At 43.1% G+C, this 72089-nt stretch overlaps 3 protein-coding genes across 3 annotated transcripts; all 3 read left to right on the top strand.

The window, feature by feature from the left end:
- Positions 1–29428: 29428 nt before the first annotated feature.
- kcnk13b (potassium channel, subfamily K, member 13b) lies at positions 29429–37095 on the top strand. The gene is made up of 3 exons (XM_070849747.1): positions 29429–29765; positions 33283–34070; positions 36940–37095. Exons 1-3 carry the CDS (start codon positions 29429–29431, stop codon positions 37093–37095), a joined length of 1281 nt encoding a protein of 426 aa, XP_070705848.1.
- A 4477-nt stretch (positions 37096–41572) lies between these two features.
- Positions 41573–49515, top strand: psmc1b (proteasome 26S subunit, ATPase 1b). Its single transcript, XM_070849222.1, has 10 exons — positions 41573–41621; positions 42014–42110; positions 42512–42636; positions 44014–44199; positions 44377–44505; positions 44770–44866; positions 46344–46533; positions 47150–47301; positions 47825–47979; positions 49202–49515. The coding sequence occupies exons 3-10, from the start codon at positions 42577–42579 to the stop codon at positions 49334–49336; spliced, it is 1104 nt and encodes a 367-aa protein (XP_070705323.1). The 5' UTR covers positions 41573–41621; positions 42014–42110; positions 42512–42576; the 3' UTR covers positions 49337–49515.
- Positions 49516–53840: 4325 nt separating this feature from the next.
- calm1b (calmodulin 1b) lies at positions 53841–65942 on the top strand. Its single transcript, XM_070848918.1, has 6 exons — positions 53841–53953; positions 58791–58821; positions 59629–59772; positions 63497–63603; positions 63942–64077; positions 64862–65942. Exons 1-6 carry the CDS (start codon positions 53951–53953, stop codon positions 64888–64890), a joined length of 450 nt encoding a protein of 149 aa, XP_070705019.1. The 5' UTR covers positions 53841–53950; the 3' UTR covers positions 64891–65942.
- Positions 65943–72089: the final 6147 nt, after the last annotated feature.

Genomic DNA, 72089 nt, shown 5'->3' with positions numbered 1-72089 from the left:
CCTGAACACACACACACACACACACACAGACCTCTGAGCCACAGATGGTAGAGTGAAGGGGTTAGGGCTTCCTGAGGTCTGTGCCTGAGTATCCTGTGGGCAACATCTCTAGAGCCAAGTTTCATCTTCCTCCTCCTCCTCCTCCTCTTCACCTCCTCCTCCAGTTCTCCTTCCCTCCTGACATGACACTCATTCATCACCTGCAGGCAGGGATTCTGCTTTACAGCCATTATGATGCAGGTGGTGCATCACTCTAACCTTGGCCGAAGGTCCAGCTCCTTCAGTGGTGCTTTGTCCTCTTTGAAGCTCTGATGTGGCAGTGGGCCCACATTTTTCACCTGTTTTTACCCTTTATTTAGGTGTGGAGGGAGAAACGTTTAAAGGACAAACGTTTGCGGTTTTGGCCGCGATCTCTATCGGTTGTAATACCTTTGAGCTCACTAAGGTAACCTCATAAAACTGAGACGAGATGTGTGACAGGGCAAGAAACATGAGCAATCAAACTCAGACAAGTTGAAAACAAGCCAACAGTTTACTGCACAGGCATATTTGGCACAGGCCCAGAGGCCCAAGGGGTCAGGTGGCCCCAAACCAGAGCGTCTGTTTAACATGACTGTTATTTGCATGTCTTGTAGGAGAGTCAAAGGGCTCATTCAAAAGTAGGGATCACTTTTCTTTTCTCCTGTTTTCAATATGAGTCCGTTAATAGTCAGTATCTGCTCTTATTTGGGCTAAAATAAGCGCACATCTGTTATTACTGAATTATACAATTACATATTATACAATTATACAAATACAATTACTGAAGCAATTTAAATGTGTTTTACAGCAGAATAGCTCTGCTTTAGGAAACTCATTTCAATGAGGGGACAGTACAACCATTTCAATTATGGGCTATAAAGCCGTTACGTGAATCCGCACAGATTCAGTTCTGACACTCAGAGTTCACCAAAATGAAATCCAGGTGGTAGCCCCCTGGCTTTGACCAATCAAAACAAAGGAGGAGAGCATTCTGGGTGAAAGAAGAGCGATGAAGGAAGTGATAATACATCCATGCTGATAACGCTGCTGTCTGAATATGGCCCTACGGCGCTAGATAGTTATAAACAGCTAGCTTAATCTATCTTGCACGGCTATTAGTATGAAAATTGTGTGGTTGGCACGATGTGATGTTACACACTCCTGTACAGCAGGTGTCAGTATACATCAGAGAGGAAGAGGGTTTTTACCTGTGATGTACTCGCAGGCTCGGACTGTAGCTGCAGCTGCTTCTAAAAATGCTCTTATTTTGGAGGGAACGCTCTCTCAGGTAGGTGGTGTTCAGGGTGGGAGTCGCTCCAAAGTGTGAAAAGGCCCTCAGACACGACACGTCTTTCCCTATAAGAAGAGGGGTCTTTTACATTTCTGTGCCCAGGAGCCTATTGATGACCACTTTATCTGAAGGTAAAGCCTAATTGGGGACACACAAAATATTAGTTATGATCCGTCATTGCACAGCAAAACTGTGACAGCAAAACTTCAGAGAGTTCAACAAAGTCACAGTGGTTTACTACGCTGTTACAGTTTAAATCATCTTCAATCTCTTCAACCTTCAATCTCTCTTAAAAAAGATAACTTAAATTGCAGGTTTGTCAAAGTTCCAACCAAAAAGAAACCATCCCTTTCCCCTCATGTATATTTTCTTCTTCACTACATAAAGGGTTCGCTGCTTACTGCATTAACACTGACACTGTGCAGAGTCGTCCATTATAGATGTGAGTCCCAGGATACTGGACTGGACAAGGTACACGTACTGCTGAAGCACAGCAGCTTCAAACACGACCTACTGTAAAGCTGAGAAGTAAATTTAAAGCTGACACTAGTTCAACACTGCAGGTACGTGCTTGTAGTCATTTTGAGTGCATCTGTCCTTTGCATACATTAGATTGGATGAAACTTTCATGAGCTGTTGGGGCAATTGAGTTGTTGCAGCTGCGATGAACTGGATATACTGTTTAAAAATAGAACCAATCCAGATTAATGAAAATACTATATGAAAGAACTGCTTCAAAAAAAATATGGAGGATGACGCTAAAATATGAAAGGAGGCTGCATCTTTTTCTCCCCGGAGACTCTCATTATGCTGACTGTAAACACATTCATAGCTCGGCAGATGCACAAACATATAGAATCACATTTAACACACATACATGAATACAACTATGATTGGACAGGACGACAGAACACATGTTGTCTTGCAGAATTCACCTCCATACCCCCCTCTCACCCACACACACACACACACACACACACACACACACACACACCCTCCTCCCCATAATCCCACCTCCCCTGAGTCTCTCCAAACAGGTGACATCCTGTGCTGTATCTGGTTTGAAATAATCTCATACAACAGATGGGTCCTTTTCCCCGAGCCTGCCAGCCAGCCCCACACTGCACCGCGGGCACTTGTGGCAGCGAAAATATGAATGCTACCCACGCCAAGAGAGTGGTCCAATTCTCCTTGCAGTGCCCACCAATGGCGCCGCCACCGTACACGCTGCGGTTTCAGTCCGGATGTACTAGTGGGCGTTTGTTTCCCTTCATGCGCTCTCCTGGGCTGAGGTGTCACTGCATGTGTGTGTTTTTTAAACATGGACTGGTCAGTGAAGCTCACAGGAGCTGAAGGTAGGACGTGTGAGGCTGCAGCGACAGGTAGGCACACATGTGATGGGCAGGAGAACAAGAGACGGGGAAGGCAGGCCGGCAGTAATGTGTGAAAGCAGGTAGGCTATGTGTCTTGAGTGCTGCTTAATTCTTCTGTCCCCTTGGGTTTGCCCAATCAGCTAAGCCCCAATCTGCCTTCGCTAACACCATAAGGAAGAAGATAATAAGGAAACTGAGAGACATTCAGAGAGAAATAGATGCATCAAAGAGGGATTTGGATGTCCACTTGCTCGACAGATGAGAAGATTGTTACCACTCTCATACCTTTCTGCTACGTATGAAGCTTGATCCACCACACAGTTGGCTTAGTTTAGCATGAGGACTGGAAAAAAGGGGAAAATGGCAAGCTCGGCTCTTTCCAGAGGATGAAATAATCTGCATGCAGTACCAACAACTCTATTGCTCTATAGTTAGTTTATCCATACAAAACTCTCTATGAGAGTTTGAGTCGATTTTCACATCTAAGATATCAAATAATATTTCTACAAATAATATCTATTTGTTTATACATCTTTTTGCTCATTTTATATAATATAAAGACAACTTGACTTTAGCTGCAGCTGCATTATGTCATATTGATAACCAAGTGTGTGACCTGATGGATACTGCATAGGGATAAATTCCAGTTTGAAAGGCCACTTTACAACTACTATACCTCCATTCAGGTGATGATGTGTGAGCTTGCATGGGAGTGTGTGTGTGTGTGTGTGTGTGTGTGTGTGTTTGTGTGCGCTGGCCAAAAAAGCTCACTGCATCCTAAATTAATCACGCCACTTTAACATCTATGTGTTCTCTGCTGAGCCAGCTCTAAAGTTGGAGTGTGAGAGAGAGAGAGAGAGAGAAAGAATGCAAAGCAGCTTCCCAAACTCTTAGCATCACAAGGGAAACTCAGCACAGTTAACAAAACACTCCTCCTTGTCCTCCTCTTCTTTTATATCCTGCTATATTCTCCTTTGAGCCAACCGCCTCTTCTCTCCACTGGTCTCACCTCCTCATCTCACCAACTTTTATATTTCTCCATCAATCCTCTGTCCTCCTCCTCGTACCCCACCTCTGTTACCTCATTAATATCACCTCAAATCCTCCCTCCTTCCCAATATTTCCCATCCTTCATCTCCTCCCCCCATCCTCCCCTCGCCTTCATCCGCATCCTCCCCCCTTGTCCTCCCCCCTCCGTGCCCTCTGAGCACTGTTCTGTTACAGCTCAGCTGGTGATGGCGTGCCAGGAGACTGCTCCTTTTGTGCCCTGCTGAAACGGACTCATTGCCTGTGAGTGTGTGTGAATGAAAGGGGGGGGTGGGGAAGGGGTCAGAAAGATTGACATGGGCATCCATCAACGGCGAGCGAGCGGCGTGCCTATCGCTGTCACAGAGATTTCAGTCGAGCTTGTCCGCATCAATTATCTGTGGTAGATAACTGGGACATAACTCTACACACACACACACACACACACCTACTATCCCCCTTCCCACGCCAAATACCACCTACTGCAGCTTCTCTAAAATTTTATTGATGCCAGCCCCCCCTCTCACCAACACACACACACACACACTTACACAAGCTCAACAACCTCAAACTCATCTCTTTCAGCAGCAGCCATAATAAAGACACAAAAGAGGGCTGCGTGTTTTGAAGCCCAGTAGAGCATGACACCGAAGAGAAGAAGTAGCCTTGTTAAAAGCTCGAGCAACTCTGTCTTCTTCTGTGTCTCTTGCTAATGGATGGGTAAATTTAGAAATACAGTCAAAAGAGAGGAGAGGAGAAAGGAGGAAAATGTTTCACCCTGAGGAATCTTCTTCTTTTTGGGTTGAGGATTGTAAAGAGCTTTCCTTAATACGCTGCAAAGGAGTTTAAAAAGAACAACCTGCTCAAAGTGTCTTAATCTAGAGCAGAAAATACACACATTTCCTCAACACTGTGTCCTCTGTTGTCATGTAAGAACAATACCTGCGGTGAAAGTGAAAGACCACGTGGTAAAATGGCGGCATGATGGTTAGCCATAAAATATGATGAAAATGACAGAAGAAAGAAAGAACCTGTGGGGGATGATATCATCATAATGATATTCATCCTAATGCACCATCTGGAGTAATGGCTTTTGGATGGTCTTTTGACCAAGCCCCGAGCTACACCGAGTTAATGATTTATTGACAGTGGCATGCCTTATGGCTATACCACTAAATAAAATCTTATAATCACGCCATTCTGAAATCCTTATTTCATGCACATGTAATGGGGGCAGTTTAAATGGAAAATGTTGCATGAAAACTCCCAGATCCAGTCATACTCCCAGATCCCAGTCCTAGACGATCATCTCCCATAACTCGGACATTTCAGTCTGTGATCGGCTCGTGAAATAATCTACTGGAACATTGTTGAAAATGCAAGCTGACCAGATGGTAGGTAATCTTCTTAAGGAGTAAAAAAAAACAAAACCCAATGTCAAACAAAAATAAAGTACCGAAACACGACGTGCTCCAACCAAGAGAAGTGTCTTCCATTAAAGGCGACATTTGAAACCAAAGACGGCCCGCTAATCAACATGATCAGCAGATGGAGCTTTTCTTTGACTTTGCATGTAATCACGCCACCTCGCCTTCTGTCTGGACACAAGCGTCGCAGACTCTACAGCAGCTAAACCAAAAGGATGGAAATATGACGAACAGTGCAACACATGGAGCTGATTTTACTGGCTCCAGTGTCTCACCGTCTGCAGCCTCACTGTGTCTTTTTTGTTGAAAAAGAAAAAGAAAAAGCGCAATGCTAAGTAATGATGCGAGTGCGAGAGGGCAAGAGTTGCGTAGAGGGTGTCTGAGTGGGGCCCACAGCATCATACTTTGAGAACCAATGCCTGACAGAATTACTTTTAGATGTTTTAGATGAGAAGATTGATACCACTCTCATATTTGTCACTAACTCACTCTTATCCAACCGTTGGCAAGACAGTGAATAAACGTGTTTCCCTAAAAGCTATTTTCATCATTCTTCTGGTAACAAATTCCGTAAGCCAATGAGCGACTGAAACGACCAAATTCTAGAGGACAGCTCTCCAGGACCGCTAGCAATGATGGTCTTGTATCAGTACAAGAAAACTCATTGAGCTTCACAGCACCAGCCCAAACTTCAGAGAAGTGGGCTTTTGAAGATAAAGTGGAGTTTGGCTTGTTGGAAAAATCACTGAACGCCTTCTCTCCTCTCTCTGCAGCTATCACACAGATACCCTTGAACGAGGCATCTGTACTAGGAACTGTTCCTCTGGGGGGTGCTCAGTGTCCACAGGGGCTGTAGCAGATCCCAGGTATGTTCAGTTCTGCTACTGAATGAGAATATGCAGGACGTTGCTGTATAAGAGCAGGTGTGTTTTGCCAACCCACTGCAGGTCAATAAAGGTTTAAAAAAAGTGCAGTGGTGGCATTTCCAGCATTTTCCACACCATTTAAGAATCTGTAAAAAAAAAAAAAAAGACAACAAGGCTCTCCTTTGTGAGCGTGATCCAAAACTAAAATATGTTACATCTGTGAAAAAGGTAAACGTGGCACGTTTCAATTCATTCCCAATGAAATGTTCCAGCGTGATTGTTATGGTTTCAGCGTCAGCCTGCACGCACGTCTCCTGCCTGCCATAAGACACTCCTGCACAAAGGCGCACGCCACAGCCATGCAAACAGGATTTTTACACTCCCAGACAAAATGAGATTATTTTTTGCCATTGAGATTATTCCAGGCAAGCGTTCATGTTGTGTCTCAGCCCCAGCTCAAGCGCATATTCCAGTTCTGTACATCCAAGAAAAAAAAAAAAGAAAAAAAAAAAATCAGAGCGTAATAAGAACAGGAGTCATTTGCCTGGTTTCACCTACAGGGCTGAACGGGCTCGGCCGGGGGTTGCTCATCATTCACTTTGTTCATTCTCCTCCTGAACATGGTTTTGTGTATGAGTCGTCTGCTGGGCTGCAGTTTCTGCAGAGTCTATTTCCAAGTCGAAGACAGTCAACCCTGGCAGTGGACACTTTAGGCTGTGCTTGATAAGTGGTTATTGTGGGAGGGGAATGATACAGTTGGTGGCTGCAGACAACATCCCGTCCTCCAGGCCCCATCGTAAACACAGCGCGTCATCCTCTTAACATCCCTCCTGGTGAATATTAATAAAATGACCAATGACTGTGGTTTCTTCTAACTTTGTTCTAACCATTTTTTATTGTCTTTCATGCAAAGATTACTCTGCAATTTAACCCTTGACATGCATCAAGCACTGCGCAGAAACACATACTCCACTCTTGAATTTGAACGTGAAAAAATTGTCACTCATCAGCTTTGTTTTATTTCCAGATCCGTTGTCTAGTGTTTCTTTGATTTCAGAATCTTTGATCTAAAGTTTCTATGGGCCGCACTAATTAAAAGATCAACATCTAACAGGTATGCCTAGTGGAGACAGCAGCGCAGACACTGTAGTAGTTAATTTCCCATACTACTCCTGTGTGGCTTCAAATTGCAGCAATTGGATTTTAATCTGTGTACCACTGATTAGTCATTTGGCTCCCCAGCCGCTGTGTAATTTGTTCCACAACAGAGAGCGGAACAGGCACGTGCGCACACGCATACAGTGCACACACAGAACACTGACACACACACACACACACCAAGGCAGGCATGCATGCAAAGCGACACACACACACACACACACACACAGAAAGTTGGACACATGAGAGAAAGGATTGAGAGAGAGGCAGAAAAAAGAAAGGCGAATCAAAGAAGAGCAAGAGGAAACAATAGTTTGCTCGGAGAGATTCAAGAGTATCTCAGCACCCTCTCATGGAGACAGAGTGCACGGCATGCACTTAAAAAGTCAGATTGATTGTCTACAGTGAGCGAGAGTGCACATGTCCAGAGGGGATGGACAAGGTCGTTCACTCGAGTCAATCCGTTTGGATTGTCACAGCAAAGTGGCTGGGACTCCTCCAGCCAAAGGTCAAAAGCCTAGCAGGGGAGCCACAATGGAGAGGATGAGAGTCATTTCACCTGACAGACAAGGGCACGAGTGTGGACTCGATGTGTGTGTGTGTGTGTGATTGAGTACTATTGAACGCTGCTTATGACCCTTTATCCTCCTGGTTGGACCAGCTGTCAAACTATGTAGTTCCAGCTAAAACAGCCTCAAACTGAGCTTGAAATGATTCAACTTTCAATTACATTTCTGCATTAACCGGCTTGGCTCGAAGTGAGGCCGAGCGTGGACAGTTTTTCACCTTACATGTGTGCAGAAGTTCCAGCGTGCTGTCGTTATTATATACTTTTAAAACATAAAGGTTCTACGTGTGAGATTTTGAACATTAATATCCAGCAAACATAAAGTGCAGTAATGGCGTCCCAGTCCCTCTAGCAGCGTTTCGGTAGCCAGGCCAGACGTACGTGTTAGTGTGGAAGAAAGAGCTTCTAATCAAGCTGAATATGTAGCTAATGTTCCTAAAATAACTCTGTAAGAGTTTCTATCCCCTTGCTTGCCCTTACCTGGTCCTGTTCACACAAGGGTAACTTTATTCCACTGTTTATCTCGTGTGTCTCCGGCTGCTTCTGCTGTTTTACAACACCTCGCTGAGAACACAAGGGAAGGGGGGGACATGTGGCTGACGTGCACATTTGTTTTGGTCTTAGATGCTGGTGCTCCACTGCTCTATCTAGTGGTGCTGAATGTCAAATGTAGCACCTTTAAAGTTTAAAAAAATCTAACTTTCTATTCTTTCTGAGTTTTGTTTCAGAACTTTTTTGGTGTTTTTTTGTTCGTTGGGGAACCTGTGCTTGTTTTTAATCACTCTCTCTCTCTCTCTCTATTGCTGTTACCAAGAGTGTGAGTAGTATTGCTACAGATACTGTGGCTCCGATGCACCTTTTTATTCTCTGCAGTACACATGTTTCAAACAAATATGGAACTTGTTTCATAAACCATATTTAGTATATCATTACAGAGCTACTGGTACTGTGGTGAAACATCAAAGTTAAATCAAAACAAAACAAAGATCCCAATATCTGCAAACATAACATGAGATAAGTGATGACAGTGAGATAGGACAAAATAAACACGTGTGATTTTAGTGAAGACAACAATCTGAAGATTAAGGAATGTATGTCACTGATGTTCGTTATCATTATTAAAGGTGTGCTGCATGTCTTTGACCACTAGATGGAAACAGTAACCTAAAGTATACACTGTTCCTCCACAGAGGAAGTCCCACTGGACAGGTGTCGAAGCAGTGGACATTCAATATTGAGTTTCCTATAAAGTCTGGAAATGAACACATGCTGTTTTCTGACCTAGAAATTTCAACAATAACTACAGAATGTTTTATTTACTTGGACAGAATAATGCACTTGTGGGTTATTATAAAGACACAAGAGCCAATTTAAAAAAGAAAAACAGTTCAAAAACACATCATCATTATTGCAGTTATTCACAGGTAAAATGTTCACATGCTAGGGAGCCAGGTTAAACTCAGAGTAGCGCAAACACAGCATATAACCATGAGGTGCTGCTATATTCTGGCAAAAATGTGTTTCCAACCTGCACTGACTGATATTTTAGTCACATGTGAGCAGCAGAAACAAGTTTTAAAACAAAACGGACAAATTATCACCTTTTAAATTGATACTGCGTACATATTGACCAACAGGTGCTTATTTACACATCTACCCATTCTTTCTAAGTCATGTTCATGGCCAAAAAGTACAATGTTCACTCCCAATTTTAGCTCTTTTTTGTTCTCCACCAACTCTGAGGGGAAATTTCAGTCCTTTTGGAGCTAAATTCTCTCGTTAACTTTGATTAGCCGGAAGTAATAAAATCACTTTTAATCAATAAAATCATTTTTAAATCATTGTTTTGTGCCAGGGTATTGATTGTTTTAGTAAGCAGTCATGTATAAAGTAGGATAATGTAGTGTGACTTGCTTTTTTGCAGCCTGTTTTGCAGTAATGGTCAGTCTGCCATACATTATTCCTTATCTGTCTGTTGTTTGCAGTGCTTTCAGTCTGTACATGGTTTTCTTATTATCTCATCTGCTATGAGACAATAGGATCCTTCATACCAAGTGACAAAGCAAGATGTAACTACTACCACTCTTCTAAAGTTGTTATGGCCAACATGTTAGCAAAGAGTTGACAGTTTCTAGCCTCAAGATAAATCTAAAATCAGCTTTTCATTCTGGTTCTGAGCCATATATTATAGAGCCTTGATTAGAACAGATTTAAAAAGGAGTAAATTTGGTGTTTTGTAGAGTCTGAATATGTGAAACTGAATCTTCGTTACAGTCAATATAAACACAAAGCTCAGTCCCTGCAGGCAAAATACAGAACACCAGACAAACAGTCGATCTACAAACATCAGCGGTAAATCAGTAGTTATACTGTGTTAAACTATCAGAAATAGATAAGGGACCATCCGTGACATGGCTCCACTCAGCGGCCCCCGTCACACTGAGAACACAGTAGATGATGCTCACTGAGAGTGTATGTACCACTTAGCTGCACTACACTGTCATCAATTGTCTTTGTCACAGAAATTCACAAATGATCTGACTAATACAGGATTACTGGTTACATGGCAGGAAAGGTCCTCTCCAATGTTCCTTTTGTTTAAGGACTTTAAATACGCTGCAGATGGAGGGGGACATCCTTGCTGCACTGATAAGTATATCAGCAGTCATAGCTGACTGTGATTATTAATTTCCACTGACAATAAAACTCAATGTTGGCTTCTATTGTAGACATGTGAAAAGAAACTTGACACAGACACCCTCTGGACCAATTACTAAGATCATCCCTCCAGTTTTCATCCCAACTGAGCCATTTATTAAGCAGTTCTGGTCTTTTCAAAGTGTGAAACTTTGCCAAAGTGCATCACCCTGTCAGGTCTGATTACAGTGGTATCTAAAGTATCACATTTGACTTTACAATTTTGACCTTTAGTTGTACAATCATCACAACTGTCATCATTACGTATGTGTGGGGCTAGCAAGGCTTTTAATCTGTCAGAGTCTGGTAAAGAATAGCACCTTAGAAAGAAAGAAGTTTTGACCTTTCATAATGGTGCAGTGACATTTCTAAATACCGGATGATGCACCATTTTGGCTAAAACTAGAGCAGCCATGAGTGACACATCAGATAGATCAAAAGACGGCCCGATCTATAGTCTTCCATTACATGAATGACACTGTAAAGGCTGTAAAGGAGCCTAAACATCCCCTTTTCCTCCATCTCCACAGATATCCAGATGAATCACATCATATGAGTAATTTCCCCAGTCTCTCAAGAGGGCCCCTCAAGATCACATGATATTAAAAGGTCCTCAGTAAGGACAAGAGAGTGAGATGTCCAGTAGTGATCGTGACACCCAGGTCCCTTAAGAAAGCGAATTATCCTATTTCGCCAAATTCTCTCTAGTCCCTGGTGTGCCAGCATCATTTAAAGCTCACCTGTTGCTTTTTGCACAAGGCACAATCTCCAGTTGTTGGAGTCTTCGCCTCGAGTCTAATAAAGCCCAGAGACACAAAACATTCGGGATATTCACACAAGTTCTCCCATTGCCTCTCTTGTTATATGCAGAACTCTTACTTAAAACTTAAAGGAAGCATCAATACCAGCGCCTGTCAAACGTTACTCATAATGCGATGAAAGCTGATTTTCTCCACTCTGTTAAATAAACACTAGTAGCTGGCACTGGCTTTATTAGACAAGGACGTTTTACAGTATATTTCAATCTCTAAATACTCTTCAATGCTTTTTCCATTACATCCATCAGTCATTATTTCCAACCGAGTTCATGATGCCAGTACTGTGTATTAAACAGCCTTTTCTACCTCCAGAGTGCATTCACTCACAATACCTCTCTCTGAATTTTCATTTCATTTTCTTTTTCACATCATATTCTCTGACCTTGCGATATTTCGCTCTGCTGTCAATCTAACCTGTGACATTTTTCTCCACAGTATTTTTTTTTGTCTCACATACTGAGTCACGTACAGTTACATAATCATACCAGGGAAATCCTGTAAAACCGCCACTTTTTAGCCGGTGGCCTCTTTGGTAGATACACTCGTGTTTTTCCATTTACTTTCCATATCAAAAGACACGGCTATTTTTGGGGATTTGAACTGGCAACCTTTTTAGTCTCACTTAATCTGCGCACTCATGCACACTCTTGCGGACACACTCTAAAGCAAGGATGTTAAATCAGGATACAATCAGTCCCCGCTGCCTATTACTCGAGCAGCTCAAAAGCTCTGTTAAGACACTCCAGGCTCCGCGAGCCAATCACGAGCTCTGTTTTCTCTCACGATGTCACAAGAAGATGTTAATTAGGCAGGCAGTCAAACAGCAATGACACGGTAACACTGTGGCCAATATGTGCTGGGCCTACATCTGGGCTCCTTCAGGGATGGAGGCTATGAGGTGTAAGAATATCAGAATAGCACTTAACAGGCTGAAACGTGAACTGCCTTAAACAGTGCAATCACACACACACATACACACATGTTTCTATCAGCAATAAGTGCAATTTTTGGTCCTTCAGCAGCAGACTCATTTCTCCGGCACAAGAGTCATTTATGTCTGCCTGTAAGCTCTTTCTCGTCGTAATCACTTGTTATCTTGTTCGATCCAGTTTAAGTTCATCTTTCATTTTGTCTTGTTTCTTTTCAGCTCTTTGTTTTTATTTCCACTATCAATCCAAACCAAAGCTTTGTGCAGCCTCCTCTTCAACCTGAACTGTTGGAGTAGTAAGCCAACTGATGCTAAAAGCCAAAGAGCCAATTTATGTTTCGAAGCGCTAAATTGAAGGCAGTGGGGGGTTTTTCACTGAACTACTGGGATTACTTCAATGTGGATTCATGGCAATAGTAGAGTAAATTCAGCATTAAAACATGTTACAGACACATTTCTCCTGACCTAACCCTACCTTAAAACCTGATTAATGTCACAGGATGGTTACCATGACGCCCTTTAAAGGTCCAATCAGTGCTTGAATTAATCTGTGACCCCACCGTTAGCACCTTCCTCCATCACCAACCCACCTCCCTCTCCGGGGTTGCCTGGGAACGGTGACTCCTTGAAGTCGTATGGGCGGGCGGCTGGACAAGTGGAGGGATGGATGGAGATAGGAGATGGGGGTAGGGGGTGATGAAGAGCCTCTAGCACTCTACTCTTACTCTGCTTTTCCTTTTAATCTTCCTGCAGTCCCTTTTGGCAGTCAGAGCCCAATTAGACTTAGACCTTGTCTCACACCACAAGAACTGATGGCTTTGTACTCTTTTTTCTTATTATGTACTGGTGCAGAATGTACAATTGTCTTTTGTACATATTCATGCAGGAGTTCAGGATCTGGCTAATGAGACAGAAGACTGTCTATGTGAAGGAGCAGAGCCATGAACCACCAGCAGTGACAGCGTTGAAGGCTCAGCACCCACTGTGTATTTTATAGCCATTTATACTGTAAGCCACATTGGATTGTAAAGCCTTTAGTCTACCTCTGCTAAACCAAGCAGTTCTGTCTATGTGAGACAGAAAAGGCTCAGACGTCCTCTAAACCTCCCGCTTGATTGAAGGTTGTTGTTGCACTTTTATCAGTTTTCACCGGCGTTCCTTGTTTACTGGTTATGATGTCAATTAAACCAGTAATCTCACAGATTTTACCAATCAAACATGATCTTTCAAAAGATGCAATGCATCTAGATTTAAGAAAGGTTCAGAGACAGAATGATGAATACAGTAATCATTTTGACATACTGGTAAATATGCTTATAAAAGGTGAACACCAGCCTCACGTCAGTATGCTAAATATGATCCTACAGCCAGCAGGCAATGAGCTTATCTTAACATCCATCCGGACAGGGGGAACAGTTAGCCTAGCTTTGTCCAAAGTCAAAAAATCTGTCTGCCAGTATCCCTAAAGCTCACTAATTAACATGTTAAATCTTCATTGTTTAATCAGTACACAAACCAAAGTCCCTGCTGGATGCCAGCCTTCCCCTAAAACCATGACTTGTTGTTTTTACTTTAGAGATTACATTTCTGTACAGATTAAACAAATGAGATACGTGTTATTAGTAAAACTGTAGAGATGGCGAGGCACATGTTTTGAATTTTGGACTAAGCCAGGCTAGCTGCTTCCTCTGCTAAGTTTATCTGTGGTGACCAGACATCCCAGTCTGTCTGTTACTGTTCCAATTCCAAGCTGGAGTCCCAACAAATCACTTGTAAATCACTTAAACTGGTCCTGTGTCTGGTTTTCACCACACTTATCATAATATCATACTTGTTTTTAGAGCTTACATAGACATTTATCATGTTTTGTCCAACTCATTATTACCTAACCCAATATAAAAACATAAAACAACGCACCGTGCATCTGAATTCATCACTGATTGGTTCTTTATATGTGTCAATCAATACCATTTGTTGTTGCTGAGGCTGTTGCTAGGCTATGGGTGAGCTTCTGACGGGGCCTGTCAGTGTGCTAATGTTTAGCTGTCATGATGAAGAGAGAGTTGGTCTTTTCTAAAGAGCTTCAGGAAGTATAATCCTTCCTTCATGAAGTATCCGGCAATGAAAGTGGTATCCATGGTGTTGAAAGGTGTGCTTGGTATTAAGATAAGATGTTCCTTTATTAATCCCACGACGGGGAAATTACAGGAAGTTAGCATTATTCTCATGAGCTCATCCAGGATGTGAACCCAGGACCCCTCACACCCCAAGAGAAAATCATACCCATGAACCAATGAGCCTCCCAAGCTGATGAAAACACCTATCGGACATGTATAGGTACATTCATGTGGATGAACATGCAGTAAACTTAAAGGGGTTTGGAGTTTTAAAATATGGTCACCCTAAGCTAATGCTGGCTCTAGCTCGGTACCATTCATACAAGAGGCATCAACCCTCTCATCTAACTCTTGACTAGAAAGCAAAGGACTATATTTCCATAGATGTTGAAGTACTCTTTAAAGTGTCACTGAATTCATTAATGCAAGCTGAAATACTGTCTTTATGTTAATAAACTGTGACGTTAAAACCTCCAGCAGTCACAGTTTGCACACGTGAAGGCCTTTTTCTAGTTTGCTCACATATATTGCACAAATGCAAACAGTGCAAATATAGCTGTATGCACAGAGACGGCACACGAGCAAATTAGAAAAGATGCATACACTGTCATGAGCTCTCTCCTTTTGCAATATCAGTCCAATAGCTTCAGATCCCCGATTCCCCGAGAAGGTTTATTACAGCACTGCGGCTTGTGGCTAACAGCTGAGAGGCTGAATGAGGAAGGGAGAGGTGTTAATTTACAACTGCTGAAGTGACAGCACAATCACCGACGCTGAGAGGGGATGTGAATTGCTTCCATTCCAGCTGGATGCGGTGGTTATAATGATGATGGTGATGCTCGGTTGGTTAGTTAGCATGTGCACTGTTAATAACACAGCTTGGTACTGTAATTGATTTGTTAGTGTTTAATTAGTTGTTTATCATTCAGGAATAGTTTGTTTGAGGCAAAGCCAAGCTGCTGTTTGGTTAATATAATCATCTCTAATACAATGTTTCCAGGCCAAGTAATTCTAAATGCCATTTCAAATGCATAAATGTTCCCCGCCGCTGACAGGTTTTCTGTTTTTGTGCAACTTTCAGAGCAGCTTGTGGTGATACACTGAATGTTTTATACTTGCCATATAACACAATGTATTTTCAGTCTGGTAAAGCCAAATCAAATTCAAAAGACACAATATTTTTTCCTTCCTAGTGATTATAACCCTCTTAACGTTCACACATGATCATAATTCCTGTTAAACAACTTGTTCAGCATTCGTCCCCCAAGGCATCGGTTCGAAACAATAAGCTTATTTGTGTATGACATCAAATGGGATCTTTGGGGACTTTTCTTTTTCCTTTTACTTCATCCAATCTGTCAGAGGGTGCTGCGAGGCTTCTTGTTGACCTACAGCAGATTGTTTCACAAGCCTTTCTTGCACACACTGATAAAATCGTTGAAGGGAAAGCTAACACTGGAAGACTGGTACAAATTTTTATTGCTCTACTTAGGAAAAGGATTTTTGTCCTTTATTTTATGTATTCAATGGTGTGTTTGAGGATTGAGATTACTCCCTCAAAAATATATTCTGTAACATTCCTATCAAATATTTACATTTTTTATATCAAAATCCAATTAGTCTCTATAGAAATTAAGTGGAAAAATGTGTCCATTGTGTATTATACATATACACACACCAATTCAGCTTTCTCTTGATCTCGCCATTGGCTGAGTGGCCAATCAAGACCTTACACAAGGGAGGTAAATTAGGTCTGATTGTGTTATCAATAAAGGACATACCGCAGTATTTTGAGCCTCCCCTCTTCTGTTTATATGTAGTTGTAGTTCAGTAGCCTCCTAGGACCCAGTTTTACATTACCACAATATTAGCCACTGCAAGTTCCACTGGTTAACTGGTACCTGTTTTCCCAAGTCCAGGTTTTGGCAATCCATCCAATAGCTGGTGAGATATTATATACAAATGTCAACCTCTTATTAGTATCAGAGGAAAGCTCAGGGGATTACCAAAGTCTGTAGGGTTCATCCTCTATCCAGAAAATATATTGATTCCTTTTGCATTCATTACACCGACAAACGCATTCAATCACTGCTCTGAACCACATGAGCTGCACCAGTACAGCAACAAGTGTCTGATATTATTGGTGGGAAGCCAATCGCTCTAAGCATTTCTTCTGTTTTGGTCCATTGTTTGTCTCTTAAGTGATACTGACATTACTAACAAATCTTTGATACACATAGACAAACACACACAGAACAATAAATGCACAATATTTCCAAAAAAATGCACAAGAGTGCACTAATACATGTCATATACACACACAAAAGCAAAAGCATGAGCACACACACGTTCTGGTGGCTGCTCTAAAAGAGTGTCCATATTGCACTGCCTTTCACACTGCTCATTGAAAAAAAAACCATCTGCTACCACTTGATCGTTAGAAAATGAACAGCATTCGTTTTCAACACCTCCACTGAAAAACTGCAACTTTTGAGCACCTCCTAGTGTGTGTGTGAACTTTACCCTGAAACCATGGTGATGGTAAATACAGGGATGTTGTGTTAAATGTTACATTTCTGATAAACTGATGCTAGTATTTCTTGAACCAAAAGTGATGCCATTTATTTCCTTTAACACCCAATTATAAGCCCCCTCTTATGGTTACCATCTGTTAATTCACCACCAATAGCTACCATAAGTATTAGTAATAACACTTAATTATCACTGTACATCATGCCAACAGCTCAGAGCCCACGTCCAGTTTGACAGTCAGTTCCACCCACTAATTACCTGTTACAGGTGGAGCCAAAGCTGAACTAGGTCTACCTCTATACACATCATCAACAACCTGTTTATGGTTCTTGTCTAACAAAAACTATACAGTTTCATGCAGGTATGATCGTGTAGTGTACTATTACAAGTTCTGTTTTATCGTCACCTTTTTTTGTTTCGTTCTTTTATTTAAAGGGAATCAACCACAAGATCTGGCGAGGAACTACAGTTGAAAACTGTTGGCTAACTCTGGCATATTTACTGCAATATTTATTAACATGCACTGTCCCTGTTAGATAAATTGATAATAATGATAATGATAAATAATTAGACTTGCTGTGAGCACGTCCTCCCAGACTGTATCTTCAAAGTTCTTTAACCACACACAATTTGCATTAGAGTGATTGAAACGCTTTCATTGCTTCTAATGACTTGATTCCCAGTGGGGTGCCATTGCTAGATTAATAGAGGACCAGAGGCAGATCTTATTGGTTGACCAAAGTGAGCAGTGTGGTACAACATGGGCGGGAAGAGCTGCTATGACACATCAAAGGGCCAGCCAGAGGAAATAGCTATGGCAACCAGTCAGCCCACCATGACGCTGCCACAGAGGGCAAAAATACTGCGTGTGGTCTTTTAGGATGTTTTATGATATGTGTGATTCACTGGGACACAGAAAAGATAAGGAGAAGAGGAAGCAGGTGTTGTGCACCGAGCCCTTTGAATTTGAACTTTGATTATTTTATCGCTTGTAAAATGCATGTTAAAAATGTATTGCAAGCCTGTTAAACTGTAAGTGATTTTATATTAAGATAGTAACACCAAGGCTGGAAAATTATCATCTGTAAAGGCACTTTTTTCTGCTACTTTCTGTGACACACTTTAAGCAGAAACTCACAGTCCTCACAGCTAATACTAGTATTAAAAATTGGACTGATCTATTTGAAAACAGTCCTCTACAATTTCATCTGATCTGATACTAAGACGCAAAATTGTACGATAAAGAAAACTGATAAGAAAAGCAGTCATTCAAATACTGCAAGCGTCTTTCGTTCAGGTGCCTTTGTGCAAAAAGAGAACCGTGTGTGCTGTCTGGTACTGAGAGGGAAGCAGCATGACAGTGTCAACCAAGGTAAAGCTAGTCATGCATACGCAAACTAGGCAGACATCTGTTTGCTGCATTTTGCCAACATACTTTTTTATGCTAATATGGGTTGCACTTATTTTGCAACATCAACCACTTTAGCAAAGTTGTCGGTGCATTCAGGCACACTCAGTCATCTCACGCTCGAGCATTAGATAATGTTGAAATTCAGATAATGAATACACAAAGATACAATAATAGGCCACGAGAAATGTGAATCTGGGTCTTAGTTTGTTGTAAAAACGTTGTTGGAAGAAGCAAACTGATTTTAATGTTTTTTTTTGTGGGAAAACAAACAAGACAAAAGACAAAACCACCTCGAAGCATGAATACTGAGCAGTGCTTAAAGTTGTTCTAAATAGGAACGTCTGTCAAAATGCATTCATGTAAGTGTAAAACATCTAATAAGATGCTTGCAGGCCTCCCCCCAACTGCAGCAATCACTTACTGAATAATGTAATTGCTTCATTATAGGCTTATCAGCATATAATGACTTGTACAAGTTCTTGTTGTGTATGTGCTCATGTTAAAAGGTGAGAGGTGCCACATGTTGATCACACATCTCAGATGTGTTAGGACCCACACTGAGCAGCATGCTGCATACTGTGCAAAAATGATTGAACCTGGCAGCAGAGGCAATTTTAAAGCCAATTTTGCACATTGAAAGGTGTATAAAGGTTTTTTTTAAATGTTCTTAATATCTGCTCAACACTCTAATGTACTGCCAAAGGTTTCGAAGGAAATTACCCCAGGAGTTTTCTTTAATGGCAACATTTATCAACAGATTTCCATGTGATTAAACTAAGCAGTGAACCCAGAAAACATCAGCACCCACTGTATTCAACACACAACCCGACTCATGGATTATACATGAGTAGGCCATGTTGTCTTTTTAAGATCCCTGTCTTTATGGAGATGTTTGCAGGTATTTCGTCCTAAACCTAAGTATTGGAAAAATGAAGAAAAAAAAAAGAAATGATTATGACACAAGAGGAAAAGTCAGGTGATCACCAAAAGTATTGCAGTTCATCCTGAGGAGGATATGAATGATGGAGGGCAATCAGATAGTAGACTATAAACTACAATTATCAGCCTCATAGTGGCGCTAGAGGAAACATCAAGGAATCAAACAAAAGTCATTAGGATTCATCCTTTGGCCGCCACTGCTATCTGTACTAAATGTAATGGAAATCCATCCAGTAGCTATTTCAGTCTGGACCACCTCACCGGCAGACCAACACTGCCTCCGCTAGCACCACGCTGCTAACTTGGCTAATAAAAAGGTTGCATAGTCATTCGAATACAATCCTGTCCATAAGCCCACAGTTACTTTCAAATACTGTCACATGAGTGGGCCAAAACACATCTAACCAACACATGCTAATCACCAAACGCTGCCAATACATCCCTGTTTGTAATAATAGGGTTCTCACAGCAAAGCATGATCTTCCTATTTGGGATACTGATACTGATATTGCACAGATTTGTCCCGTGTCTCAGAATTACAAATATTGAAGTGAACCAGCAGATATTACATCAGTCAGGGTGTTGACCACAAATCAACTGTCATCACCTTCCAGGGATGACGAATCACTTCTTTGCTATCATTTATAGCATGAGGACAGAATGACAGACAGGTCTTTCCAATTTAGCTCTATTATTACAGCACTTCTGTTTCTGCAGCCACTCACTTCTCCTCAAATGGAACAAGCTCATTATCTCCCAACCAATTACAGTGGTCTCAAGAGGATGCGGCCTCTACTGGCTTTGGACGCTAAAGTGCCATAGTGCTACCCCCCCCCCTCCTCTGTGTTTCACAAAAGACAGGAAAAAAGCTGCGTGCATCAAAGGCACTGGAGGTGAAGGCCTTTCGCACACTCGACAGCATCCAAACTTGCACACAGTCGCACACACACACACACACAAACACTCTCAGACTCCTTCAGAAATAAAAAAACTGTAATGGATACGTAAACACATAAATATGTAAAGACATGAGCCGAATGACATATGCATATGTGGTTTTCCCCCTGGAGATGCACACATACAGAAAGCAGCCGTAGCGCCTAAAGCAGATAATTGGCTCAAAACTAATCCCAGCTCTGTGTGTCTACTGATACAACTGTTGTGTAGCAGAGAGGAAGCCGACCGCTTTTAGTCTGACAGAAGGGACTAGGTAGCTAGAACGGAGTCCTTTCTAGAACAGCACATTTAGTTATTTACATGATGAAACTGGAGGTTTGCTTTGGAGAAAATTAAAGTCATCAGCTGAATATCAAAAGGGAAGTGTTTTCTTATGGGCCTCCAGCTGCAGTCTGTTAACTCACTGGGACCGACATCTTTTTTTTAAACCAATATATTGTGATGTATGGTTTAGTTTGTGTCATAACTCTCATTCATTAGTGAAAAGCATGGCAGCCTTACAGGATAAGTGTGGCGTTATTCTCTATTTTTCTTTTTGTGAACACACCATGACAACACCAGCATCAACAAAGCATTATTCTGCCCCTCAATGCTGTCTGACTTCCTACCCCGTCTGTGGTGAACAGGCCCGTTGGTTCCAACTAGAAATGTAAATCTGTAATCTTTAGGTCACAATCTGTAGTTTCATTTTTAATAAACGTTTTCTAAAGCTGCTGGGCACCATAGTATTTAGCAAACATTAGTCAAACAGGAGTAGATATTATATATATATAAATATAATATAAATATCTTGTAGCAGGACAGTGTATGTGGGACTCATTCAAAATAAAACCAGGTAATGAGCAAAGACGTCACACAGTACAATGGTGTGAATCATTGATGTGTTTTTAATCATTTTTGGATGATGATAGCTTTATATAATGTAGGCCCAAAGTTGTTCAAGATAAATAAATAATTTCATGTAAAATGTTGAGCATAATCTATTCATTATTAGGCAAAGACAGAGTGTTCAGATCCTTCAAATGTCAGAACATGAGCATGTTGTTTACTCATTTTATTTATGTGCAGACAGAATTTTAGTAAATATGGAATTTCAGGATCAATTGTTTTATTTGGTCAGGTTCAAATCATTTTACAGTATGTTTGTATAGTTAAGTTATTAAAATACCTATTTACTGACCTTGTGTAACTAATAGTTTAATCATTTAATCTGGATTGATCACATGTGAAATAGAATCAGTGTTTCTCTTCCACTGAGGGATTTAATGTTGTGGTGTCCTGTTTATATGAGAGCTAACAATAGTCCAACGTGAGGTGAGACAGCCCAGAGGCACACCAGGATTTTCAGTGTGCTCTGTTTTTTGCTGCCATCTAAATTTTTAATAGAGCCCACTGAGACCCAAAGTCAATATTGAATAAATAATTGTTTGTGTATCAGTCAAGATAAGCACAGCAGAGACAGAAATGTGATTGGCTCATTGAACGAGACAAAACAACCCCTAAGACATGGACACAAATATCCTGACAAACAGCGGTTTGACGTGTTCTTGATATTCATCATTGTTGCTTGGAACATCTTGTTGATAGAATATTGACTGTCTGAGACAGTGCGCTGTACGCTCTTGTGCACTTTATTGTTGTTTATATACAGTACTTTGTAACCTAGTTTCTAGTTACTATGGTTACCTCATGCTCAGTGGATAGATGTCCCTACCAGAGAGAGAGAGAGAGAGATGGGCACTGTGCATGCATTCACCAAAACCCAATTGAATCTCGTAATTTAGTTGAAATGGAATAAGATTTTCATCTATTTTGTTGTTGTCCGGTCAAAAGAAAAGCGAAACATATCCACAATGATGAAACACAATTTATCCAAAAGCAGAGACGCATGAGTACCAGTACCAGCTGAATTATAGCCCAGTATCCAGCTATAATGCAGTAGGAGTTTTGACTTCGTAGTTGAAGCTATAAGAAACATATAAACATAAATATATTTCTCAGAAAACAAAGAAAAAGATGGTTATTGATTGAGCACTGTATGAATGACAAGAATGGTATCTAATAGCCAACATTGTTTAATGTGGTTCTCTGAAATGTATTGAGGCCCTTTACATTGCTGATGTGAAAGCTTTGCATGGAGTGAGGACCGCCAAACCCTACCAGGCCTGTTTATTAGATGATATGAACGTGCTTCAGAAAGAGGGCATGAGTCCATCATGCAGCCATGCCAACAGCTCTATGAGGCTTGTACTTATTATACATTATATTGACAGTGCTGAAAGTGTGTGAAAGCTGTTAAAACTCTGTATGTAATTCTGTGCTCTGCATAAATGTCTTGCTGCAGTCTGGGACTAAGATTTATTAAACCATATACCAATGCTTCAGTGTAGACATTCCCCATATTTATCTCTGATATACTAAATGCAAAACAAAATCTTCAACGTCAACACACTGAGAAAAGGAAGCATATTTTCAGAGACAAAGTGGGAAATTCACTATGGAAAAACACACACACACCATCTCCAAACAAAAAGCTGCAACCTCCATCTGAAGTTGTTACTTTTTATTGGATGGAAATCTCTCGCTCCAGTGTGCAGCGTGAGCGCACAGCCTCTGTTCACTTCCAATCATCATGTCATAACATGTAAAGTCATGTGTGCATGCAGGACCCCGAGGAGGCCTGGTAGGCTGAGCTCACCTGGCACCAGCAATGTGTTGTGCTAATGCAGCATGCTAACATGCTCACAATGACTAACATGAGCAGCTGTAATGTTTACCATGTTCACCTTTACGTTAGCACGATAAGATTAGCCACTTAGCTCTAAATACTGCAGCTGAGGCTCACTGGCATGTCATTAGTTCTGCTGTTATTTAGTCATAAACACCAATAATCATTGTGACCCGATGGTGATGGTGCCAGCTGGACAGCTAGATCAGCAAAGGTATTTCAAATGTATTCTGAAGAGGGCATGAATGTCTATCAAATTATGGCAATCCATCAAATAGTTGTCAAGACATATCACAAATGCCAGGATCGTCCTGACATCCCTACTATCACGTCACTAGCATGGCTAGTTACCACAAAATGAGGAAAAGCATCAGCTAATCAGTCTCCATAGAGGAAGCATGTCATGGACTGGTTCAAGGGAGGGTAGACAAGACAAGACATGAGGTGAACTAGGAAACTGCTTGTCCACAAACAGCAAACCCTATACTGTATACTTCATCTATCATCATTCAACTGTTTCCAATCAGTTTAAACACTCCCAAAAAACTTTAAGATACATATGATGAAATTCCATAAAGTTAACTTGGAATCTTGTGAAACTGGAATTACAATACAGTAAAAAATATCTGCATTAATAAACAGCATTGTTGGTCAAATACACACATCACAACAGTATCCAGGCTTAGACACGTAGCTAATATAATAAAGGCACTGCTAACATGGTCAAAAAGACAACCAGCAATTCACTAACTTAGCAACGCAATTAGCATCCAGACGCACTTATAATCATGCAAACACAAAATAACTCGATGGCTTCATGTCATTAGATGAATAGTACTCACAGGCGTTGCTTTAGCACAGAGGGAAAATGAAGAATAACATGTAAACTGAGCAGCTGACAACTGCTAACGATCAATGTCCCATCACAATGACATCCAATCACCACATGGGGAACTTATTTCCTGCTTCCTGTTTCTTACTTCCTGTTTCCTGCTTCCCGTTTCCTACTTCCTATTTCCTGCTTCCTGTTTCCTGCTTCCCATTTCCTGCTTCCTGTTTCTAGGTTGCTACACACTGAACTGGATTTCTGACAGAAACTTATTTCTGACACTCCCCGCTTGGGGTCTTTAAAGATCCCACACTAATTAACAGAATCAGTCTTTGGAGAAAGAAGCAGAACCACTTCGGTAATTGGACGAGAAAATGTCTTTTTCTGCGTGCTCAGATACTCAACACTGCTAAGGTCTGAGTTTGTCTGGTCCATTTGCATCTCATTAGAGGCGCCAATGAAGTTCCACAGTCGGACCGTATCTGCTTTGCGGAACTGTGAACTGCGCTTGAACACATGCATGAGAACATCACAGCCCATCGTTTGGAGTTGGAAACTCCTCCTCTTGTGAGGGGTGAGATGATGCCCCATGGCCCAAAGACATGAACACCTACGTAGGTGAAGGTTCTGCTGGCAGCGCTGCCATCTGCTGCTGTTCGGTCTTTCCTCTCAGTTTCCTGCAAGTGATACATCTGTAGAGGATACTGCTGATACAGCGCTTGGCTCCCACCAACCAGAAGCTCGAATGGCATCTTCACTCAGATATCTTCCTTGGTGTTTCACAGTGTCGGCTGATGATGATGGGGTGAGTCTCATTTATACTTACACTTGAACACAGCTGTTGAAACAGGAAGATTGAATATTTTCTGGACTAACTGTAAAGTTATATGGTACAGTGTGTATATTTAAGTGAGTAAAATAAAGTTAGCACATCATTTAAGTTTAATCATTTAATCTGGGTTGATTTAGTGTGAACTAGAATTGGTGTTTTTCTGCTGTTGAAGGCTTTTACACATTATACTGTTTCTAGAGGTAACAGTAGTCCAACCTAAGGACAGTTAGTCCTGCTGCTGATTCTTCCAATGTGATCTTTTGTCTTACATTCAACATTTCTAATTCAGCTTACAGCCCTGACTCCAACAAGCATTTCTCCTTTTTTTTGCCTCCCACGGGGAGGGGGGAGGGGTCAAAGGTCAGAGTCGGCTACAGAGCAGCTACTCTGGAGCTGCAGGAGTTGTTCAGATCCGGTCTTGCTCTGAGATGATTCGGTGATGTGGATGCTCGTAGACCCAAGAAGCTTGAATTAAGGTCCTGCTTTAGAAATCTGGTGTCTGTTCATGTGCATGTGTGCTTGTGTTTGTGTGCAAGCCATTAGAGCACTAATGATGCTGCTTATACACCAGGGCAAAATGAGGTGAAGTGTCCACTTGCAAATGTAGAGGCTGATGACAAATGGCCGTGACCTTGGCAGACTGTGGTAACGGTGGAGTGATAGTCACCAACAACGAAGCTGCAACAGTGTCATCACATAGAATGACATCCATACTAACATTCACATGCATAATGAATAAAACAGACAAACACTGTTATTATGTTACAGCAGGTCTGTTCTGTGGTTTCAAGAAGTCTCAGCTCATGAATAACCCTTATTTGAATATTCCCGATGTATTTCCATGGAAACAGATCTCATATCCACCAGAAAAAACACAGTAAATTACATAAAGTGATTTCATGCTTCAACATCCTCTATAAATTAATGTATGCCACAATGTACTTACAGATTTAGTTCTTAGTGTACTCTAGCACATTTATCCCTGTGTATAAGTAGATGGAAAGTTATGAAAAACTAAAATAATCAGACCCCATGAGATATATGTCTTATTCAGAATATTAATGTTTCATATTCTGACAGGATGTGTAACTAAAACCAGTGTTTTAAAAATGGATCGCGTCCTTCGTTTGGAAACAGAGTTTCCAGAAAATTGACAAAGGAAAATACACATAAATGCACATTTCAATCTACTACAATTGTGCAATCATAAAGACTTGAGTGCACTGAGACAAACAGCTGGCTAATTCTCCAGTTGTGGGCCATTAAACCATTGCATAAGAAGAGGGTACAGCATGATGATGCATCAGTGAAACCACAGTAAAAAACATCTTTAAAACTTGATGGAATGTATTATTGTGAGAGAGGTCACAGCCTCATCATGATTTATTGTGTCCATTCCCTTCCCCAACCTCTCCTCCTAAGCATAAAAAACTTTTTTTGTAATATTTCAAGCTTTGTTTTTAACATTCAGCATTTCCACACTGGTTTTTCTATCCACAAACAGATGGGTGGAAACAAAGGCTTGAATTTAATTTCTGGCTCTCCCATGATGCTGTACTATTTAAGCTTCATTGTATCCACATAAATGTATACATATGCATGTGTAGCTGTATGTATCTGCATGCATAAATAAGACAATCACATGAGTTCACGCCCATACGCATGCTTGTGAATGCCCAGGCTCAGTCACAATTAATGACTCGTAATGAAGGCGATATATGCACAAACATGAATGCATCACTGGGTCCTGTTATTAATCACAGTGTTTATAAATCTCTTTAACCTCTCTAAAGTAGCTAACAGTGTCTTTCAGTCAGGAAACGTGTATTTATAAATCATGGACTACTATGAATTATTTACTGCTGGAAGCGAACTGACCGCTACCTGCAGGGAACATAGATTTAGAGGGAAGCTGTACAAATGTAATGGGGGCTGACTCTAATAGCTATCTGTCTACAATGATTTATATGACTAATAAGGCTTCCACAGCCTCCATAATCTCCAGTGTTTCATGAAATTTAAACAGAGTGGTAAAAGAATCTAACATTTATACAGCATGCAGCTAACTATTAGTTATACTTGGCAACAAAGTTTAATTCTAGGAAGTAAAAACAGGATCATTTGATATATTTAAAAAGTCCTCTGTGGTTGCAGATTAGAAGAACACACATATACGAGCGGTACAAGAGATAAAAACATCCATGTGGACAGCATTTTGCTGATTTCATCTGAGCTCTGTAACTTTGAGCTGTTAGTAGATGCATTTTCTACTTTTATTTGCACTTTCTGGGAAGTTACACCAGAAGTAAAGCAACAACTGTTGCTGAGAGACCGGCTGTCCGTCTCCACAGGGGGAACAACCTCCATAAAATCAGGCTCTGCTTTGATTCAGATGAACATCAGGACAGGTGCAGCTTACGGCACACAGTGAGCAGTGTGAATCACAAATCTTTAGAGGTAACAGACCATATCCAATACCGCTGTACCCGAGGTGGAAATGAACTAAATAGCTATCTGCTTGTGCTTTTTAGTGCAGCTTCCCTGTTCCACTGTAAGGACCAACACACAACAGACATTTCAAAGGACACACTGGCCTTTTTTCACTCCTTTGAAACCTTGCCAATTAGTTATCTGACAGAGACAGGTTTTGCATGTAAAACATGTAAACGTTTGATTAAAAACACAACATAGCTTTGCCTGCCAGTGTGTGAGAAACAGTAACCAAAACCAAATAACAGAGCTGAAGTTAAATTCTATGATGTTCTTTAATGACAATGTTGTGGTGTAGCATAGTAGATACCTTAAGATACCATAGTATTACCATTGTACAGTATAATACGGTACCAGTATAGTATAGTAGAGTAGAGTTTATAATGTTATTATCAATATTATAATACAGCATAATATAATATAATATAATATAATATAATATAATATAATATAATATAATATAATATAATATAATATAATATAATATAATATAATATAATATAATATAATATAGACTGTATCTGGAGTTAAACACAGCAGAATTCAAACCTGAGTGTAAAAGTCAGAATCACGTTCTCATTTTGTCTCAGCGACCTGCGCTCACAAAAGTGTGTTCATCACTTGTGGATTGCCTTTAACAGCCACTAGAGACCTGCAGCAATTGCTGGGTAAGGAACAACACTCAATCAACACTCATTTCGAAAAAATGTCAGCGAAACATAATTTCTTTGCTGTGTGTTATGGATTTGGCCCAGTCTATAAAATCAGTCATTATGTGGCTGCAATCAAGGTGTGAGCCATGTACACTGTAAACATTCAAGTAGTGTTTACTTTCACAGGTTGATTATTGCATCAGGATCAATTGCTTCCTCCTGTTTAATGACTATAATAACTCCTGACTTGCACTGGCTTCACCCCAACAGCATTTTTTTACTAATCTACTACAGCCTGTGGATAACTACCAGCTTTTGTGCTCTCAATTGTTTAGAAAAGATCTTTCCTTTCTGTTTATGCTTTCCTCTTGTATCTGTCTAGTTTCTCATGAACGCACTTGTCCTATAATCAAACTACCCCTTATTATTGCCTATACCTTTGTTTGCCCTCCCCTCATTCTTGATTTGAATTCATTCTCATTCATTAATATGACAAAGGATTAGCAATAACTATTTGTGATCATGAATCATTTGCAAATGTCAGAGGACAGTTTTTTTTTTTTATTCTTTCATAGCTGCATTTATAAAATTCTTGTTACAAGTGGTTTTCATTGATGCACAGGTCATCTGTTATAATTCACTTTAAAAGGCTGCAAAGACACGATGTTGCAATAATATAATTTGTGCCTCTGTAAGCCTAAAAAGTACAAAACACTAGTAATTGGTCAAATTAACATTTTTAGCCTTCTTTGTGCAAGTTCAGTAGTTCAGGTACAAGAAGAACATCGTGATTTTTCCTGAACATTATTACATTATGTAAAACTCACGCACTTAATAGTTACAACTCGTGCTAAAGTGTTGTTGCTCATGCTGGAAGTTTACATGAAGACAGCTTTGTAAAGTGTGACCCTGAAAGGCTGCTGTTCCGTCCGAGGCTCTGAAACAGACGTTATCGCGTCATCTCGTTGTCAAAATTCCCACTTTTACAGAAATAGGTCTTTTGTTGTCCCTCTGATCCTGAATAATTTATTTGGAGCCGTCGTTCCGTTCTGACATTTGCTCACATCGCCCCCGGGTAAGCACGGACAGGAGCATGAATCCCTCATCAGAGCCCGGAAAGGTCAAGTGATATTGATCTCACTATGCAAACGCTGTCTATATTGTCAGATTCAAACCTCCAAGGTTGGGATCAGGTCGAACATTTTCTGGCCAGTTCGGAACTCATTATCTTGTGGTGCCTTAACAAGCTGAAATAAGGAAAGTGTCCCCGGAATTTAGCGGATCTGTCAAAACAGACCTGGCTTACGGCGGTGAGCGGACACAGACTGTGACTTCGTCCCCATGTTGGGGCTTGACCCGCGGTGCGTAAAACGCGCGCTCAGGGGTGGGGACTTCTTTGGAGAGGCAGGATCGGAGAGCACAGCGGCACGACTCGCCAGATCCACAGGTTGCTGCGCTGCTCTCTGCTCCTGTCTGAGCGTCCAGGCAACCCAAACCTGATGACACAGCCGGCGGAGATGACCTGGAGGAGTCGTCGGGGCGCGTTTGGCTGAACCGTTTGGACTTGGACTGCACATAGAGGCTCATGAGCAAAATGCCAAATCCACAGTTTTGGAGAACGCGACTGCCTGATTAACAATTTTGCGCCGGACTTTTCTGTCATAAAACATCTCTTCAAGGTTTCTCCCGAGGACTGTGCGTTTTACTCGAGCCCACCATGCCACAGGTCCCTCACTGCAGCTGCACCACGGTGACAACAGCAACATAATGGCATGTAGGAGCGGCTGCTGCTGCGGCTCCGGTCCAATAAACGAGGATAACGCGAGGTTCCTGCTGTTGGCATTGTTCATCATCATCTATCTCCTTTGCGGGGCCGCCGTCTTCTCAGCGCTGGAGCAGCCAAAGGAGCGAGAGGCGAAGGAGCGCTGGGCGCAGAGGTTCGAGCATTTCAGCCAGAAGTATAACCTGAGTAAGAAAGACCTGAATAACTTCCTCAGGAACTACGAGGAGGCGAACGTAGCGGGCATCCGTGTGGACACAATCAGACCTCGATGGGACTTCACCGGCGCTTTTTACTTCGTGGGAACTGTGGTGTCAACCATTGGTGAGACGGAGAAACAGGCAATTAAAACCAGTGGGGGAATGCAATTTACCCACTCAGCGCTATCACCTACATCTGACCACATATACCTTTTAAAATCCACCATTAATCTTCTCTTTGAGGACATCATCAGTTATTAACTTGTGTGTGCTTTGTTGTGTGTATTGGTGTGTTTCATTCCCCTAAAACATCACTCACTGTGCCACAAATGGAGTCTCACATAGTTTTCTATCTTTTGCAAACACTCTCCCACACCTCAGTGCCATTAACACTTATCAAGAGCCACAATGATAAAATCCTGTTCACCTCCCTCATTGTATTATGTGTTGAAAGGGTGTTAGGAGCTTAAGTTCAAACTTTCACACACTGCAGATGAAACCTAGGAACAAGCACAATACTTTTAAACATGAAGGATTTTGACTTGCCAGACAGGATTAATGAGGCCTCTGGTCTGTTTCGTTTTAAAAAAAAGTGTGAATTGATTCCATGGATTCAACAAAACTAGGTTGAGAAAACAGGCAATTTAGTGCAGGCACCAGAGCAAGATCTGCCACTGACAGCTCGTTTCCACATCAGCACCGTCTGTGTCCACGACTGAATCAGCATCAGTGTGGCAGACAGAGCAGAGACACAGAGCCGTCCCTCTAACAGCTCTGTTACAAACAAGCCTTTTGTTGTCAATACCTCTGACTGGTACTTGCACGCTCGTACTGTTTTTATCCTCCCTCAATACCTGATGGTGCCATTTAAACGTGTTTGACTGGAGTGAGTTGGTTCGTGATGATCGACTGTTTCACGAGCCATGAAGGACGAGGCTATATCAAGTTTTCAGCGAAGCATGTTTTATCATGAGATACTCTCTCCATTCGGCTTCACCGCCTTTCTTTTTAGACTGATTTTTCAGATTGATGTTGGCCTAAAGCGAGAGGTGATGTCAAGATTGATTCTCCCTCAGCACTGACACACAATTTTCAGGATGCCTGTTTCAAAGAAACTGTCCTCCCGACTCCACTATCTCAGCAGACAGGCTTGCTGAGAGAGAAGCAAAGACATCGTCATATCATATCATCACATATTTAGTTTCATTAGCATTTGAGGTTCAAAGTGCTTTGACATATGGCCTCACAGTCATTGACTGCACTACTACAAGGGCCAGTTGGAGGTTTTTAACAGTAATCTATCAGCTAATCAAGTCCAGTTGTGTGAAGTCAACAGTCAGAGAGATTTCTAATTTAGATTTGTGTTAATTCTCTGAGAAATCAGTCATTTTCATCTTCTTTGTATCTAACACTCTCATTTCTGAGTTCCTGGAATAGGCCCACGTATATAGCTTAAGGGAAAACATCTTCCAAGCACATCATCATTTTGCATCCTACTGTGTGCGTCAGTTTGGGTGAATACATGGAGGAGAGCAACAGAGATCATCTTGTGACACATCATCTTTGTGTTCCACTGATGTAGATACTTCAGTGATCAGCAAACTACAGCTTCACAGTGAGGAAGATATTAAAGTCAACTCTTTTTGAATTTAGTCTGCAAAATTGTTTGTCTCTGATTGGCTTCTTCTCCATGGCAACAGTAGTCAAGGCTCATGGGTATTGTAGTATTTATAGAAATGAAATTGAGATAAGCACATTTATTGACACATTTTATCCAGACAAACCTTCAGGAAGATATAATGTGTTAATTATTAGAGATGGAGGTAGACCAATCCCCCAGGAGATGCACCAGGCTTTGAAGAAAATTTGACACAGTGGCCAAACTGTGTAATTACAACCATGGTGTCTGTCGTACGTCATCTCCCCGCAAAATAACTTGTGTCACTATCAAAGTTTGACCTATTCAGTCTGATAAGACTTGACAAGTCTAGAGGAGTTACACGCTAAATCAAATTTATCCCCAGGCACGTTAGCGGAGTGGACGCTTGAAAGTGGATGGAGTTTGAAAACAGCAACAGGTGGACAGAGAAAGGGGAGGAGAGTAGTCAGGCAGTGTTGGGGTTTATACCTGTGAGTCAGACTGCTTTCGAACAGAGGAACCGTCTCCTCCTGCTTCCAGTCTTTGTGCTAAGCTAAGCCAACCAGCCTCTGGCTCTGGTTTCCTCTTTAACTTGTTATACTGTCAGCAAGAAAGAGAATACGTCTTCCCAGAAAGACCAACTATCACTTGTAATGTTTTTCTTCAGTGAGGGAGGTTGGGTTTAGGAGGAAAAAGTCGAGACAACCAGGCACCTCCATTACCCATCAACCGTATTCTCAGCTTCTATGACAGACAGTTATACTGACACAGGTGTCACACTGACACAGTAGCATACTACTTTCTCTCCTTTCTTTCATGTGCTGTGTTGTTTTTTGTGTTCAGCCAGGTCAAATGACTCATCAACATCACATTTAACCAAGCTTTTGAAACAGGAAGAAAAGACAATCACATCTATAAAATCCAGCTCATTTGGCTTTATCGTCGTGTTTGGTAGCAAACTCGAGCCCAATTAGCACCTTCACAACAAATCTGAATGTGGAGGCAATCAAATCCTCATCAAGACGCCCGCTTTTGGCACAGTGGCAGCCAGCAATGCTGCAGAGAATGTTCTTCATGGTGTGACATACAGCAAAAAAAGTGTTTCAACAATGTCGAATGAGCGTAGTAAACTGAAAAAGGGGACAGACAGGCAGACCTTTAGTGTGCTCGGAGAGTTCAATGAGGGATGAAAAGGAGACATTACTGGGATTGGTACAGTTGATTGAAAAGACCTCTCACTTTGACTCCCATTTTGTTCATTTGCCAGTTCACGAGGGACAAAGGGGAAGTCACACACAAACAGCATCTCACTTCCCCTTGAGGGAAAACCAGCTAAATGGCTCTGAACCTTTAAAAAAAATGAGAAAATGATAAAATTGAGATGTGAAGTGGCTCTAGCGGGCCTCGCTGCTGCCAAATAATTGTGGCGAATACAGTGAAATGTTAGACAAACCAACACTTTGGGACTGATTGGTGTGATGTGCTTGGACTGAAAACACCTCAGCTCTTAAAGTGAGCGAGTGACAAAGAGACAGACGTAGAGGCAGAGCACGTCACCAATGGCAACCCGGTGGATTGAGGCACATATGCGAGTGTGATGTTCACTTAGAAGAAGAGATCAGTAATTAGCCATCTTTGTTAACCACAGAGAGGATGTGAGTTTGGTTTAAAAGGTAACATAAAGAATGCGGAGGAAGTGGCCATCCCCTCATCGTCTCCACAAATAATCCACCTGTCACTTAGAGCCCTGTAATTTATGTGTAATTGTGGGTATGAAACGAAATGGAGGCACAGAGTAAGACTAAGCACTATCCATGTGAAGTTGTGCTTTTGTGTGATAATGCTTTTATTTTATCCTTTTATTCAGAGACACTTGCTGAGGACAAGTCGTTGGGAAATTGAAGCACAACTACTCTTCTTTGCATTCCCCTCATCTCGTCATAATAAGAGCGTCACTATGTAGATTTGTACTGATTGCATCATGTGTTTGTGTGTATCCCAGGGTTCGGGATGACCACTCCTGCCACCATTGGAGGAAAAGTCTTCCTGATGTTCTATGGCCTGCTCGGTTGCGCGGCCACCATCCTCTTCTTCAACCTCTTTCTGGAGCGTGTCATCACCGTCATCGCCGTCGTCCTCAAGTCCTGTCACGAACGGCGGCATAACAAAGCTGTGCTCCCGCAAAATGGCCGGCGAGTCCCTGAGGAGAACAGAGCAGGTGGAGCTGGAGGAGGCGGAGGAGGAAAAGGAGAGGATCTGGCCGGCTGGAAGCCTTCGGTCTACTGTGTCATGCTCATTCTAGGAGCAGCGGCCATCTTGGTGTCCTGCTGTGCCTCGCTCATGTACTCAGCAGCCGAGGGCTGGGGTTACCTTGACTCACTCTACTTCTGTTTTGTGGCCTTCAGCACCATCGGTTTTGGTGACATGGTGAGCAGCCAGCGGGTCGTCTACGAGGGCCACGCCACGGCCGCATATCGGCTGGGCAACTTCTTCTTCATCCTGACCGGCGTCTGCTGCATCTACTCCCTCTTCAACGTCATCTCCATCGTCATCAAGCAGGTCCTCAACTGGTTGCTGAGGAGGCTTGAAGCCCCCTGCCGTTGCTGCTTCCCCAGGAGGGGTCACCACCCACATCGGCACCCCCGACGGAACGTGGTGGCCCCGGGTCACCTCCGCGCCCGTAGAGACCCTTCAATCGAGACAGACGCCATCAACGAGAGCGAGACTGACACCGGGCGCAGGATGTCTGGGGAGATGATCTCCATGAGGGACTTTCTAGCAGCCAATAAGGTGAGAGCTTCAGGGCTGGAGCAGGTTGGCGCTGACAGCCTGTGTGACATCCCACCTGTCTAATGTAATCATCACATGTTATTACACGCAGGATAATCAGTTACCTCTAAGAGTAAATCAGTTAAATCGCTTACATGAGTAGCAGAAAAAACATTTAGTCAATAATCTTGTTTCCTTGTAGTCATGTGTACTGCGGTCACACTCAGTCATCATCCCTCTCATCACAAGCTGTATTGAATTTGAATGCTCTACTGTAGCTTTCCTGTAGGATTGTCAATGCAGAAATGAAGCGTAACATTCTTCCTATTTGCTGCTATTGTGCTGCTGTCTTCTTGGCTACATACATATTATGTGTAAAATCTCTCTGAATACTAATGGCCTTACACCATTGCTATCACCCCACCAACAGCCCCTGTAGCCACTCAGAGGTTTACATTTCCATAACGGCTTCAGAGAAGAGGAATGCAGTGTGAGCTGTTGAATGTCAATACCCATGCTCACTCACTCAAGGATTTTTCTTTCTGGTTCCAAAACAAAATCTGAGTTTTCACACCTGACGAATCATGATCATTCTGATTGAAGAAAACTATTGAATGGTGTGATGTTGTAACAAGGATGCAACTTATTTTTGCCACTGACAGGCTCAGATTGTTATTTAAAGTGTCCGAAAGGATCCCTTCAGAAAGGATCCCTTCAGAGATCGACCTTAAGATCCTTTTTGCTTAACCTCAAATAGCCGTTATATTGCTCAGTACAAAACCACCAGACTCAATTGACAAAAACAGTGTATTTGCTGGCCTACACTGTTAGTTAGTTTGTGTTATCTTGTGACTTTGGTCTTTTAAAGGGTTAGTTTGGACAACACAATATTTGTGTTACATATAATAACACAAACAAACCAAGTGATCGAGGCAGCAGTAGACCAGCCACTGCCATCTTCTGCAAGGTAAAATTACTGTTTTTGTCAATGGAGTCTGGTGGGTTTGAGTAACGAGCTACAATGGCAGTTTTTCGTCAAACAAACAGGTCTGTCTCTGTAGGGATCCTTTACATAATGTTGTCAGATAACAATCTAAACTGGTAGTGGCTAAAACAGGCACTTTTACTGGACACACTCTGATATGAGCATTTGCCCCAAAGGATTGCGTTGCAGCCATGCGTTCTCGCCGGCTGGTGTAGGTGATCTACTGGACAAATTCCAAATGTTTTTGTACCAATTTGTTATGTTGAACCCAAAATATGTAGAAACAGGGCCCAGGTTTTAAAATATCAGAAGTATCCTTTAAGTTTGTCTTAAAATATTTCACATTTATACAAAAGCAAACACAAGTCCAAAGTTTAATTCAGCCTCAGAACTGAACGCCTGAGCCCTACATGAACAATATCTATCAAAATGAAATAGTAATCCATGTGACCGCGTGTCTGGTATTTTCCTCTCTGCCCTGGTTCCACATGTTATACAATAATATATGCCTGAATTAAGTATATTCTGTGTCTGACAGTCAGGCATACAATGAATGTTTGTTCTCTAGAAAGTTGCCTGTGAAGGCTGAGAGAGTAGCCTTGTACATCTTGTTCTTGTTGGGAGAGGAATAAAAGAAAGAGAAGAGAGGGAGGGGTGGAGGGAAAGAGATGGACTTAGAAGACTGAAGTTAGAAGGTGGCTGCTGCACATTTTCAATCAGGGACAGCTGAATGCTGATGATGGTAGATGATGACCATAGATGATACTTCAAAGGTGGGATGGTACTTCGCTCAATATGAAGACTTTATTTCTTTCTAGTAACCTTGCCCCAAATACTGAGTGTTTTTTATAGATATTGCAGTCTGAATTAATGGGCCGCACTGGAGGTGAGGTCAAGGTCGCCCTTCTTTAGAGAGGTCCATCCATGATTTTATTTTCAAAGGACTATTCAGTGTACAAATGAATTCCCGTTTCTTTGTAGACAGGTACAAACACACCGATGATGACTGATGATTAAATCTGTGGGTATAAAACATTTTCTGATTAAGGATCATTGTTTCAGTTTCAACAAGACTAAGAATCTACAGTCATAGCAGCTCTATGAGGCTGTTCTAAGGCACAGTTGTGCTTGAGCTACATGCTAAATTCAGCATGCTGCAATGCGCACAGTGACAATGCTAACATGCTGATGCTCAGCAGGTATAATGTTCACCATGTTCAATATCTTAGCACCAAACCAAATTGAGGTTGCAGGGATTTGGTCATAAATAAGTACTGGATTAATTTGAAATATTAAAATTCACCCTGAGGGCAACATGAAGGTCTGTACCAAATTTCATGGCAATCCATCTAATATTTGTTGAGACATTTCACTACAAATTAAAAATTAAAAATCTCAGAGTGGCACCTAAGTAAAAGCCATAGAGCCACCAGAGTAAGTAGGCTTCACCCACTGGGGGCTGCAACATTTCATGGAAATCCATCCAACAGTTGTTCAGATATTTGAATAAGTGGTGGCCTGAGGGACTGACATCATTTCACAATTGTGATTTAATATTGACTGAACATCACTGAATGTAAAACGGTATTACACATCACTCTTGTACATTCTCTTCATATTGCTTTGCAGAGTGACAAATGAAAGGGAATGGCTGGTGTGTGGGAAAGTAAATATCTGGTGTCTGTAAGTCACAGTTGTTCAGACTATATTTGTTGTCTTTGTTCCCTTAAATCGAAAGGAAAAAACACCATCTGGTAGCCTTATATCACACCTGCGAAATCAGATGTACCTGCCGCCAACACATTGTATTAATGCCTGTTTCACAAGGCATCACTGGTTGCACGCACCTCCAAACACAGACAGCAAATATTTCCTCATCTGTTCATTTTTTTGTCTCTGCTTCAGGTCAATCTTGCTATTATGCAGAAGCAGCTTTCGGAGATGGCGATCGGGCACCCGCGCCAGTCCAGCTCCAGTTCACGCCAGAACGGGTTCTCAGGAGGGGTGGGCGCCCTTGGCATCATGAACAACCGGCTGGCAGAGACCAGCGTGGACAGATAGGGGAAACAGTGTCAATCCTTTTGAAAGGAGGCTGAGAGGATGAGATGAGCAAGGACAAACTGACACTGTGGACTGCCTTCTTGAAAAGACGATTCGGGTGGTATACAAGACTGCATTCATGACTACATAATACATCTTTTTCATCGACAAGCAAGCTGACCCCCTGCAGCTACAGCTTAGAATCGAACCCTCTCAGCCCACCCTCCTGTCAAGAACATGACCACATGAAAGATGCATGATAGTTTGCTGGAGTTTCACATCTGGATCAGGCTCAGTGTGCAGGAATTTCCCCCCTCGTGAGGGATTCAGTTTCCATGGTGACACAAAAGCCTGCCTAGAGCCCTCGAATCCAAGCCTTAAAGACCTGATGCACTACATGCTACTTCACTCCTAACTGCAACTTCCACTCATCCACGATACTGTACAGTAGCTCACTATGACTCCACACACGTCCATGCTGTATCTGTCACTGTAAAGGACATTAATGAGAAAAAATAGCTTTAATAAAATGGGTGTTTCTTGGTTTTGTGTTTAACATTAGTCATTACATAACACTGGGTGTCATGGGACGAGAAGCCCAATTCATAGATGATTGAATGTTTACCTTCAATGCAGAATACATCATTTTATAATTAGACTATCAATGACTCATTTATTCGCATCACTCGTGGCTCAGACAAGTGTCTCACAGCCACGTTATGTGTTTTTCAATAGCCTCTATCTTTGGCACTGTTTTCATTCATTATCTAGACAAGTAAAAGACAACCACCCCCACCGAAAGAACCTCATTATAAACCACACAGACAAATCTCTGGCTGAATGGCTGTTGTTCTGAGACTGAGATGAAGCCTATTATGTGAGACTGCTGTTTACTTTGAGGTTTACTGCACATTATCCATAAACATTTGCAGACATTTTCACACCCTGGTGTTGTCCAGTGAACGCAGTGAAGAAAGCCACCCCAGGGCTCATTTTTTCATTTGCTAACCCAGCTGTGTTAGGCTTATGATTTTGCTGTTGCCTGGATTCACAGAAAGGGCAGTGAATAGAGACACAAAAGAGACAGAAAAGCGAGGTTCCTCATAACATGCCTGTGGAGTGATTGACTCCAGTGAAATCTGCAAGCAGCCGAGACAGAGGAAAGCTTTTGGGCATCATATTCAGCATAATTTAGGGAGATGGTACAGGGATCTTCATTCATATTGTAAATACATCCGACAGGAAATTACAGGGTGAGAATCCTTCAGGCTCCACTTCTGACCAGCTGAGCTTATCTGACTTAAGTGTGCGTGATATTCAAAGAGCGAGAGCATTAAAAAAAAAAGAATTACAACCTAGCAAACCTGCGCATTAGTATTTTTGTACAGGGTCATCATGATTTTCAATGGCTGCAAGAGTACTATTATAATCTGTGTGAATCATCTGCTGCAAAATCCTTTTCAGTTCACAGCAGAACCTGAGAGGTGAGATCCAGATGGCATACAGCATTAATAAAGCATGTGTAGAGTAAACAATGCATGTGTATAGAATGGAAGAAAGATGAGGGAATTGATCTTTTGCTAAACCCCTCCCGCAAACAGCCATATTACAATCCCAACTGGACCTGTAGCTGGGCACGGTGGGGCGACAGCTTAACACACAAGCAAAAGTGAAAATAGTGTATTGAACTGCATTAAGCTAATTTCATTAGCATGCCTCCTAAAAGGACGAAAAGCATATCATTTGTGCTCACTAACAGTAGCACATCCACTGTGTCACACGGTGTGGAGGCTGCTCCTGGATACTATCAGAGTTCAGGGTATACAGGGTGTTCCCTGCACCGACTCTTATTGGATTTAAGGAAGCTTACACTCCAGCAACTCCCAGCATGCATGCAGCTTTAGCCTCAGTCTTCTAGCACAGCATCATGTTTGTAGTCTGATTGTAGAATCTTACACAAGGTTCATGTTTGAGGTACCAAGGATGCGATTTCAAGTCTGGCTTGGCTTTAAGTATTTAGTCATTTATTTATGTAAGCTACACATTCAGCAAATCTTATCATTGACAGCAGAGAGACAGAAAATAACACAAACGAGAACAAATCCCTTAATACTCAAAATCAGAATAATAAAACTGACAAGAACGACTTGAATCTAGCAGCCTCCACTCTTTGCTATGGAGACAATCTCACTCTCAGACAGAATAATTTGATACACAAACTGCTAAGATGTTCTTCTGCCTATTGCCAAAACGCACACACACCCTCACAAAATGACACACTCAAGTGCACACACAAAATAGCCTAATAGAGAATCAGAGAATATGTCAGAGAAGCTGTGCCTACACAGATAATAATAGCTTTCAACAAATGCCTGGTTCTGTCTGTTTGTGAGTGTGCACAAATGCATGTACATGTGCGTGTGTGTTTGTGTGCGTGTGCTACAGAGGCGACTCGGACAGATGTAGACACACAAAGACTCTTTGTTAAAGCTTTTTTCTGAGTCATGACAAGTCCCAAAGAGTCAGTGACACCGCTGTGTGTCTCCACTGAGTTGAAAACAATGTGAAACACGCTCTAATGGAACAGTCATGTGGGATTTAAGACCGTGCTGTGCTGCAGAGGTGGCCTCAGCGCTACCCCGCCATTTGTTTAGACGGAAATAAACTGAACAGGTGGGTATAATTATTCATTTGTGCACAAAAGGAGTGAAAACCTGAGTAAAGACATGATGAATGTGAGATTACACTCCGAGCAATTTTGAAAATAAGTGAAAGTGGAAGTATTATTACGACAATGTTATTTTGGGAAGAAAAGCAATCATTTATATATTACATAATGTATAGTATGCAATGTTATAGTTAGCTAACATTAGACAGTAGACACACTGATACTGAATCTCAGGAAGTCAGTGACTTCTAGGCAATGACTGCACATGTCTGACCAGAGGGATTAGCCGCACAAACAGGGACACCCCTGCACAATTATACCTTAATGACTTAATTAGGATGGGTGGGATGCATTGTCAATGTTGTGTGCAGAGTTTTTGATTTATCATGTGCATGAGTGTGACAGGGGAGGTTAAATTGCAAGCAAGATAATTAAGTAGTCTCTGTGAACACCAAGGCTGTGAGATCAAGGTGGCACATGGTGCTAGGGAGACATGAACACAGTGAATAATGTTTTTGTTCAGCGACCAAATAAAGACATCATATCATATCAATATCATTTCTGTAGCTTTACTGTCGAGTACCCAGGTCAAGATCTCGGTCAGCACAGAGGATGCTGTCTTTAAAGTCATACATCAAAGACAGCCTTGTCTTGTTACGTAAATCTTCATGAAATACAATAAAAACACTTTTTTGTCCTGAAATATGGGAATCAGCTGACAGTTTGCTTCTTCACCTGCTCTAATGATGGCCTGCCTGATTAATAGTCAGCAACAATGCACACAAAATCTACCAGTAACCATGAAAACACATGACATTTATATTCATTAAATGAGGTTAATAGTTCAAAAGAAAATCTTCATTAAAACAACATGCAGTGTGACTTTTATACACATGAAGTCACCTGTGGAAACTAAACTAATCCACTGCCATACAGTTCATTCGAGCATAAAGAAACAAGATTTAATGTAATATATGCAAAGGTCACACTAAGATCACCATGACTACTGTCAAAATGTCTAAAGAGCTGTTACAAGATCTTCCAATGCTCTTTTCATCTTAAACACACAATCCATTTTATCTAAACATTTAAAATATATAATTCAAAAAGGCTGAGCAACTTAAAAAGAAGAGTTTGCAACATAAAATACAGATTGAACCTATAAAGAGAAGGTTGTGTTCACTTATTAATGAAACCTTTCCTGTAGTGTTTTGTACATAAAGCGACAGGTGACTTTTTGTCCTATAGAGTAGCCGTACTTAATGACGTCACTTCAGAGCGACGAGTAACAATGGTAAGTGAGCAAGCAATTTTCTCTACGGCTCGTATTTTTATTTTACTAAAATGTATTATTTGCCAATAAAACGTTCTTCATAGTGTTTTAAACCTTAGCATTCGTGCTAACACTTAGTTCCAGGCGGCTTTATGTCTTGTTTGTGAGTTAACAACAGAATTACATGTAGCTAGTAGAGCGACCTAGCCGATGGCTAGCTGCGTTAGCTTTTTCTCGGTTATTATCCTAGCGCTTATTAGCAAAGTCATTCATATGATTGAAGCAGCTTTTCCCCTATTTTGGTAACGTTTGCCGTGTTTCCTCTCCAATGGCATTAGTGTCACAGAGTTTGTCTTTCCGGTAATACAACTTTAACGTGTAGAATTTAGCTATCCAGGCAAGTAACGGCGATGTAAGCTAACTTTACTGACAACAGCTAAGCTAATGAGCTATTTATTAAGTGAAGTCACTGTCTAATGTTGTTATGGTCACAATGCACTGGCAGCCACTATTCAATTATTATGTATTTATATATGTCTGATATTCTTTTAGGGTCAAAGTCAGAGTGGAGGCCACGGACCAGGGGGAGGCAAGAAGGATGACAAGGTGAGAATTACACAGCAACTTTTCTTGTTTTGGTAGCTAAATATTCCAATGGTGCTCTCTGAGTTACACTCCTTCATTATTGCCACTGAATTCTGATAATAATGATAATAAGAATAATCTGTATAGTTTAGGTAAGCCACACATGATATTTGTAAGACACTGATCTACAGGATTCATTCAAAACTTAGTGTACAGAAAGAAACAACTTTGTTGGTCTGCTTGCGGAGATAATAGATAAAGAAGTATTTGTTAAACTTGACTTATGTTGCCACAGAAAGAAATGTTTTGTTAAATGTTTGAGAGCTTGTGACGTATTTAGTTACGCTTTAGTTGACACGTTTCTGGCTACTACCTTGTCTAACACGTGTCACACCACTTTGTGCCACTTGAAGGATAAGAAAAAGAAGTATGAGCCTCCAATTCCCACCAGAGTTGGCAAGAAAAAGAAGAAGACCAAGGGGCCAGATGCTGCCAGCAAATTACCATTGGGTAAGTTACTGAAGAACCACAGAGTTATGAAGATGTATTTGTCTTGTCTGGTAGCCTGTCTCAGTATTTGTTGTTAAGTAATTTATGGTAAATATTTAATTCATTGGCCTTCTGTCTACCTCTATTTGAGCTTAGCTGAGGTCACTGACATCCCAGGTTGAGAGACTTTAATACTGTTAAAACTCCTTATGTGGCGTAATTGAATATAAATAGAATTTGGGAGAAAGTAACAATCTGATGTAAATGGTGAACGGGAGAAAAGCAACCTTTTAAACTTGACAGTCTTAAGATTAAAAGGGATGACAAAGTCTGTTTGTGGTTGAATGAAATTAATGTTCGTGTATATATATATTTTTTAAATATAGGTTTAAAATATGCTTTTTTCTGTGTTTCTCTTTCAGTCACTCCTCACACTCAGTGTCGTCTGAAGCTGCTGAAGCAGGAGCGGATAAAAGACTACCTACTGATGGAGGAGGAGTTCATCAGAAACCAGGAGCAGATGAAGCCTCTGGAGGAGAAACAGGAGGTCAGCCATTGTTACATACGTTTGTGGTCAAAAGTATAAATCGACATGTAAAGAATATGCTTGTCATGGCAGCCTTGAGTTTCCAAAATATCTTATTTCTTATTTCTAGTCTTATTTTTCAGTGATAGAATGAGCACATACTTCTCTGTCACAAAAATTGGTTTGGTTCTTTTATGAATGTATTGTCTTTTAAAAGTGAGACAAAATCTGCTGGGTCAGAAAAATTATATACAGCATTGCTAATAATATGTCCCTCGGCCATTTTTGCCTCTAGGCACGGTCATTGAGCTTCTGGCAAATTTTTTGTTGAATCCTTGAACACTCCTCTAGTCAGAATTGATGCACTTCAACTGTATTTGTTGGCTTTCTGACACAGACTTGTGTCTTCAGCACAGTGCACGTGTTCTTGGTGGGATTTAAGTCAGAACTTTGGGAGGATTGTTCAAAAACCTTAATTGTGGATTGATTTAGTCTGTTACCACATCTGGTGTGTGTTGGGACACACAACTGCATCCCAACGTGCTGATAGTTTTCGGTTTTTCTGAAGAATTTAGAGGTAATTCTCTTTCTTCATTATTCCATTTAATTTCTGTGAAATACCAGTTTGACTGGCAGCATATTAGAGCCACCACCATGCTTGTCTGTAGGTATGATGTTCTTGGGTTTTAAGGGCTCCCTTTTCTCCACAAAACATAACAAACCAGACCTGCTTGTTGGTGGTTCTGATTGACTCTTGACCATCCTGATCAATTTTCTTCCTGATTGTAGCCACTTTATGTAGCACTTTATACTTACAATTGCTTGCACAGTTGGTCTTGGGACCTGTAGCTGATTTGAAATGTCTCTAACAGACATACCTCACTTATTCAACTCAGTGATTCACTTTTTCAGATCCTTGCTGATTTTCCCACTGTAGTCTTTGTGGGTGAGTGATGAGTGTAACAACCAAGACCTGTTTAAATCAAATCAAAGTCAAATGTCACCAGCTGCCATAAAGCTAATTTGATTGTCACAACTTTCCACTTCCAAATGTGTAATTGAGGTTGCTGTATGTAGATTATGTCATATTTCCAGAAGACTAAATTGATTAAAAAAACAACAAAGAAATGAGTAAAACATTTCACAAATGTTTTCACGACAGAGACATGCTCCAATCCTTCATCACAGAAAAATAACAGTTAAAGAAATGATTGGAAACTCAAGACAGCCATAACTTCCGTGTTCTTTACAAGTATAACTTTTGACCACAGCTTTTGTGCTCTATATTTGGGTAAAAAAAAACATAGGAATAATAATCCTGTTCATTTATTCATTCATTTCTTAATTGAACTTTTCTACAACTGTCCTACTACAATAATCTTTTTTGTTTTTTAATAGGAGGAGAGGTCAAAGGTGGATGACCTGCGCGGGACCCCCATGTCTGTGGGCACTCTAGAGGAAATCATTGATGACAACCACGCCATCGTTTCCACCTCAGTGGGATCAGAGCACTACGTCAGCATCCTATCATTTGTGGATAAGGACCTGCTGGAGCCCGGCTGCTCTGTCCTGCTCAACCACAAGGTAATATTCAGTGACAGTCCTTATTTTAGGTTTATCCTTTTTTTTCCCCATTCATTTTGATAAAGGTAAGTTGAGTCAGATTCAAGACAATCAGAAGGAAATATTCAGTTACTTAACTTCTCAATGATGTCTCTCTTTCTCACTTTGTTTTTGTTCTGTTTTGTGTATCACCTGTAGGTTCATGCTGTGATTGGGGTGCTGATGGATGACACTGATCCCTTAGTGACAGTGATGAAGGTAGAGAAGGCGCCACAAGAAACATACGCTGACATCGGAGGACTGGACAATCAGATCCAGGAGATCAAGGTATATGACAAATGCACTTCAACCTGCCTTGCCAGAAAAACAAGAGGCCAGGCTGTTATCTTAAAAAGTATTTGTTCATGTTAGTAAAGTATGAATCTGTGAATTTAAAGACGGGTAATGTGCTTAAAAGTGATTGGCCGTTTATTCATCACTGGGCGAAAACCACTTTAAGGTTGTACCAGCAACCACAATCACGTCAGTATCTTGCATGTTAATCATTTATACTCTGAGGATGATCATGCTGTGCTTTGTTGTTTTATACAGGAATCAGTGGAGTTGCCTCTCACACATCCAGAATATTATGAAGAAATGGGCATTAAACCTCCCAAAGGTGTCATCTTGTACGGACCACCTGGCACAGGTAAGGACTTCCATTCAACGTTATACCATCAGCTGTTTTCAAACTCGTAAAACTCCAGCAGGAAGTTACCATCGGCCTAACCTGTAACACAGTTACAGCCAGCCTCTCTAACACCATCTTGTAGAGAGTTAAGAAAGATAAATGAAGGCTGAACAATGTAATCAGTCGATCCCTGTTGAATTAAGTGATCTGCTACCTATAGATAATCACCTGTGATCTCATTAATGTTGTTATTCAGTATGATGTGAGACATTGACATTCAGTTTTACAAATTAGACGTATCGGAATTACATATGTACATATACCCTAACCTTTGATATTTCTATGTTCAGTCACATTAGTATGAAGTAGTTTTAAAATAAAACCTAGATATGAATGTGCAGTTACCCCAGTTTGACATCACTGGCAAATTCCACTTGGCCATTAGGGACCTTTTGTAAAGGGCAACACAACAGGGAAGGTGAGAAACTGCCAGTAAGCTCCTGCAGCCTCTCGGTACTGCCGCAGATAAAAGTGCCCTACAGTCACTGTTGTTGGAACGATTCAAAATGACAAAATAAAACTCTGAACAGACTATGCGCATTATGGTCAGAAGTGTGTCATCAAAACAATGTAATTGGTCATAAAGCACCAAGATCCCCCTGTGAACTTTGGTCAAAGCATTCAGCGTTAGAAAATAAAGTCTGTTCTTCACTGGACCAGATCTCATGAATAAAAGAAGTGAAGTTAAAGTGAAGTTCACCTCACTTCAACTTGGCTGTGAATCTCAATGTGAACCTTACAACTTAGTGCATTTATGAAGAACTGCACATCACTGTTTTATTTCCATTTGAAGGCCAAGAGGAGAGGGATTTTTTTTCTCCATCTAATCTTAATGATGTCAGTGTGCGTATATTATCTAGTTGGACAACAGTTGTGCACAAAACCAGAGCTGCAGAAAGTAAATGTATTCATTTCTTTCAGGGAGGGGGGTGGTACTAATGTCATATCATCTGTGCCGAGCATTGTGGTGTGTGTGTGTGTGTGTGTGTGTGACCTTCTATAACTGCTTTTAGGTGTAGCTTATTATTGTGATTATTATATAAAGTGTGTATAAACTGATAAAATTAGGAAAGAAAAGAATATCCATACCAAATGCCACAAGACAATTAAATGAGGTATATGAAAGAGAATGTCAAGGGAAATTGTTTGAAAATGAAATGGCTGCAGGTCTTTCTCTAAAAAGTCACAGCAAGTGACATTTTCTTCATGAGCTCTTCATGATACCCTTTTACTGAAAATGTCTCCATATGGATACATCGCAGATCATATTAAACACCTCAGAAATCTAGTCCTGGTGTCGCTGTTCCATTTTTACCAATAACTGATAACATTTACGTGAATATTAAGCAGCTACAGTACAAAGCAGTAGTGAACAGTGACGTAGATATTATGTTCTCATGCTAAAGGTCTGCCTGACCTGTTTTGTCACTACCAGGTAAGACGCTGCTCGCCAAGGCCGTAGCCAACCAGACATCAGCCACCTTCCTGCGCGTGGTGGGCTCAGAGCTGATCCAGAAGTACCTGGGAGACGGGCCCAAGCTGGTCCGGGAGCTCTTCAGGGTGGCAGAGGAGCACGCACCCTCCATCGTCTTCATCGACGAGATTGATGCCATCGGCACTAAGAGGTACACACAACTTTTTGTTTCAGATACTATTTATGACTGAGAGCGTCAGCAGTGTTAATGCAGCACGTATGGTGGTGAGGTGTCAGACGCCGTGTATGACAACGTGTTGGATGTGTAAGTGTTATAGCTGGATTTTTCATTTTAATATATTACTGTTTCATTTTTACACTGTCTTCATCATCTACCTGTAAGAGAGCATCTGTGGTCATGCTGTGATGCTGTAGCTGCTTTCCTTTCTCAGTGAAAAAACATGAGTCACAGAAGCAGAGGCAACCGACTGCAGAAAATACAGAATCAAAAGCTTTATTTGCCTGTTTTTCATCCCTGTTGGCAGCAAAATATGAAAAGCCGTTAACATTGTTAGGTAGGATAGTGGCTGGCTTAAATGAATGACTTTGGTTGGATGTTGACTCTCGTAAATAATAAATGAGCTTGAATATGTGTCCAGGCTTTTTACCTCGCACGGAAAAGACAGCAAACAACTCAGGTTAATGTGTTATTGATAACAGGACTGCATGATGGACAAGCTGGAAGTCCTTGGAGTCTGAGGATGAAGGGCGATGAAGTGGATGCTACACACTCCTCAGATAAATGTTTGTGCTCTGTGCTGTTGTAGGTATGACTCGAACTCCGGCGGGGAGAGGGAGATCCAGAGGACCATGCTGGAGCTGCTCAACCAGCTGGATGGTTTCGACTCACGGGGAGACGTCAAAGTTATCATGGCCACCAATCGGATAGAAACTCTGGACCCAGCCCTCATCAGACCTGGTCAGTAGCACCCTGGCTGAGCCTCATTCTGCCCTGGTTTGCCGCTGACCGTCTGTCTGCTAACATGTACAGTTATTATGGACATTCTGCTGAGTCATGGCAGGAAGTAGATTTGTTTTTCTGCTTTCAGAGCTCAATCTTCTTTTTCCTTTCCTTTTGGCAGCTGTTCTTTTAAAACATAAATTCACGCTAAAGGTGGTCACTTGCACACCACAAATGAATTTACTTGCATTTACTATTAAATTTACTATTAAAATGCTTCATTGAGAACTGTAGTGTGAAAAATGATCTTAGACAACCGAGCTTCCTAAATGACTTTCTGGAATGATTCATATTTGGTAAATTAACCAGTTATGATCAGTGTTAGATCAGTGGGCACACCTCTGTGCTTATCAATGAATCTGGTTTGGAGCTATTGGCATTTGTCTACTCAATAAACTGTCAAATAAAAATATAGCCAAACAGTAAAAAGCTCTTTACAGCAGCAGCTTATCATGTTGTTGTTTCCTCCTCCTTCTCTCAGGGAGAATCGACCGTAAGATCGAGTTTCCTCTGCCGGATGAAAAGACCAAAAGAAGGATCTTCCAGATCCACACCAGCCGCATGACGGTAGCAGATGACGTCACCCTTGATGACCTCATCCTGGCTAAGGACGACCTATCAGGAGCAGACATTAAGGTGAGAGCGAGACTGTCTGCACAGCTGCAAACTGGTTTTCTCTCTCATTACAGAATCCGGATCCAGAACCTACCTGCTCTGTTTCACTCTGTCACCAGTCGTCGTTCTGAACGTTAGAAAGGCTCTTAAAATAACTGGTAGCCAACAGAGTATGACATCTTTTTCTTCACTCCTCCAGCTGTAATGGTGTCTGTGGGAGTTAACTGTCTCACTGTAACCAGCGTGGTAGCGGTTGTGTCCACTCGACCTGCGTCCCGGCTCTGGAGATGTATTCTGTCTGTTTTCTTAATTTGCTCCAGCCTGGCTCGATGACTTCAGCCCTTCATTGATTTGCGAGAGTTCTTGGCGGTGAGCCAGTTCACACTGTGGCTCAGCAGAGATGGGGAAAACAATCTGAAGCTGTGCGAAGGGTAGCCACAGGGGCTGATTTCCTCCATTATTGTAGCATCAACACTTATTTAATTGCATTTTGTCCCTCATTCAATCCAAAGTGTTTACTGTACTTTTCCATCTGTGCCTCTCACTGACTCAACTCTGCTGCCCTCATGTGGGATCTGACAGAGTTACACTTTGAGTCACTTTCTCCATTATGCATCTAATTTCTTTAACCTCATCAATATTATCAAATAAAGCAGGTCAGCCACTTACAAATAGCAGAAAATAAGTGACCAGGTTGTCTGATACTGTCGGCGATCGGGAGCTGTAATGAACCAAAGTGTAAAAGCTTAAAAATGAGCCTTTCCTTTCAAAGTGTTGATCACTGGATGGATATTGATTGGTCTGAACTGTGGTCACTTCAAACGGTGTCTCTCAGAAGTCATTTCAGAGGTGACAAGTTGTCACAGTGGAATAAAAGTAGAGTAAAAGCCACTTACAGCCGTGTTAAGTTTCATATAGCACACTGTTCATGCAGGGCTGTCAGATAACTGAATCGGAACATTTCTGTAAATCAGCCGTTTCCTCTTGTTACTAGTTTCTTTCCCTGATGTGCTTTTTCTTTTGCGTTGAGTTACTAGTTTACCCTGTTGAGCAGGAAAGCTAAACACACAAGAGCACGAACACAAAGAGAGCATTGTCACTGCTGCTTTTTCTTCTCACTGTATTGGAAACCATTTTTACTGAGTGCAACGCGCCTCTTTAAAGTAATTAAAGCTGATCTCAACCTTTCACTTGTTCCCCTCCCTGTTTTATTCACCTGCTGTCCTCTCTCCGTGTCCTCCAGGCCATCTGCACAGAAGCGGGCCTCATGGCTTTGCGGGAGCGCCGTATGAAAGTCACCAACGAGGATTTCAAGAAGTCCAAGGAAAACGTCCTGTACAAGAAGCAGGAGGGCACGCCGGAGGGGCTTTACCTCTAACCTTCAAACTTTTACATTTTTCTCACTCCCCCCCTATCTATCGCTGTGTGAAAGAGAGGAGGCTGCAGCCCCCCCCAGAGAGAGTTTTGATATATTTTGTGCATGTCATGTCTGGCTTATCCCACTCTCCTGTTACCGTTACGTGTTAAGACAATAAATAAAAGGAGAAAAAAAAAAGAGCCTAATGTATTAGTCATCTGTTTTATTCTCTTTTATTTGCTGGAGCGTTTTGGCGTGCAGCACCCTTTCAAATCTTGTTTGTACAGAGGCAGCATCTGTCGTCTGCTTCTTATTAGATTCCTGTATATTGAGTTCATCGCCGTGCTGTAATATCTTGAGATAATTAATCACATGAATTATTCAATCAGTTCAGTCCCAGTGTAGCCGCCCTTGGTGTCACAAACAGAATCGGTCCCATCAATATGCAAAGTCATGGTATTTTCTTTACTTGTGTCTTCCTCCGATACTTCGTAGCCACAGTACCTGTTATTTTAGGAGACCAAAGACGAGAAAAGGGCCCGAAGGGATTGCCCACCCCCTTCTTTATTTCAAAGACGCATTCTTCAGTAATTACTAGAATATTCCACATGACTCAAACACTCTTGATAACAGTGCAGATGCGCATAATTAAATTTCAGGGTTTACAGAGTGAGGAAACACCCTGACTGTAGCATTTTACTCGGACATAGCCTGTGGGAGCAGCATAATGTCACTGCACTAATGCCTCGCTCTTAAGTGTTTAAAGGGACTCTTCAAAGGCAATAGAGAAAAGTTACAGTACATTCTGGTGCATGTGTTGGTTTTATGCACATGATAATATATCTGCGGCGGAGTGGAGGGGGTTGAGTTCAGAGTGTGATTTGATTTTTGCCATCTTTAATTCAAATTGGCCTTTCCGTTTATTACAGCGCGCTTAAGTAAATCCAGCTAAGCTGCCCTTGCTGCAGTCTGACATGCGGAGAACAGCGGCGGTGATTTAATTCCTCTTGATGTGGAGCCATGTGTAACTCGGTGCTCAGCAGAAAGTGGCCCCATGCAGCAGGCATCGAGCCACTTTACGGAGCCGTCTCTGGGCTGGAGTGTGAACGGAGCTCCTGCTGCAGCCCCCTCCCCAGAAACACTCTCTCCTTATTAAATCAGTCACGCATTTCAGCTGCAGCTCATACATCGCAGCACATTCAGCAAATGGAAGGGATGTGGGGGGGGTGGGGGGAGAAAAAAACCTATTTAAATCAAGCGTGGCGTGTTGGGCTGGAAAGGCTGGGAGGGTTACAAGAAAAGGGGTGTGTGTTCTAATGAGGCGTTTGCCCCGTCAGCTCAAGGCAAACTCTGGGTTGGGTATTTCTACACCGCCCCCGTGAGCACACAGATACTGATGGGGGATGATGGGGGATGATGGGGCAGGGCCGATCATGGTGTTGGCATTCTCTCAAATGTCACATCCACGTTACTGATCATTTGTGATGTGTACAGATTGTGCTCTAGATAATGGTGCTTTGCATAAAAGCCTTGTTTTTCAAATGGTACGTCAACGAAACGAGCCTTTGAGAAGAAAACCTTCGATAAACCACAGACTGACTGAAATATTACTGCCGTACAACTGACAAAAGTTTGTTTCTGTTATCTATATTTGGTATAAATATGGAGAAGAATTTAAGATAAATGTCCTTTAAAGTGTACAAACCATATGTCTACTTTAAACTGGCTCAAAGCGCCTCAGGCCGAATCTTGTTCAGCTTCTTTAAAGGTCAGCGGAGGGTTTGAGGAGAGCCTCGCTCCTGTCAGAGGCAGATCCTCGTCCACCGAGGATGTCTGTGACCGCGCAGAGTGAAGAAATGTGTGTCTGTGCTTGTGTGAGCGAGGTAGGGGCCGAGAGACGCAAAGCAGCGAGACAAATGTATATCTGCTTATGTAATAGCTATTTCTCCTGTTAAACAGGGCAAAACACTGAACAAATTCAGTAAGAAGTCCCGATTAGTTCCACTAGATTAACACATGAAACAGCTCGAGTTGAGTTAGAGTTAGTTGACCTGACCTGACAAACAAGCCTGGACTCAGGCTGAACTGCAGAGATCTGTTGTGCTAAAATAAGTTCGTTTTAAGAAATAAAAATAAGTTTGCATGAGTGATGACATGCACAGATACATGTACATTCACATAAAACAGACAAATAAACCAACTTCCCCCTTAAAGGCTTCTTACAATACACTAAATAAACCCTGTAGCGGTTAAATCAGCCTGTAACTCATTAAAACAAACCTCTATTTTGTGATAAATAAATGTTTCAGGCCTGTGGGACGGCTGCCTTCTCATCCACCGTCTCTTGTCCAGTTTCAGTGTGTGTGTGTGTGTGTGGGGGGGGGGGGACAGTGATGCAAAGAAACCATTCACGGCCTCCAGTACGTAAGTGAAACATGCAGAAACCATCTGTCCTGTGAGAGGAGACGATTCACGAACCGTCTCTGCACTTCATGACACATTACACAGTTAAACTTGTATAAATGTGTGTGTGTGTGTGTGTGTGTGTGTGTGTGTGTGTGTGTGTGTGTGCAGAAGGCCTGTATCCTTCATATCAGACACATTGTGTGTGTGTGTGTGTGGCATCTCCTCCTGCCTACAAACAGCTGGTAATGGTTTCTCCACTTTGTCCACTGGGTGGTGCTTTTGTCAGCTACACCTCACACACTTTAACAGGCTGGAGGACTACTGTGTGTGTGTGTGTGTGTGTGTGTGTGTGTGTGTGTGTGTGTGCTATGACAACACAACACAACGATACTATCTGCTTTGCCAAATTCTGCGTCGTCATCCCACCTCAGGTTCACTGTTACATGAAGTAATCTTGCACAAATGATACAGTGCGGTTGTTTTTCTCATTATAATGTGACGCAGCCCGTCCGGACACCGTCCAGATAAACAGGCAGCAGCCCCGCTGAGCTGCACTGATCACTTCACGCAGGCCTGCCACACTCTGTAGCAGCCAATGGTAAGTCTGCGCACTTCCCATATCGAGCCTATCAAATATTCACCCCGCACCGATGGGAACCTGACGCATTTTCCCTCCGTCTCCACCAAACAAATCAAAATTATTACAGACGCTAATGAGGAAACGCGGCGCTGAGCGGTGCGTCGCTTTTTAACTTCCCTGTATTTATATTTATTATATTTCCATCAAGTGCCACTGCCTGGTGCAATGCAGGTCCCGTGTAGCCAATCAATGAAGCCGACACATGGAGTATAATATTGCAGGTCCGCAGCGGCCAATCAGAAGCGCCGTCACACACCGGCACAGCAAATTCTCCAGTGTCAACCAGGCTGCGTCCTACACTGGCGTATCCTTCCGCGGCTGCAAACTAGTACCCAGTGTTGGGAGACTCTAACTCTCTTCTGGAGTAATGAGGGGCCACGGAAATAGATGGTATCCTCTAAATGCACCACAGGGGATTTGATGTTTTATTATGTGCAGTCCGTCATTGGATAAATTCAGTGGAGTTGAGAGGTCTCACAATGATGTGCTCCAATTTAAAGGCACAGTCTGCATTTTTTTTTTCCAGGCCTATGAGTTTTGTAGTAATCAAGCTACATGTGGAAATTGAATTACCAGAAAATAGACTTTATTTTAACTTGACTTCATTAATGGAGCCACAGGTTTGTTTTATCCACTGAATTACATTTGTTATTATAGTTATTTTGCCAAACATCCACCACCTTCCACACCAGTAACTCTTGTTTCTTGGATTCTTTTGCCATGGCAGGGAGTGTCCTTGTATCCTAATGATGTGTGATGACTATCAGGCAGTGGAAAATACTGAGAAACTCTTGATAAGAAAGAATTGCACAAACAAGACAAACAAGTTAGTCTGCTCTTCCCATTTCCATGTGAGACGACCCTCTTCTTAGAAATGCTGATTATCAGGTCAGATCAGATCGGATCAGATCAGATCAGATGTATTTGTTTGCCTAGAGAAATTCCTCTGAAGTTATACCACACACAAACTATTTCAGCCTAACTTTAGTTTGTAGCTTTATAGCTACATCATCTAACTTGGCCTAAAAAACTCTTAAGCACCAAACAAACCCTCATAAAATATTTCTACTTCCAATTTATGCCAATCTCCAGGATTAGGGCACAAAACAAGGAAACATCATTCAGAAAGTGAGTATTGCCTCCAGTGGTTTAGGAAGCCAAGCATGGCAACAACATATGAACCAACAGAGGTTTTATGTATCCTGTGATGTTATATGAGCAATAATCTCCATGCACATCTTAAAAAGCACCAATCCAAAAAGCTGGATGTAGCCATAACTGGCTGAAAGTGCACTGTGAAGTGTTTCGACATGAGTAAAAGGATGCTCTGCGTGCACTGCAGGCGTTTTAGCTGTGGTGATTGGCATGCCTCCTGTTTGGAGCGGGAGGCCTGAGCCGCTGCAGCAGCCCTGACTGGAAAATAAGGAAGTGAGTGATCAGTGCTAGTGTGGCGGAGGGATACATAAGGCAATCCCCATTCTGGCCACGGCCAATATACACACTGCTAACCCGCCAGTGGAACTCCATCTAAGGAACGACCACACTCCTAGTCTGCCTCCACAGACCGACAAGCACACAACCCATCCGACATGGTACGTATCCTCATTCATTCTGTGTAATGCGCTCGAATTGGAGGAAAAGCCTGCTCACTGCCGGTGTGAACCTGCCGTAGCTCGGTGCTTTTTCTGCCGCTGTTGCCTAATTTGCTGTCCAGTCATTGATTCCTCTTATGGGCTGTGGTTGTGCGTAGAGGAGGCGGAAAACGCCCGCAAAGCGCATTTGATGTGTTTTACGCGGTGCATGGGGATAAAGTGTGGCCGCTTTGTGGAGCGCCTTGTGCGGATTTATGTCTGAAATGATTTTCACCTTCAAAGCGGGACCGTATTTCCCTCATAACTGCGCAATTCTCTCAGTATTGTTGGCCATCCTGCCATATCGGGTGAAGTGGCTGCTTCGCGGCTGCATGCTGCAGATCGAGTTAAATTCTGGACTAGATCTGGTGGTATCCGAGTAGCTAGCAAGCTATTCTGGGTCATTACAGCATAATTCTGCAGCCATAAATGCATTAGGGTAGATTTTACAATCCGCCTTAGCAGCGCAGGCGTGTTGGGGAGCCTGTCCGCTGTTATCAGGCGCGCCGGAGAGCCGCGCGTCCAAACGGAGCCGACTGGTTTCCAGGCGGCTTTCTGACATATTCGCCTTGTAATCTCACGGTTTGCCCGCGAATGGCGCTCCTGTCGTTGTGTGGCAAACGAGCTGGCTGCGTTTGGCTTCCTCCTCCTTTTTTTTTTTTTTTTTTTTCTCTTTTTTTTTTTTTTCCCCCTATGTTGCACCATCTTGCCGTGCCGTGCCGTGCCGTGCCATGATGGGGAATGGCACTGCTGTATCCCGTCAGTGTTCCGCAACGGAAACTGACCATATTCTGCAATTACAAGGCTATAGCTACATTGTGTCGCCTGCCCTGTGAAGGCCCCCCCTCCGCCCTAAAAAAAAAAAAAAAAAACCCGATATGAGACGCAGTTCCGCCTTCACTGCAGGCCCACAGGGTTTATCTTGGGCTGTGTTATCTATTTGTGTTATGTTGGCTGATTTGGTTGCCTCTTTGCAAATTCTCGATGTTATGCAAATGTGGCACCCATGTGAGTAGTCCAAGAAGCTCAGCCTGGCAGGAGACACCACCGACCATCAGCAGCTGTGGAGTCCAGTCCGCTCTCTCCAAACCAAATCCTGTGAAATATGAACATTACAGGACTGTCGGGGCCACTTGCTTGTATACTTTCAAACCTGTCCTCTATTATTCTCTGCAGCAACGTCAATTGTGAGAAAGCACAAGGCTTCATTAGGCCTCTGTGACTTGCAAAATACACAGCTGTGCACCTCAGCGCGCCAATCGAACCAATTTTACCAGATGTTGGAGAGGCGTGTTAACACTGACGCCTCCAACCAGCCACTGAAACCAAGTCCCTTCCACTGGCCTCGGCACAAAAGGAGAAGTTACCGAGTGGAAACGATCTGGATGTGGAAAGGAGGCCTTCAAGCTAATCCATTGATTATCAAGCTTGATAGATCATTAATGGCCCGAGGGAGTCAAGAAGCTGTAGACCTCTCTCTCTCCCCCCCCCCCTCTGCCGTGATCAAATATCCCATATATGGTATCGAGCTGCAATGCAGTTTCACGTTGCAACGCGGCACGGTAATTGGAGTGTAAAGTTGAATTGTTCTGGAGTTAGCCTGCATGTCGGCATCTCTGAAAAGTTTAATCCACAGGCGTAAGCCCCTTGTCTGCATCAGTACGCACATTGAAGTGGAAACAGTCTCCCCCATTGAGGTGGAAGTATCGAGTAAGTAGTCGGACCATGCGAAGGCCCTATCCTATTCCTGTTACACTCTTGTTTGCTGATGCATGTTTAGTAACTTGAAGGACATCTGATCTTCTGCTATGAATTATTTATGCTCGGCGGCAACACCTAGCCATGTCCCATGTTCCCAGTGTCTAGGACGGTAAAGTGCTCTCTGTGGTGCGGAGGAGTACCCAGCCACCTACCACCACCAGGCCATATGGTGGACCTGCCTTGTCTGCAGGGTGCCGGGAGGCTGGTGATGTTTACACCCACCCTCTCTCCCTCCTCCCCTCCGGACACGGCCCAGCCCGGAGGCCTCACTGTCTTTTGTCCAGCCTCAAAGAGAAGAGGCGTTCAGTGCTCTGTGGAGCTCAGTGCTCCTATAGAAAGGGAGCGTGTGTCACACTGACTCTTTGTGTTTGTGCTTGTGTAAGGGTGAATGGAAGCGTGTGTGTGTGTGTGTGTGTGTGTCACACCCATCTGTCAGACGGACAGCTGGTTGTGCATCTTTCACTCGGTGAATATAGAGAAGCTACTTCAGGAATTGTTTTGGGCCCCTCAAAGTTACAGATCAACAATTCAAAAAGTGCATTCAGATAATCGCTGGCGTTCTTTTACACCATTTCGCATTCCCTGTCGAATTAAACCTGCCGTGAGCAGGGCACAATGCAGTGTGTCTGTACATGGGTCATATGACATCAACTGAGACCAAAAGATATTCCTCGCTGGCCCAGTGAACTGCCTCCCGTCTGCCACAGTCCTGTTTCAAGCGCATTGCCGGGGCCGGCTGCCCAGGCAACAGTGGGAGTGGTTGACCCACTCATGCCAGCTAACCACTGCCAGCAGAGCCCCCCCCAAACGCACGCACGCACACACACACACACACACACACACACTCCTATTCTTCTACATGCTGTTATTAAGACTGGAAGCCTGGCAGTGAACAACCCTGTCCACAAGACACTGTGGATGGTGAATCACAGGGAGTTTCCTCTGAGGAGTAGGTCACATATAGAGAGAGAAAAAAGACACAGTGAGGGGAAAAGGTCTGGAGGAGGAGGAGGAGTTGGTATTGGATGAAGTTCAAGTGCCAGGGAAAGAAGGAGGAAAAAGAAGAAAAGGAAGGGATGGGCCGGTAGTGGGCCTGGTGGTGCAGCAGCACCATGGGGCCCCAACAGCTTGGGCCTGAGCCAGGGGAGGATCCATAGCAGTGAGTCACCAAACCCCACACCCAGTCCACTTAGAGAGACAGCAGGGGACAGAAAGAGACAGCAAAGATACAGCAGGAGCAACACAGCATGACAAAGAGGGTGACTAAGGGAGGGAGAGAGAGAGAGAGAGAGAGAGAGAAATCACCTTGACAAAAAAAACACAATAGATGAGAGAAACAGAGGAAGATGGCACCAGAAAACACACACATGACACAGAGAGTATTGGCCAAGCTGGTTGGTATGTGGATGTTTTGTCTCTTGACATTTCCCGCTCTCACAGATGGAAATCGAGATGGGGAGAGGGTGCAGGGAGGGAGAAGAAAAGCAAGCGCTGTTGTGTGCGGAGCAGGTTATTGAATCATGTCAGCTAATCGTATGAGCGCTGCCGAAGTTGTCCATGAACCCCTCGCTGCCTGGATCAATCCATCCTGTGGCTGCTGCTATTCAAGCCATGAGAAGAGACCGTTTTGTTTTTGAGAAGTTAAAGGTCAGCTCGCAGTGTGCCCTGCGATGATCTGATAAATCTTATCCAGTCCAACCCAATCCAGTCATTATGCAACTAACTCAATTTACTGGCTTGATTTACAAAATAAAATGCGCTCACCTCCAAAGTTGGACCTAACGTGGCTCAGATTGGCTCGGCTGTATGCAGAGCTAAATTGCTTGTACAAACACGCTTATGGGCTGGAGGAATTGGCTTTGAGGCAGAACTGGCTGCTCTGACTAATTCACAGGAAACATTGGATGGAAAGTATTGGTGTTGAGGAAGAATGCCATTAAGAGCAACTGTGTGTGTGTGTGTGTTTGCAAGAGTGCACATGCATGTACGTTAGTGTGCGAGTGTGTGTGTGCACATCCGCGACTGCTCGTGTTTGTCTGTGTGTGTTCCTCCTTTGCTGCCAAGCATAGTGATGTCAGTGTGGCCTGTTAACAGTAATAATACTAAACTCCCATGTTTTCTAAAGCAGAGAGGGGAGGGTGTCTGTGGGAGTTATGTGCGCCACAAGCTCTGCATTCAAACTTTACTTCTGAGGGTGTTTGTTTGAAAGCAGCGTCTCCTTCACAAAGAAGATAGATCCATCTATGTAAAAGGCCTGACAGTGGATGCTCGCTCATCATAAAGCATGTGTGAGTCACTATCAGCCATTAAAGAGCCCTAGCCACGGGAGAGAACAGCCCGGGAGGGGAGCCAAACCGCGCCAACCCAGCAGGCCTTTTTTCCTGTTGGTACGACCATGGAAAACACTCCCATGCTGATATGTCCTGAAACAACCCCCGTCTGGGGACAGCACTTCATCCTTTTTATAACAGTGTCTTGTTGCCCAGCAGTCCCCTTTGTGTGGACGGCCGTGGTGTGAGTCAATCCCATGGAGCCGCTCATCAGCTGGAGACTTAATTTTGTGCAGTGTCTATGTGGTGGCTTTCTAGCAGAACCTTTTAAAAACATTGTGATAAGCCTGATAACTGATTTTTATCATCAAAGTCAGACTAGAGTTAAGATGGACTCTATCTGGGATTAAACTGTTACAGGAACAGGGACGTATAAGGTTGCAAAGGAAATCTTAAGCTCCAAATATGTAAAAGAAAAAACCCTCTAACCAATCGCCATCCTCAGGCTGCTAGCTAATGGGGCTAGGAGTTAATTTTGGGCACTGTCAGTGGTAGATGTTGTCATTCCTGAGCAGATTTTAGCCGGTCAGGTCTCTGGTGGTGGAGCCAACACCCCCCTGAACACTGTGGCCAGTGTTGAGCTGTAGGTGTGTGGGGAACATGAGGAATGTAATGACGAAACAGTTTGGGATTTAGAATAAGCGCCTTGTCGAGTAACTTCATTGTTTGTAACCCTCTCCCTCCTCCTCTTTTGTCCCCAACCACAGGCTGACCAACTAACAGAGGAGCAGATCGCAGGTAGGAACAGAGAGAGTTCCCTCCCCTTTACTTCCCCTCATAGCCAAGTCCCTTCTTCATCATTTCTACCCTGTGGTATCCTGTAAAGTTTCTCTGTCACATGAGTAAGGCGCTATCTCTCATTGGCTCTCCTGGTTGCTTCCACGACACTTGAAATGAAACAGAATGCTGAAGGATTTTGCAATCCGCCCTCCCTTGGCAGATCATTAGCTTCTAGAAAGGAGCAGGAAGTATTTACACCATGTCACGATGACTACAGCCCATGAAGCCACAGTGAACAGACAGTATTTCAGGCACGCTTATGAGTAGTTTCAATCACCGAGGCACCTTGAAATTCTTGATAAATAAATGATGTGGCCTTTGTATTAAAACTGGAGGCTGCACAGTTTGTTCTCAGTCAGACTCCTCTGTGGCTAATTAGCTTGTGCTAAGGCTCCAAGGCTAGTGCTCTCTGTTGCCTGCAGCTCCCCGATTGGGTTTTTATGACCCGTGGTGTAAAGTCCAACCAAGACAAAACTGGTGCAGACTTTAAGGCTCTACTAGTACAATGATTCTGCTCTTCTCAGCTACACATTATGCATCTGTGTTTTTTTCTTCACAGTGTGAGATAAGAGCCCCGTATGGTTTCAGAGCGTAGCACGTCTACAACTTCTGTAGGGGCCAGTTTACAGACTAGCATGAACTCAGTTAACACAGCCCCTGTAGTCATAAGCGATCGATTAACCTTCTCAACCTGAGTGCAGTGTCCTAACATAACCCAGCAACAGTAATCGAACCTCTCACTCTTAACTTGCACCCCACCCGCAGAGTTCAAGGAGGCTTTCTCCTTATTCGACAAGGACGGTGACGGCACCATCACCACCAAAGAGCTCGGCACCGTCATGAGGTCGCTGGGCCAGAACCCCACAGAGGCCGAACTGCAGGACATGATCAATGAGGTGGACGCTGACGGTCAGTATAAATACTGGATTTATCCATAATGATTAGAGTCATGAATTATTCATTGCTAATGTGTCAGTATTGAAAGTTTTTTTGTTAAAGATGTTACGTCTGGTGCCGAATAAGGACAAAAACGGGAAGTAAATTCCTCGGCTGGTCCAAAATGAGGACGTTTACAGAGGTTTAGAATCTGAAGCACCCTTATTCTACAAACACACCGCTTGAAGAGTTAATATTAGTGGGTTAGACACACTAGACTTCCTCTAAGATATGTTAATGTTGAGATAAGACCTCATATACACTGCTGATGGACAACTCATAAACTGAATCATCATGGGATGTTTGAAATGTCCTGCATTACAAAGACAGCAGGGATCTATTTTGTTAATCATTTTCTGTCCAACCAAGCAAAATATGTCACTGGGAATTTACTGAGTGCACACGTCTGGCTTAACTTACCAGGAAAATTAATTTAAAAGGTGGATAATCAGCAGTTGAGTCGTTAATTTTACTCATGAGTCTATTGTAAGCGAGAGAGGGGGGGGTTGATATTTAGGTTAATAAGGTGATGCCACTCCTTTCCCATCAGCAGTAACTGTTACTCTGAACTACAAAACAGTAAAAACGACACTATTATCTATTAATTGCAGTCATTTGGGGGGAACAGAAGCATGATTTCACATTACCCTTTTGTTGCCTGACTTCAGTGATAACCCCTGCTACAAATGCATAAGGGATTAGGTAGAGCTTCCATTACTGCCCCACCTCGAAACACATCAGCGGTGTCGGTGCCCACCTCCCTCCCTTTTCTACCAACTGTCAACCAACTGTCCAAACCAACTGTCCGGCCAGCTTTATTTTCAGATGACGTGTCCCTCTGTGTCAGCACTTTAGTCATTGTATGTTCAGCTCCATCATGGTTGACAATGTCAGGGATATAGATGCACAGGAGGTGCTTTCAGTGCCGGTGAATAGAGCAGGCTAAGTGTCAAAAGAAGTGTCAGTGTTGGCGCTCTGTGCTGCGTGCCATAATTCGGACAGATTCTTCCATTCACCTCATGGACAGAGTTTCACAGAGTCTTTATCCCCCGCTGCAGTGCCTCCCAAAGGCTCTGTGATTGAAAGAGAGTGATCAAGAGAATGAGAGGCAGAAAATGAGAGAGAGAGAGAGAGAGAAGAGTTCGAGAAGTTGGCCAGTAGCTCCCAAGCTGGTCGACCTTGTGCAGTGGAGTCGAGGATGTCAGCAGTCAGTGGGTCCTTTACCCCAGTGGTGCTCTGTCAGCTTATAGGATTTTGTAAATGGGACCACATTGATCAGGAGGAATCAATTGCACCGCAGCTTGGCTGCCCCTCATTGAAACGTCCTCCCACCATCCTCAGCGCCCTCCCCCTCCCCCTCCCCCTCAGTTACACCCAAGAGCAAGCATACACACACACACACACACACACACACACACACACACACACACACCATCACTAACATCCCCTTGTTCTGCCTCTGCCTCCCTTGGCTGATGCAATCTAGGTCAGACAGCAATGAAGCTAGTAATGGAAAATAAAAGTGGTTACATAAGGCCTCTCTGCGCTTTGCACATCCAGTACCCACATCGACAGCCATGGGATGTCAGCTGGACCATTGAAAATCAGCTTTATTTACCAAACAAGGAGGCTGTGGCAAAGAATTACAATGAATGGAAGACAGGATGGAAGACTTAAGCTAGACAGAGGGCTATTAAAAGAAATGGTCTTTTCACTATTTGATTGTAAAAGCCAAGCCGCAGTTTATGAGCAGTGTGGATTACAGTATCAAATGGGATTGCTGCTGTTTATCTTGCGACCACACAGATGGGGCAAAGAAATGACATCACATATGGCACATGATGAGGCGTTTAATTATTGATTGAATAACTGCATGACAAAAATATTAGCAGCACATCACCTACCATCATTACACAACCCCGCTCTTCTTTCTCATCTCAGGGATGGAAGTTGGCTTTATGATGCAGGGAAAACGATGACCACACACACACACACACACACACACACGGAGATGCCTCAGCCTTCTATAGTTTGCGTCAGCACCTCTTATGTGTAATCGCACCATCTCCCACTCGGTTCACTCCTTAAATTCTCTCCTCTTCACATCTCCCTCATCTCCATCTCCCTCTCTACCGCCCACTCACTCCCTCCCTCCCTCTCTATTTTCTCTCTCTTCCCCTCCCACCATTTTCTCTTCCTCCCTATCTTCATCCCTTCTTGCTTCCATCCACCCCTCCCTCCCTCCCTCCCTCCCTCCCTCCCTCCTCCAACCGCAGCAGCTGGCTTGAGGTGCAGTTGAGCAGATATAACTCGAGGGCTGCCTCGCTTCTCTAGTCACTGTCCCCCTCAGATGATGGTTTTCCTGTCGCAGTCCTGCCCTTCTCCAAGACTGGGACACCCCCCTCCCCACCCCCAGTGGCAGCATGTGTTCCCTCGGTGCTGCTGGCTGTCTCTGTGTGTTAGATAACAGGTCCTTAGATTGTTACCCCGGGCCATGAGATCACCATCTGCCCCATCACATTACTGCATCCCTTTTCGTTCCCCACACACATCCATTCTCGCTCTCTCGTTCTCTCTCCATCTTGCTCTCTGGGGCGTGCTCTGTCATTGGTTAATCTGCGTACAATCCCTCCATCCCACCCCAGGGCTAATCCTCCTGGGTAGTTTGCCCTCGGTGTCCCTGACCTTCACTTTAATCCCCTCACAATTTTTTTTTGTTGTTGTCAGTTTTTAATTATAATACCCGCCACACTTACTCCCAGCGTCTTTAGGTCGCATCAAAGCAGGTCTTACCAGCAGCATCAGACTCGCCCCCAACCCTCCAATCCTCCCTTCTGTAGTTGCAGTGGGTGAGCTGCTGAGCTCCTCGTAGATCCTTCCTCTGTCAAGAGGGTCTGATCCCCTGGTAATCCTGTCTTGACAACAGTAACATGGATATTGATCGTGTTGCACGCATACATGCTCGACCACCAGCTGCCATTAGCACCACCAGAAACACAACCATGGATTCCTCCATATGTATTCTTGCGCTTTTGGACGACCCAAAAATACATGAAAACTGAGCACCAGAATGGGAAAGAGGGACAAAAAAAAGATTATTAAGATGGATAAAACTGAAAAGGAGGGATGAAACATCTGCATGGAAGCTCCCCACCACCTTCTTCCCGCTCCCCCTCCTGCCTGGGTCTCTGACAGGGACAGAGCCTTTGATTTATCCAGGCTCCTTGAAGGCCGAGCTGCACACTATACTATGTGTCTACATTATGGATGACTGGCCATGGGTCCCCCCCTGCAACTCTGCTGCGCTGTGTATAACATACGCAACATCTTCCCAGGGCTTCCCTGAGGAAGAGAGGGAAGCGCACAGTCAGCCTGTGGTAGCTGTGTTCATCACAGGAAGGAAGGTGTATACTAAAATGATTTAAGGGCTGCTCCCCTCTCAGCGATTACTCACGTCTCAAGCTGCACCGTCACCGTCAGGAACGCCTCTGGAGAGAAGTTATGGCCCGCACGATAATGTAAACGCTAGTGTCATACACAAGGGAAAAAAAGAGGACTGGAGGACTAAATTAATATTTTCAGTTAGTTGCCTTTCATCAGCAAAATGTTGGGTTGTATTATCTCTGCTTATCGGAGTTTGCTTTTAAGTAATTGCAATATTTGCTGATTAATCGTCCCCCATTATCACCCATTCCAGGTAATGGAACCATTGACTTCCCGGAGTTCCTGACCATGATGGCCAGAAAAATGAAGGACACAGACAGCGAGGAGGAGATCCGCGAGGCTTTCCGGGTATTCGACAAGGTAAGTAAGAGGTTTTAAGACCAGAATGAGATCTTTTAGTTTTATTTTGAGACTTATTTTATGTGGACCACATGTGAAGTCATCTGAGAATCTTTTCAAACACTCATGATGACTCACAGGTCAGATAACCAAACTTTCAGTCTTGCCGGGCCAGTGTAGCAGCGAGTAAACTTTACCCAATGGAATAAAAAGTCACCAGTTTCCGATCCCTGCTCGCTTAACACTTAGCCGCCGTGTCCTCTCATTAATCGATCTGGTGGGAATTTTCCCCCCATCAGCTGTTAGGCCGTGGGATTTGTCATGCTTCACATGTTTGATCCCATGTCGCATGTTTCCAGGACGGAAATGGCTACATCAGCGCTGCAGAGCTCCGTCACGTCATGACGAACCTGGGAGAGAAGCTAACGGACGAGGAGGTGGACGAGATGATCAGAGAAGCAGACATTGATGGAGACGGACAGGTCAACTATGAAGGTAAAACAAACAAGACGGCTGTAAAGGAGGCACACGCAGAAATGTCGTGGTGCACAAATAGCTTTAGTTTCTAGGCCATGCTGCAAGCTTTTATTAAAACGGGGACCAGAGCGCATGATTTTCCAAGCTGTGTATTTCTCTGAGGGCGACTGTAAGACAAGCCAGCCACACGTAATATTAGTTATTAGATAGGGGCTATAGATGGAGCCTGCTGAAACAGAGATGGGAGAAAGCCATCCTCCTGAATCATCATCAGTGTGCCAGGAGCCTTTTCACTCTCTTTCCTGCTGCCTCTCTCCCTCTTTCTCCCCTCCCCCTGCGGTCGATCCCTCGGCACATTACATGAGAGACTGCGCTCATTTTCTAGGAGGCTGTTGATATATTATGAACAGTCCATAAGTCTTGGCTGAAAAGTGCCCTACTTCTACACTCCCATTGTACCACCGACAGAATATGTACCCTACAGACAATGAAAGCCGGCTCTTATTTATTTATTTTTTTTCTTATGGTGGACGTGCGCGTGCTTGTAGCCCTCACATTTCTCCACAACTGTAAGCACAATGCAAGAGCTTTTTAATCAAATGGACTTAATGAGATGAACATGGAAGCTGTTTGGAAAGGGGACACTAATTAGGATGTGTGTTCTGAACCCGCTCAACTTGATTAAAAAATTAATAAAGCATTTAACAATTTAGCAGGTGACTGCTCTCACTGGCAACAGGCTGTGCCAGAGCCTTAAAGCTGATGTCCTTATTGTCTCTTGTCCTCTCTCCTCTCTCCGCAGAGTTTGTACAGATGATGACTGCAAAGTGAAGCTTGCCCGCCCCGTCTTGTCCCCTCTTAGAAGAAAAAAAAAAAGGAGAAAAAAAAACAAAACAAAATGTTTTACTTACCTCTTGGAAAAAATGTTCATTTATTCATACTGTTTCTGTATAGAAAATAATTGAATGTTGAAATAAAATATCCTTCTGTCCACACAGGAAAAATATAAAAATATACAAAAAATATCTGCATGAAAATGATGGTTAGTGATCCTGTCCCCTCCCCCCGGAGACCAGTTTAGCATCAGTACTTAACAAGTAAAAATAATAACAACAAACCCTGTAACTACTACCTTCAGACTAAAGCAAAAGCATCTGGCGAACTCCTTCCAGTTCCATTTGCTAGTGGTAAATGTCTGGGCTGGCCATCTCTTCTTTCTCTCTCTGTTTTCTGTTCTTCATGCATGCAGCTTGAGACCGGAGCACTAACCCCCCCGCCCCCCCATCCCTCCTCCGGGCTACCAGAGCGTGCTGATTCCACTATAAGCTGTCCTCTTGTTGGTTTGGTACAGTTTTTTTGTATTTGGAGAGGATCCCTGTACTGTTAAGATGAGAGAATATACCAAGTTCTAACTCAAGCGTTAAAGTGGAATGGGACTTAATTGTATGCTAGATAAAAAGAGAAAAAACAATGTACAAAAAATACATTTTCAAATCTTTGGCATGTTCTTTTGTTTTTGTTATGTTATTTGGACAGCCATCTTAGTAGTTGTGCGTCCTGCCCTTTTTAAAGGAGGGGGGACTTAAAGAGTCTTACGGTGAGCTTTTTTTTTTTTTTTTCTTTTTCTTTTTTCGCTGAGATGGAGTGTCTGTCCTCTTTTCTTGCAAGAGAGAATCACTGGCCTTCACTTTTCTTTTTCTTCTGTTTCTCGACTCAGACAAGAGCATAGCGAGGGGTGCACTGTGTTCGCAGCGCACGCTGTTAGAAGAGTGTCAGCGCACCAGTCTTCGCAACTGTTCATCTGAGTTCAGTTTACATTCATTCCAAGTTGTACATGCTAGTCTTTATTTTTTTTTTTTTCAAATAAAAGACCATGAACTTTATCATGTCTTATGTCCTTTTTCTTATGCTTGATTGTGAAAATGATCTATAAATACAGCATAACAAGTCTGTATGTTGTTTACCAACTAGACAAATGTGTCAATAATAAACGATTCTAAGCATCGTCCTCTTCATGTGCAGTGTCATTGGGTGATGTTCAGCAGAGGCAGGACTCGGCGTGTAATGCTGTGCTCCGTTACATGGCGAGAGAGCGAGCTGCTCACAGGGGAGGGAGAGGCAGCAGAGAGTGTTTGCTCTCCGCTCAGCAGTGGATATACATACACATCTATGACGCCTCTTTCTCTCTCAAGACCCAGCCGGTTGCTAGGCAACAGGAACATGCTGTAACTGGGATGTTGGGGGTTTTTGAAAAGGCAAGTGGGAGTTTGAATAAACCCTCCTGCTTGTGCCGATGACTCCGTGTTGGCTTGTCCTAGTAAGGCAAACCAGGCCACAACACTTGGGCCGCGAGCACTCACTGAAACGGCACACAGAGAACAGGACTGAGGGGCAGGAAGGTCCCTGCCATGCTACCTAAACGTCCGAAAAGTCTCGCAAGAGCTGTGTTGTTTTACTATATTTGGAGTGTAGTTTGGAAAGGAGCAAAGAAAGCCAGAGACAGCCCTCCACCCACCTACAGCATGAAGCGAGCGCCTCCCTTAATCATACCTCTATACATAGGCATGCACACACCTTTTTCTTTTGACACAGATGGGGCGGGGTTCTGCTTTCAAGGGGGAAAATACAGGGAACATTCTCTGCATTCCTCGTACACTGATTATCCCTGCAGATCTGTCTTAGATGCCGCTGAAATACTGAGGAATGGGCCCAGCTGCTATTAAATCAGATTAACTGAAGTTCAGTGAAGGAAAAGATAGGTAACTAGAAACAGGAGGAGAAACTCTGCCCGAATACTGCCAGTAACTGGGAAGTATGTCTATCATCCCCTGATTACAGCCATGGTTATTTATTTTGAAGAAAACAAGGCAAACTAACTGTGTCAGCACTCCTAGCCCCTCCCTGCAGCACCGGCTCAACCAATAGGTACTGCTGTGAAGTTGATTGACAGCTGGTACTGAGGCATTGCTGTTCGAGGCCACTTCAGGTGCCCAAACTGTGACATTTACACTGGAAGGAAAATAGCAGAGCTCTTTTCTTAGGCCCCAATGTGTTTAACATTTGAAAATAGATAAAATTCATATGAATAAAGACAGTGAACCAATACATTGAAAATTAATTTATTACATTTCTCAAACTAAATTGATTATGGCAAAGTTTTACTTCATTATAATGTTCGATCTAGTTTAGTTTCCAGTGTAGTAGTCACTACAGCCAGCTGGCTGCTGCTGGCTTGAGAAACTAAGTTTTACTCTTTTACTCTTCATAAACTTGTGCGTCTTTCTGTGAGGATCATCTTTAGACTCCGTCCATCCCAGCGTAGCTACTTAGCTCGCTAGTTTCGCATTCCTTAGCGTTGTGACACTAAATAAAAGCAGAGTAAACTGCATCTTTGCACTGTGTTTATTTTCAGCAGCAGCCAGTTGGTTTATTTGGAATTAATTGTTGCTCTCGCTAACAAGAACGAGCTAGCTGCTCAAAGTGTGGTTGTACTTATTGAGCCCTGCTAAGAGAGGACGGAAGCATGTGATTGGCTGAAAGGTGGTGGTGGGGGGGGCACAGATGACACCTGTCATGGAAACATTACAATCTATGAATATATAAGGAAATAAAATGTCATAAAACATGTTGAGTTACATAATTTTGTGAATAATTTTACGATTTATTGACTCATTTATATACTTCACTACATTCATTTGATTCTTTATTATTATTATTTATCTTATTGACTTATTGACTTTAATTGATAATTCACATTGGATATTATTTAGGCATAATGGATCCCTCATCAGGCTGCTGTCTGAGCTACTGAAACAAGCTTGCAGATGCCAGTTTTCAGATACGTGTTGCTCTTAACACCACACAACTACAGCACTAACTCACTGGCATTATCCACGCTCTGACAGGCATACAGTATAAGTCTATAACAACCCCACAAGCACACACACACACACAAAACAGGTGGGCTACCAAACAGAGGACAAACCCAATAGGATACGACTCCGCTGGTAGGTGTGTGCAGCCACTCTGCACGCCAACCATCCAATGAGGCACGACTAAACACACTCTGTCCACCAATCCCAATGCCAAGGTGTGGTTTCCGCGTTGAGGGTACGGGTTCCCTGGAAAAGGCCTCCCCCCCTCTCGGGGGAGGAAGGGACACTTGAGCACCCTGGGGGTTAAATTAAGAACATCAATATTTCACGTGTAAATGAAGCAGCACACTGCGGAGGCAGTAATGCGAGAAGGATTGACTGGGCAGAGGTATCGTGTATCAGCGCCCCTGGAAAGAACAGGCACACTTATGAGACGGGCCCATGACATACAGCAGGAGTGTGTATGTCTGTGTGCGAGCGTGTGTGTATGTCCTGTGTGTGTGTGTCTATGTGTGGGCGGGTGCAGACAGGCCATGTGTGCAGCGACATGGAGCCCTGTTTGTTGGTGTAGTGTCCAGCTGTATTAGCAAGTTAAGGAAGCGGATGAGGTGAGCTGAGCCAGGCGCAACATCAATATGGGGAAGCTTCTGGCACTTTCTAGCGCACACATGCAGTGCTAGAGGTCCATTAGCACCGGCTTAATGTGTTTTGGATTTTGTTATATTGAGCTAAATAAGTATATTTGTCTTTCTGGTGGCTGTGAAGGTGGCAACATTTAAAGGGTATGGGCCATTCCTCACTATAGTTAAAGACAGAGCGTCACAGGCACTGTAATAAAGAACGGCAGAGACGACCTTTTTGTAATGGCTTGATCTTTACACTTTCTCACTCACACTGTGCATTCCACACACACCTGAGCGCGCACACACACACACACACCCACAAACACTAATCTACTTGAAAATGTGTCTGTGTTTCGTGCTTTATGGACCTCACATTGGGCAGCACAGGAACTTTCTTCCCACTTCATTACTGTATTTTATCTTATTCCTTTACAGCCGTCCTTGCCTATTCATTAGCTCACCGTATCATTCATGCCAAAAAAGCAGAGACACCTACAGTAATTAGCTTGTATGGATTTAGCCATAATGTTTTTGCAGCCTCACTGCTTATTATGGGCCTTTGAGGGTCGTTTTCACCGTGTTGCGCTAATGACGACTGTGGAGGTGGTGGGGCAATGCGCCGCAGGGGGTTTGGCTGTTCCTGCTCCCCGTACTCTGCAATGCAGAGTGCCACCCCTCTTCACCACCATACACCCCCACCCCACCCACCACCACCACCACCATCCCAACAAACCTAGCTAAGCTCCACTCTAAATCAGTCCTGGTGCCTTTTCAATTACTGGGAGCAGCGTGGGTCTCTCACTAACTCTTTCTCTCAACCTCTAATAGCCCCATCTCTCGCTTTTTTATCCTCCTCACTCTGTCATTCCCTCCGTCTTGATTTCTCGCTCTGTCTCCCTCTCTTGTCCTCTCTCTCTCTCTTTCCCCCTCATTTACCTTGCTCTCTCGCCTCTGCCTACTCCATTTGTCTTACAGTGCATTTTCATTTTTATGGACTCCAATCACTCTTCCAGTTTTTTTTCCTTCGTCTTCTTCCTCCTACAGCCCTGTGTACGGTGCATCAGTGTCACCGTCACCATCTTTGGGCTTTTCCTCATCTGCGCCAGGCCTCCCTCTATTTACCTAGAAGAATAGGCTCATCCATCTTTGATTGTTGTGAAATATTACGGCGGTGTCACGACAACCAAGCCTCCCTGAACCTCATGCAATATTCAGAGGTGATGATATAAGATTCCTGCTAATGAAAAAACAGCAGGCAATACAAACAGCCCTTTAATAACGGCCTGGCAGAACAGCCTGCTCCCTATTGAGCTTCAGGAGTGCAGTCAGCTGGCTGTGGTCAGAGGCTGTGACACCCTGTGCATCAACACGGGGACCCATTGAGTGAAGGCACCAGCACCGATGGGCCCGTTTGCTACAAGGGGTCCACTTCCACAAACATGCAGTCTTGCAAACCCTCATTTGAAATACATATTGTACAGACAGGGACTGTCAAAGTGATGGTGAGAGGCCAGTCAAGCTTTGTATTTCCCCTGCTCCGGATATCCCTCGTCTTCTGATGCACACAAAACACAGCTGAAGGCAGAACAAATGCATACACATGCAAAAAAAAAAGCAAACACACCCACTCACATATATACAAGCACATACCACATATACATATGGGCAGGCAGGGGTATGGGAGTAGGGGGGTGGCTTAGTGGCAGTGGATTGCATCAGCAGCTCTTCCAGTGGGGATAAAAACCCCCTGGCCTGGAAAAAAAGAGTAATAGCGAGAAAGATCAATGCAGAGAGACCAATCCAACGAGACAGAAAAGAGATGCAGAAGAGAGAATGAGGAAAAAGGGGGAGGGAGGCAAAAACGAGGCAGAAGGATGGAAGGAGGAGAAGAGGGGGGGTGTCAGAGAGAAAGCGCTGAGCTGGGATCCTCCTGCTAGGGATTTCCTCCCTCTGATGTATGCTCCCACCCCCCCTTCCTTTTTTTTTTTTACCGCAACGTAATCTTTCCTGGACTCATTGCATATTCCTTGCCAATACCCACCGCTACCTTCACTTCAAACATTACTACTGCTGCTGCTGCAGCAGACCTACTGAGCCATGTCCTGTCCTGTCCTGTCCTGTCCTGCCCCGTCTGCACAACAGCTCACTGCCAAGCCCCTGCTGACTGGCACCAAACTAACACTGGAGAGAGGGATGACAGGGTTGGAGAGGTGGGGGGGTAGGCAATATAAAAGGGCAAGTGAAGATGGGAGACGGGGGGTGGGTGGTGAATAGGGGGCCAGTCTTGCAGAGGCAATGCAGAGGCAATACGATGCAAATGCAACATAATGCAGTGGTGCTGGGGGAGCCATTGCAGATGAGACAGGGCAAGGACATCCAAGAGAAGGCTGTTACTTCAAGCTCCCCGTGGGCACAAGGGGTGCTTAGAATGCACCCTGGACTTTGATGGACGTATAATATGAATTACATGTTAGCGTGCAGTGGAAATGTGCAACAGTAGCTGCAAATGAAAGTGAGAATGGCCAGAGCTTGTCCTGCAGTTCCAGACGACGCACGCACATAAACATTCATCAAGCCGCGCACACACTCTCATAACAATCTACACACACGCGGCCAGCTGTTCAATTATTCATTACCAATATACGCACTGTCTGAGCAAAACACAAACGGCTCAAATGTACCTTGACACAAAAGAAGTCATTACTGTAAACAGGCTGGGGTTTAGGTAATGTAGACATGGCAATCTATGCTGACGCAGTTCGGAGTAATGCAATTTTCAGAAGTAATCTTATTTCTATTCTTGTTAGGCAGCGTAGTCAGGGAGTCACAACACCATTCCCTCGTCCCTCAGCAAACAAGTCTGGAAAATGTTCCCTTAAATGTTAACGTCCTCCTTTTCTGATTTAATAATTCAATAAACCTAAGCTTAAAATGGTCTGCACTCTCTCAGGGCTGCCAGGAACAATTCAATTAGCCAGACAATGTGTTGTGACAGCCTGGTTTATGCTTAGATCCCTTATTTGTTCGCTGTGTTTGTGTAACCCCTCAGCTCCGACCTCCTCTCTGTCTTCTTCTCCCTCTCTTTCTGTCACTTCTTCCTGCATTGACAGTATATCAGAGTGCCAAGAAAGCTGAGGCAACTAGCCGACTCAGACTTTTTCTGTCCTGCCCTGACGAGCCGTGGGCCACATTTTGTGCTGTGGGGTTGGAAAAAAAAAAAGAAAACGCTGTCAAGGGGTAGTTGGAGGAGACAGAGGGGAGAAATGTGATGGGAATGGAGAGGCTCTGCATTTGTATAATATTGTATGTGAAAGCTGCTGACAGGTGACAGTGAGGGAAGGGCAGAGCATTCGTTCCCAGGATGGGTCGGTCAGCCAACCGTCAGCGCCGGCTAATCCAGAGCTGTGTTGATTGACAGAGAACCAACTGTCAGCAAGTGAAAAAGCCTTGTTCTCAACACCACACCACGGCTTTTCTGCACAGCGGCATCATCCTGCATGAACGAATCACATATGAAACCTCGGGCCTGAGG

This window comes from Pempheris klunzingeri, chromosome 18, assembly GCF_042242105.1.
Source record: "Pempheris klunzingeri isolate RE-2024b chromosome 18, fPemKlu1.hap1, whole genome shotgun sequence".
NCBI lineage: Eukaryota > Metazoa > Chordata > Actinopteri > Acropomatiformes > Pempheridae > Pempheris > Pempheris klunzingeri.
Note: the sequence above shows the minus strand (reverse complement) of the source record. Positions and strands in the feature narration are given on the sequence as shown.

Excerpts from the sequence above, each read along its gene's own strand:
- kcnk13b (XM_070849747.1), top strand. The coding sequence starts at position 29,429 with ATGGCATGTAGGAGCGGCTGCTGCTGCGGCTCCGGTCCAATAAACGAG. Across the intron at positions 29,766-33,282 it reads AACTGTGGTGTCAACCATTG|GGTTCGGGATGACCACTCCT; the intron begins GTGAGACGGAGA and ends TGTGTATCCCAG. Across the intron at positions 34,071-36,939 it reads ACTTTCTAGCAGCCAATAAG|GTCAATCTTGCTATTATGCA; the intron begins GTGAGAGCTTCA and ends TCTCTGCTTCAG.
- calm1b (XM_070848918.1), top strand. Across the intron at positions 63,604-63,941 it reads CTTTCCGGGTATTCGACAAG|GACGGAAATGGCTACATCAG; the intron begins GTAAGTAAGAGG and ends GCATGTTTCCAG. Across the intron at positions 64,078-64,861 it reads CGGACAGGTCAACTATGAAG|AGTTTGTACAGATGATGACT; the intron begins GTAAAACAAACA and ends CTCTCTCCGCAG.
- psmc1b (XM_070849222.1), top strand. The coding sequence starts at position 42,577 with ATGGAGGAGGAGTTCATCAGAAACCAGGAGCAGATGAAGCCTCTGGAG. Across the intron at positions 44,506-44,769 it reads ATCAGATCCAGGAGATCAAG|GAATCAGTGGAGTTGCCTCT; the intron begins GTATATGACAAA and ends TGTTTTATACAG. Across the intron at positions 46,534-47,149 it reads GATGCCATCGGCACTAAGAG|GTATGACTCGAACTCCGGCG; the intron begins GTACACACAACT and ends GTGCTGTTGTAG.